The 72,089-nt window shown below is 34.3% G+C and overlaps 5 protein-coding genes across 14 annotated transcripts in view; all 5 read right to left on the reverse strand.

Annotated features, from left to right (window-relative positions):
• Positions 1-8,587: 8,587 nt before the first annotated feature.
• LOC110623247 (WEB family protein At1g12150) lies at positions 8,588-10,924 on the reverse strand. The gene is made up of 2 exons (XM_021768175.1): positions 10,745-10,924; positions 8,588-10,039 (listed from the first exon to the last, which is right to left on the reverse strand). Exons 1-2 carry the CDS (start codon positions 10,922-10,924, stop codon positions 8,588-8,590), a joined length of 1,632 nt encoding a protein of 543 aa, XP_021623867.1.
• Positions 10,925-18,790: 7,866 nt separating this feature from the next.
• LOC110623672 (DNA oxidative demethylase ALKBH2) lies at positions 18,791-36,044 on the reverse strand. 8 transcript variants are annotated; one of them, XM_043960106.1, is made up of 7 exons: positions 35,723-36,044; positions 35,522-35,586; positions 24,625-24,680; positions 21,525-21,760; positions 20,082-20,198; positions 19,771-19,966; positions 18,791-19,483 (listed from the first exon to the last, which is right to left on the reverse strand). In XM_043960106.1, exons 4-7 carry the CDS (start codon positions 21,750-21,752, stop codon positions 19,257-19,259), a joined length of 768 nt encoding a protein of 255 aa, XP_043816041.1. In that variant the 5' UTR covers positions 21,753-21,760; positions 24,625-24,680; positions 35,522-35,586; positions 35,723-36,044; the 3' UTR covers positions 18,791-19,256. The 8 variants fall into 8 exon arrangements, with proteins under 8 accessions (XP_043816041.1, XP_043816040.1, XP_021624376.1 ...); XM_043960105.1 differs by lacking the exon at positions 24,625-24,680 and adding an exon at positions 33,969-34,260 and having other exon boundaries at positions 21,525-21,757; positions 35,723-36,043; XM_021768684.2 differs by lacking the exon at positions 24,625-24,680 and adding an exon at positions 33,969-34,260 and having other exon boundaries at positions 35,723-36,043.
• On the reverse strand, positions 28,192-30,075 carry LOC110623248. Its single transcript, XM_021768176.1, has one exon. It carries the CDS (start codon positions 30,073-30,075, stop codon positions 28,192-28,194), a length of 1,884 nt encoding a protein of 627 aa, XP_021623868.1.
• A 1,930-nt stretch (positions 36,045-37,974) lies between the features above and the next one.
• On the reverse strand, positions 37,975-40,871 carry LOC110621940 (protein C2-DOMAIN ABA-RELATED 11). 2 transcript variants are annotated; one of them, XM_021766245.2, is made up of 4 exons: positions 40,566-40,871; positions 39,819-39,935; positions 39,260-39,355; positions 37,975-38,713 (listed from the first exon to the last, which is right to left on the reverse strand). In XM_021766245.2, the coding sequence occupies exons 2-4, from the start codon at positions 39,927-39,929 to the stop codon at positions 38,417-38,419; spliced, it is 504 nt and encodes a 167-aa protein (XP_021621937.1). In that variant the 5' UTR covers positions 39,930-39,935; positions 40,566-40,871; the 3' UTR covers positions 37,975-38,416. The 2 variants fall into 2 exon arrangements, with proteins under 2 accessions (XP_021621937.1, XP_021621935.1); XM_021766243.2 differs by having other exon boundaries at positions 39,819-39,977; positions 40,566-40,869.
• A 27,252-nt stretch (positions 40,872-68,123) lies between these two features.
• LOC110623730 (sister chromatid cohesion protein PDS5 homolog A) overlaps positions 68,124-72,089 on the reverse strand; it is a 19,270-nt gene continuing 15,304 nt past the window's right edge. The window contains exons 24-33 of one of the 2 annotated variants that reach the window (XM_021768751.2): positions 72,004-72,089; positions 71,788-71,880; positions 71,203-71,282; positions 70,340-70,391; positions 70,175-70,261; positions 70,030-70,067; positions 69,780-69,842; positions 69,520-69,686; positions 68,698-69,110; positions 68,124-68,604 (exon numbers count right to left, since the gene is read on the reverse strand). The exon at positions 72,004-72,089 is cut by the window's right edge and continues 520 nt beyond it. In XM_021768751.2, coding sequence (XP_021624443.1) covers positions 68,554-68,604; positions 68,698-69,110; positions 69,520-69,686; positions 69,780-69,842; positions 70,030-70,067; positions 70,175-70,261; positions 70,340-70,391; positions 71,203-71,282; positions 71,788-71,880; positions 72,004-72,089 — 1,130 coding nt within the window. In that variant the 3' untranslated portion in view covers positions 68,124-68,553. Of the gene's footprint in view, positions 68,605-68,697; positions 69,111-69,519; positions 69,687-69,778; positions 69,843-70,029; positions 70,068-70,174; positions 70,262-70,339; positions 70,392-71,202; positions 71,283-71,787; positions 71,881-72,003 lie in introns of those variants that run through there. The other variant, XR_006351923.1, reaches the window with a different exon arrangement.

Genomic DNA, 72,089 nt, shown 5'->3' on the forward strand with positions numbered 1-72,089 from the left:
AAACCCGATTCTGCCTTAACTCACAGCCCTCTAAATGCTTTCAAACTTACATGCAACAGCACAAAAGCACACCAAAACAACTTAGGAGCCTCTAAGCAACTAGAAGACTCCTTAAAAATAACATGCAAGCACTTATAGCACATCAGCAAATAAGATTCAAAACAAAATAGAAAAAGCATAAACCTTGCATCCATTCTCATTCAGCAACTCAAACTCACACAACTCACATCTAGCTCAAAACAACTAGTCTTTTGAGAAAACGGATGTAACGACCCGAGAACCGATACCCCTCTGTAACGGCCCGAACCGCCACCGGCGCTAGGATCCAGATCGGCTTAAGGCCGCCGGGACCCGTAGCAAGCCAAACATACATACTATCACCTGGTCAAATCCCACACATGATCAAAAACTTAACCATAAAAACATGAAAACTGAACATCTGATGAACCCAAACCTGACCTGTGCATGTATCCTGACATGAAACATACATCATAAAATCATAAAACCTCCACTGGAGTCCTCATCATATACTCCAATGGGGTAACATTACATGCCTCAAGTTTGGTTCTCAACTCAACATATAACATAGACATAACCATGCATTAACAGGGACTAACCAGTCTATAGGGCCAAGCACACTTTAATCCATAAACATAAACTCTACTATCAGTTACATACATTATCTCAATTTACATTACATCAACTTATGTTACATGTCCACTTCTAAAACTACTAAACTGATACATAAACATAAACTATTACATAAAACACACGTCTCTTAATCTTTACCCTGCTGACTTCTGAGCTCTGACTTAAACCTGCAACACTGGGGTTAGGGGAAAGGGATGAGCTAAGAAGCCCAGTGAGTAGAAACATAGAAAAACAGTTCATTCATTACATGCTCTCATGAAATGCGTCATATCACAAAGAAATCACATAACTAGGTCCGTCTCGGGGTTCATGCAAATAAATATTCCCCACGGACTGTTTTTGAGAGTTTCTTTCTTTCTTTCTTTGCTAGCAACCTTTACTCTCAAGGATCAGACATGACTTCAAAAATCCCTCTGTCGGTGCCCGGCTCCCCCAAAGGAGCTCACACAGGACTTTCACATACATGACAGGGTGCCTAGTCCACAGAGAGCTCACAAGGACTTTCCTACATGTACTTGTCCGGCTCTCAAAAGACTCACCCAAGACTCAATGACAGATATGGGCTATTGAAGTCGCCTTGGTCCGAACCTCTTGAATCAACATCAAATAATGCAATACGTCATATTCGTGGAACTAGTGCAATCAACCTACTACATATAATCATGATGCATGAACATGCTTTAGGCATTAGATTTTGTGCATAAAAGATTAAGTTTAGTTCTACTCACCTCCTAGCAGACGCTGACTGACTCTGCAACTGCTAACACTGATGGCCTCCTCGATCCCTCGGGTCCGATCCTACACAGGTGGACTCGAATGAGGTGCCAAACACATTCTAACAACTCATAAACAACTCCCCTAAAACCCCTCTAAACATCACTTAAACATGCATAGAAAACACCCAAGAAAAGGCTGGACAGGGCACTTTCGGCGGCACCTTCGGCGGCCGAAAGTCCCTTCCAGAGACGAAACTCGGGTAGGTTCGGCGGCAGGTTCGGCGGCCGAAACCCTAGGACAGAAACGAAAGTCCCTCCTTCGGGGGCACATTCGGCAGCCTAAAGACTGCCTCCCATGCAGGTTCGGCGGCCGAAACTCCTTTCGGCGGCCGAACCTGGTCCCCTCTAGACAACAGGTCCGATTCTGCCAAGCCAAAAACTAAACTCAAATATACCCATATCCTCACATACTCTCTTCCATTCATGCATACTCACTCCCACAAGCATAAAGGAGCATAAACTAACATAAACTCCTCAACACAAACATCACATAACATACATTGGGTATAAAACCCACATAAACCTAAACATGCCATTCTACCCATTCAAAACTCCAATAAACTTACTTAAAACTCATTAAAACATAAAAGGAAGCATAGATCTACACTTACCTCTTGAAGATCGAGGGTTGCGTGATCTCTAACTCGGAGGTATGGAGAATCCAAGCTCCAAAAGCTCCAAGCTCCCAAAACTCCTTTTAAGCTTTAAATCTTCAAACACAAGGGTAGAAATCATGAAAAACTTGAGAGATGGGTATAGAAAACACGAAAACGACCAAAGGAAGGCATAAACTCACCTGAGCTCGAGAATGGGGAGAAAACTCACCCATTTCCGATCTGAGGGCCCTTTATAGGTGGCCTGGTCGAAGACCTTCGGCAGCCTAACGTGCCCCCTAAACTCATGCATGTTCGGCGGCCGAACTTGACTTTCGGCGGCCGAACCTTGGCTCGTTCAAGCAAGACTTTCGGAGGCCAAAGGCGCTCCCGAAGCCTTCCCATGTTCGGCGGCCGAACTTCACTTTCGGCGGCCGAACCTGGCAATTGCCTCCTTGGTCTTTTTCCTTTCAAAACTAAATTCATTTCCATTTAAAACCATGAAATCATGTGAAAAACATTTTAGAAAACACATTTTACCCCTTCTAGAGAGATCCAACACCTTAGATTCCGCCGGAAGGCAGGAATCCCGATGCCGGATTCTAGCCGGGTATTACATTCTACCCCCCTTACAAAAACATTCGTCCCCGAATGTTAAAACAACAAACACAAGCATGCAAGCAAGCAAGCGAATCCTAAAGCTTCTCTCCAGAGAGAGACATCAAAAGCTGGAGTAAGAACTCCCAGGTTCCTAAACTCCACAAGCTTCTGCTGCGCTACTCTGATCCTTCTCTATCTTCCTCCTTCTCTGCTCTTACTCTTCTCTTCTCATCTTTACTAACTGGCTTCTTCTCACTACTAACCCAAAACTAACTCTAACTCTCACAGGTAGTACCCAGGTTTCAGATCTATCTTGGAAAACAATCAGCTTCTACTAACTGTCCCAATAGATCGTCCATCCTACATGGGAATACCTGCCCTTGGTAGTGACCTTGTTTAACCGTTTACAGTCGTTACAAAGTCTTAAGGATTCATCCTTCGTTTCCCACAATCATACTGGAGCAATCCAGAGTGAGGTACTAGGTCGGACAAAACCCCTTGTCTACCAAGTCTCGCCTCTACTCTACTGCTACCTCTCTCTATGCAGGCGCCATCCTATAAGGAAGGGTAGAAATGGTTCTGCGTCCAGACACCACTCCTATACCAAACTCTAACTCCCTGACAGATGGTAAACCTGACAACTCGCCTGGGAAGACATCTAAGAATTCTCTCTAACAACTGGCACTGAGGCTGGTTCCCCGACCTGACTGCTGAACTCTCAAACAAGAGCTAGAACCCTCTGACAACCCCTCCTACGCACCCTACGAACCTTACAGGCTGACATCAAACCTCTAGGCATCCCTACTGTGTCCCCTCAGAAGAAAATCTTTGACCCATCCTGTCCTCTGAACCTGACTACCTTGTTTCTGCAGACCAAGATAGCACCACGAGTAGAAAAACCAAATCCATCCCTCGATTGACGTCCAGACAATCAAGTCTAGGACCTCAAAGTCGAGTGGAAGGCATCTACTCCCAACTGACACAGAACTGGACCGGCAGACTGACTCTGCCACAGATGAATCACACGAGAGTCTACTGACCAAAGAGAACACTCTAGCCCAGAAGCTATCAACTCAACCTCTCGACGGCTCCTAGAGCAACTAAAGAAAGAGAAAACACTAGGGTTTACAAAACATACACATCAGAACATTCAAAAGTGAGCATACCTGGCACCACCATGTTCGATGTGTCTGCCTCTTGCTGAGCTTGGGTGAAGATCCGAGCTGAAACTGACGGACCTTCTCCACGGGAACCTGAAGAATGAGGGACTGACCCTCTTCCTCTGCCTCGACCACTAACCTGAACTATGGCTGGAGCTACTGGCTGAGCTGATCTACCTGAAACTGCTTGCTGGGACAGAGCCAACCTGGGCGCAGTGGGACACTCACGTGCTATGTGTCCTTCCTGTCCACACCTAAAACAAGCTGTCGTTCCAACCCGACAGGCTCCTTTGTGCGGCCTTCCGCACCTCAAGCACCTTGAACTGCCTGAGCCAGAGCTTGAGCCACCAAAACCCAAACTAGCCTTCAAATTCTGCCAAAACTTCTTCTTCTTACCCCTAAGGGTTCTGCCCCACTTCACTCTTCTAGTGGCGGCTGTACTCAGAGTGGAGGGATCAATCCCTCCTGAACCTGAAATTCTGGAATCCTGAGTCTGAGCATCCTCCTGAGAATCTCCCATACCTTCTTCAGGTACTCTGACTCCCATACTGACATCCCTTCTCTGAACATCCGACTCTACTTCTCTCATACTAGTTGACATCCTTCTTGGAGCCATTCCTTCTCTGCTTGCATCAAAAGACCTTCCAGGGTCCCTTGATGTTCCCCATCTGCTAACTCCCCACGACTGCGCTCTTGGCAGAGCAGGGGGAAAGGTGTCCAAACCTTCCCTCTCAGATGGAACTCCAGTCGATTCCACAGATCGACGAGCACCTCGCATTCTGGCTCCTCTGAAGAACAACACACAAGCATACAATCAATCATTAGCATCATACGGTCCATGTGGAAACACATGAACCTACATACATGTCATACATACATACATAGCATATCATGCATAACATTAATGCACATGCATAAAATCATGGCATTACACATCATCATAGCAAGACAGGACTCAACATCCTATCCTAGTGGACATGATTTTACTCTTGATCTTTCTTATTGTGCTTGCCCTTCTATGACCTCTAAGCCAACCTCTTTCCGATGTGCAACACACCGTACTCTCGAGGCCCAAAGCTCTGATACCACTCTGTAACGACCCGAGAACCGATACCCCTCTGTAACGGCCCGAACCGCCACCGGCGCTAGGATCCAGATCGGCTTAAGGCCGCCGGGACCCGTAGCAAGCCAAACATACATACTATCACCTGGTCAAATCCCACACATGATCAAAAACTTAACCATAAAAACATGAAAACTGAACATCTGATGAACCCAAACCTGACCTGTGCATGTATCCTGACATGAAACATACATCATAAAATCATAAAACCTCCACTGGAGTCCTCATCATATACTCCAATGGGGTAACATTACATGCCTCAAGTTTGGTTCTCAACTCAACATATAACATAGACATAACCATGCATTAACAGGGACTAACCAGTCTATAGGGCCAAGCACACTTTAATCCATAAACATAAACTCTACTATCAGTTACATACATTATCTCAATTTACATTACATCAACTTATGTTACATGTCCACTTCTAAAACTACTAAACTGATACATAAACATAAACTATTACATAAAACACACGTCTCTTAATCTTTACCCTGCTGACTTCTGAGCTCTGACTTAAACCTGCAACACTGGGGTTAGGGGAAAGGGATGAGCTAAGAAGCCCAGTGAGTAGAAACATAGAAAAACAGTTCATTCATTACATGCTCTCATGAAATGCGTCATATCACAAAGAAATCACATAACTAGGTCCGTCTCGGGGTTCATGCAAATAAATATTCCCCACGGACTGTTTTTGAGAGTTTCTTTCTTTCTTTCTTTGCTAGCAACCTTTACTCTCAAGGATCAGACATGACTTCAAAAATCCCTCTGTCGGTGCCCGGCTCCCCCAAAGGAGCTCACACAGGACTTTCACATACATGACAGGGTGCCTAGTCCACAGAGAGCTCACAAGGACTTTCCTACATGTACTTGTCCGGCTCTCAAAAGACTCACCCAAGACTCAATGACAGATATGGGCTATTGAAGTCGCCTTGGTCCGAACCTCTTGAATCAACATCAAATAATGCAATGCGTCATATTCGTGGAACTAGTGCAATCAACCTACTACATATAATCATGATGCATGAACATGCTTTAGGCATTAGATTTTGTGCATAAAAGATTAAGTTTAGTTCTACTCACCTCCTAGCAGACGCTGACTGACTCTGCAACTGCTAACACTGATGGCCTCCTCGATCCCTCGGGTCCGATCCTACACAGGTGGACTCGAATGAGGTGCCAAACACATTCTAACAACTCATAAACAACTCCCCTAAAACCCCTCTAAACATCACTTAAACATGCATAGAAAACACCCAAGAAAAGGCTGGACAGGGCACTTTCGGCGGCACCTTCGGCGGCCGAAAGTCCCTTCCAGAGACGAAACTCGGGTAGGTTCGGCGGCAGGTTCGGCGGCCGAAACCCTAGGACAGAAACGAAAGTCCCTCCTTCGGGGGCACATTCGGCAGCCTAAAGACTGCCTCCCATGCAGGTTCGGCGGCCGAAACTCCTTTCGGCGGCCGAACCTGGTCCCCTCTAGACAACAGGTCCGATTCTGCCAAGCCAAAAACTAAACTCAAATATACCCATATCCTCACATACTCTCTTCCATTCATGCATACTCACTCCCACAAGCATAAAGGAGCATAAACTAACATAAACTCCTCAACACAAACATCACATAACATACATTGGGTATAAAACCCACATAAACCTAAACATGCCATTCTACCCATTCAAAACTCCAATAAACTTACTTAAAACTCATTAAAACATAAAAGGAAGCATAGATCTACACTTACCTCTTGAAGATCGAGGGTTGCGTGATCTCTAACTCGGAGGTATGGAGAATCCAAGCTCCAAAAGCTCCAAGCTCCCAAAACTCCTTTTAAGCTTTAAATCTTCAAACACAAGGGTAGAAATCATGAAAAACTTGAGAGATGGGTATAGAAAACACGAAAACGACCAAAGGAAGGCATAAACTCACCTGAGCTCGAGAATGGGGAGAAAACTCACCCATTTCCGATCTGAGGGCCCTTTATAGGTGGCCTGGTCGAAGACCTTCGGCAGCCTAACGTGCCCCCTAAACTCATGCATGTTCGGCGGCCGAACTTGACTTTCGGCGGCCGAACCTTGGCTCGTTCAAGCAAGACTTTCGGAGGCCAAAGGCGCTCCCGAAGCCTTCCCATGTTCGGCGGCCGAACTTCACTTTCGGCGGCCGAACTTGGCAATTGCCTCCTTGGTCTTTTTCCTTTCAAAACTAAATTCATTTCCATTTAAAACCATGAAATCATGTGAAAAACATTTTAGAAAACACATTTTACCCCTTCTAGAGAGATCCAACACCTTAGATTCCGCCGGAAGGCAGGAATCCCGATGCCGGATTCTAGCCGGGTATTACAACGGACTTACCTCTTGAAGAAGATACAAATGCAGCAACAAAGGAAGGATCTCGGAGAAGAAGGGATGAGCTCTGAAGATCTCAAAGTTAGAACTCGAATAAAATAAGGGTTGATTCTTCAAAACAGAAGGTAAAACTTATGAATTTTCTAGTAGATTTGAAGAAAACTTAAACAAAATCATCAAGGGATCATAAGCTCACCTTTGCCTGGAAGAAGAGAGAAAATTTTCTCTCAAAATCAGACAGAGGCCTTTTTATAGCTGAGTTTGTCAGCTTATATTCGGCAGCCGAACCTTGATGACTTGGAAAACTATTTATTTTCTAATAAAACACATCATAAAAAGCTTCAAATTCATTTTATAAAACCCCTATTTTACGCTTTTAAAGATTTCGATTTCGAAATTCTGAATTTTAAGAGAGATTCCATCAGAAAGTTAGAATTTCAATACCAAAATTTAATTGGGTATTATAATTATTATTGTAAATAGTTTAAATGTGTATTATATATAATATAATTAGTATTAATAACTAACTTTAAAACTTAAATGATAATTCAAGTGTAATTTTCCATAAAAAAAATTATAAAATTTTGTTTTAAAAATTTTGAATTAAAATTGGAACCATACTAAAACCCAAACAATAAAGGACCAAATTGAATTCAGTTTCAATTTCTAGATAACTTATTTGGTGTACTTATGATGAAGTAGTAGAGGCGTGATGGACTCGTAGCTTATTATTACTATTAGGGTTAATGAAATTAAAAAGTCAAATCTTCGTAAATTTTGATGTTTTAATTCTCTTTTTTTTTCTTTGCACAATATCCATAATCTGAAAGGTTTTTAAGATTACAAGTATAGATGTTCAATAGAAGTTTTTATTACTTGCTGATCGAAATTGCAAGACACATAAGGTTAGAAATACTTTTATATTAAACCATTAGTTAAAAAAATAATGAAGGTATATTTCCTTAATTTATTGTCTATGCGTATCAAATATATTTTATTTTTAATAATAAAAAAAAGTCATATTCAGTATTAAGTCATCAAAAACATATTTCCCTTAATTCTAATTTCAAATTAGGATAAAATATATATATATATAATTTTAATTTTAAATTAAATTATCAAAATTAAAAAATTTAGATATATAAATCAAATTAAAATTGAATTTTTGTTATTCCTTTCTTTCCATAATTTATTTAATAACATAAAGTGATCTTTACATTAAGAACAACACATATAAGACAAAAAGTAATATCTAGCTTTACAAATTAGAATGGAGAATTGTTTGGGCAAAACATCCTAATTAATTACTTATCTGAATCTTTTAGAAATATGAAAATTTCACACTGAGAATATGTTATTATCATGTTTTTGTCGCCACCTTCTAAGTTCACCCTCCACCACACTTTGTGCAGCCTCTGCTATCTCTGCTGACTTCAAAGCAATATCAATTGCTATTTCAATTTCTTTCATGGCTTCCAGATTTTCCTCCAACCTCATTTCTGTTGCATTCTTCCTTATATTAATTTCTTCTATTTCAAATTTAGCATCTGCCTCTTTTGCCTCAGCTGTATTTTCAGATTCCTCCACTTTCTTGTTTGAAGTCTCAATATCCTGCAATGAAATTTGTATTATGTTATTATTGGATTCAGGATTTTGATCATTGTATTTTTCGGACAATGATTTCATCTCATCATGGGCTTTCTTTTCTCCTTCTTTGGCTTCTTCAAGCTCTTTTTGAACAAGGTGAAGCTTCTCCGTTGCTCTTGCAGCCGTTAACATGTTTGTTTCAGTTTCTTGATTCAGCTTTTTAGCTTTCTTCTTCATCTCTTCTGCTTCTGTTCTTGCAGTCTCGGCTTCTGATGATAGCTTCTCAAGTTGTGATCTTTGCCCATCGTATTTTTTTTTTTCTCTCTTCTCCAAGTCAGATTTTTCTCTTTGAACTTCATCTAATTCTAGTTTAAGAGCAGTCACTATATTTCTAAGCAAATTCTCTTCCTCGGCAACTTTCTGCAATGTCTTCGTTGCTTCATTGAGCTCAGTAGTTATAAGCTTCACATTATCCATTTCAATGGCGTGTGCTCTTTTCATTTCTTCTCGTATAACTTCAATCTCCTCATTTCTTTCTGAAAGCTTCTGCTCAAGTTTTTTATGAAGCTCAGGATCATATTCTTCCTTTAAAGACATCAACTTCTTGTCCAAATCTTCCTTGGTTGCTGCATAAGCTTTAATGCAAGCCTGTTTCTCTGACATGATACTCTCTTGTTGTTCTTGACATTGTACAGTTGCAAGCTTTATTTGCAAAGTTGATTCTTGCATGGCACTAATTTCATTGGAAAGTTCACTTATCCTTTCTATGTTCCCATTGGTCACCATCTGGACTTCTGCTGCTTGTTGAAATGAAACTGATTTTGCCTGCAGACAGCCATCGAAATCTTGTCGGATTTGGGTGAGTTCTTGCTTTGCAAGATCAAGTTCATGCATGACGATCATATATTGCTCTCTTTCCTGTTCCAGTTCAAGTTCACTAGCAGCATCTCCAAAGTGCTGTTGAGATTTTGCAACTTCAAGTTCCTTGACTTGTTTCTTCACAGTTTCTGCAGCTTGCACGGCTGATAGCTTAGATTCGGTGGCAGTTTTGAGTTCGATGGTGAGGTCGTTTAGGGTTGTCTTGGCCTTTTCAAGTTCAGAATATGATCGAGCTGTTGTTTTCTCGGCAACTTGAAGCTGTTGCTTGTACTTTTCAAGCTCCCTTTGAACCAACACAAATTGAGTCTCCTTGTCCAACACTTTCTGCCATGCAAAATCAGCTGGCGTGGCTAATTCATCTACCTCAACCACCTTTGCATGGATAAAAATTCTTTACGTTACTCTACATGGCTCATCAAAATTCAAATTGTTGATACGACTATTAATGAACTTTTTTTTTCTTTTGCAAATTCCCTAATTTTGAAATGTGAAATGGAAATTTCACATGTCAATTTCTTCCTCATCTACATCTTTAACACCTTGTTTGGAAGGAATTACAATAAAATAAGGTTTTATAAAATATAGTTCTATAAAATAAAATTTTTAATATTTCTTTTAGTTTTAATAATTTTTCAATTGTTTAGAGAAATATAAAATTTTTAAAAGTATTTGAAAGTTTTTAACTTGAGAATATAAAATTTTTAAAAGTGTTTAGCAATTTTTAAGAGAAAAGCTTCTCGACCCACAAGATTTATGGGTTGAAATGGGAAATTTTTAAAAATCTCACTTTAAAAAATCATATTCTCCAAAATACAGATTTAAAATTTAAGACTTTATAAAAAAAAATTACTTTATTATATATCAAATAATTTAATTGTATATTTAATCGACATTGAAATAATTTAACTGTATATTTAATCGATATTGAAATAATACACATATGAAATTCGATACGTAAAGTTTGAAGATACGTTAAATTAATTTGGCTCTATATCGAAAAAATAGTAAAATTATAAAATGAGATGTTACCTCAGAAGAAAGCCTTCTCTTGGATACTGCTTTGCCTTTATCCTTGGAGATAGCTACTTCACCAAATAAACTAACGGCAGCTTTCACAGATTGAAATGGTGCTCTTGTGTCAATCTCCCCTACCTCTCCTTTTGGAGATCCTGAGCTTTTTGGTTTATCTATTACCCGAATCTGTACCATTTCTTTTTACCTCCTTCAATACTTACCTAAATTTTTCAATCATTCAACATCAATTTCTTCCAATCCAAATCATCAAAATATATATGAAAATTTCACAATATTACCATATTCTTGATGGGATTTTTTTAAAAAATATAATAATATTGCATGAATATGCATTTTAAAAAAGTGATAAATAAATTTTCAATTAGCAAAATATTAATAAAAAAGAAATACCTTCTCTATTTTATTATTCGCTTGACCTTCTCAAGATCTTTTCACTTGGGATGCAATCGTCTAGGTGGAAAGACTTTTATTTTAGACTTTAAATCGATACTGTCGTATGTCATGTTAAATGTTTCCTGAACATATGAATAAAATCTCGCTAAATAATATGAGAATAAAAACAAAGTCATGAGAAGAATGAAAGCAGAGAAATTACCTAAACCATGCATGCCCAGAGAGAAAGTAAAGGATTTGAATAGAAAGTGATTAGATATGGGGCAGTTTTGGTGATTTTGTGTGTGTTTGTTGAAAGTTTTGCAACCATACAAATCCTTAATGAAAAAATAAAGGATTTTGAAACTTAATCTCAGCTATTTTGAAGGCAAAGATTGCTAATTTTATGCTTGTATTAATAGCCTATTGCCAGTCCTATAAAAATAGAATCTCTATTGATTCTCTTATGTAAAGGAAATTATGGAAAAGAAATTCTAAAATCTTGAATTGACTTGCTATTTTGAGGCATCTTAAGAAACTAATTCCTCTCTTACATTGATTATCATCATCTCAGTTCTTAGGGACCAAAAATTCAGCTCCAACTTTTTGAATGCTATAAATTTTATATCTAAAAACTTATTTAAGAAATTATCAAAATACTTTTAACCCGAAAAAAATTTAAATAAATTTTAATAAAATCATGCATAATTTTAATTTTTTTATAAATAAAAACTTTTAAATTAAAAAAAATAATTAATTCTTCCTTTCTAAACAAAAAATTTAATAAAAAAAATTGATTGAATTAGAGTTTTGTGAATTATTTGATTCTAAATAAGGGATAGTGATAAATTACACTTTTTTTCTTAAATTATATATTAAAATTATAGTCAAAATAATTCAAAAGTTTGAGAAAAATCATATTTCTGTCCTAAATTTTATATTTTTGGACAATAAAACTAAAATTTTAAGATGAGATGATAAATTATAATGAAGTTTTACTTCATTAATAAAATAGTATTTTACAATAAATAGTTTTATTTTAAACATGTCTTTACTTGTCATTATTAAATTCAACAATGTCTTTTTTTATTATTAATTATCTTATTTTTCTTTAATAATTAAAGAATTGTGAAAAATAATATTAAATTAAATTTCACATGCTTATAATTTTTATATATTAATAAATACTTAAATAATAAAATAGCATTTTTATTTAATTTAAAAAAATTTAATTTTTTAACTCTTAAAATACATCATTTTCAATATTATTGAATATGAATAAGATAATCCATTAAAAGTTTAATTAAATCTGTATATTAATATCTCATACTCTATAATATTTAAAATCATATGCATATAAGTTCATGAGCTAAAAAAAGTTTTAGATATTGTTAAACTTGATTTAAAAATATTATTTTTGTTATTTTAATATATGTTATTAAAAAATTAAGACATTAAATTTAATTTACACTTAATTTCCTCAATTATTTAATTATTGAGAAAAAAGAAATAATATAATTTTTAAAAGATATTATTAAATTTAATAGACATAGTTAAATTAAAATATTTATTTGAAAAGACTATTTTATTAATTAAATAAAATTTTAAGAATTATATTTTAATTTCACTTTAGTCCATTGGTTGATATCGTGAATATTATTCAAGTTATAATTTTATTGTCCAAAACTAAAGTTTATGATATATGCGCATGCTTTTGGATTATTTTGTTCAAATATATATAATTTTTTAAAAAAAAATAGTAATTTAGTTCATGTATTTTGATTTTATGAAATTAAAAAAAAATCACTAATTATTTTTAAATGTAGATAAATGGATTTTCAATTTAACGGAGTCAAGATAAAGAGATTAAATTATTGAGTTTTAAAAATTAAAAAATATATGTATTAATTTTGAGTTTTTTTTAAACTCAATGAAATATATTATAATATTATACGTAGCAAAAACTTAACTGAATCATATCCAACTAATCCGAGCTAGTAGACTCTCCTATTACATCCAACTTAGAAACTAAAGTGTTACAAGGAACCTGACAAACATCAAACTCTAAAATAGAATACAAAGAGTTCGAAGGCTTCTGCTAAAAAGTAGAACTACCATATAAAGTGAAACCTTGTTAAAAATATGAGCTGCAACATTTGCTTGTCTCTGAATCTAAGATAAAGACACAATCAAATCTCTATATTAATAAAAATTTGCGATCATCAATTACTTGACCAAATAAAATAGCATCTACAACAGTTTTGGATCCATCTCAATTTGGACATAAGACATATTTTTGTCTCGAAGCCAAATAAGTGACTCTCTTAATGCTAAAGCTTCAATTAAATTTGCAGGAAGAATAGTCTCAAAAAAACCTGTAAGACCCATTAGAAAGCGACCACTAGGATCCCTTACTATTGCTGTGTAAGTAGAACAGCCACTTTGCTTATGTACTCCGGCATCCACATTATACTTCTATTGATCCTGTATAGGTGGAACTCAACTAGAGTTATGAATATCAATACTACATCGATTCATCTTATCAGGTGTACGAATATTCTTCCATTAATCCAAGACTTTAAGACCTAGGGCCACCACATTATTAGCACTAGAATGTATATTCTATCAGAGCAATCGGTTTCAGTGCAACCAAATACTCCAAGCCACATCAGAAAGTTTTCCTTTTAACTCGTGATTAAATGATTGCAAAAAAGAGTTTAGAAAATTTGCAGGAAGAGTAGTCTCAAAAAACCCTATAAGACCCATTAGGAAATGACCACTAGGATCCCTTACTATTGCTACGTAAGTAGAACAGCCATTTTGCTTATATACTCTGGCATCCACATTATACTTCTATTGATCCTGTATAGGTGGAACTCAACTAGAGTTATGAGTATCAGTGCTATATCGATTCATCTTATCAGGTGTACGAACATTCTTCCATTCATCCAAGACTTTAAGACTTAAGGCCACCACATTATTAGCACTAGAATGTATATTCTATCAGAGCAATCGGTTTCAGTACAACCAAATACTCCAAGCCACAGCAGAAAGTTTTCCTTTTAACTCGTGATTAGAGGATTGCAAAAAAGAGTTTAGAAAATTTGCAGGAAGAGTAGTCTCAAAAAACCCTATAAGACCCATTAGGAAGCGATCACTAGAATCCCTTACTATTGTTGCGTAAGTAGAACGACCACTTTGCTTATATACTCCGGCATCCACATTATACTTCTATTGGTCCTGTATGGGTGGAACTCAACTAGAGTTATGAGTATCAGTGCTACATCGATTCATCTTATCAGGTGTACGAACATTCTTCCATTCATCCAAGACTTTAAGAGCTAGGGCCATCACATTATTAGCACTAGAATGTATATTCTATCAGAGCAATCGGTTTTAGTGCAACCAAATACTCCAAGCCATAACAGAAAGATTTCCTTTTAACTCGTGATTAGAGGATTGCAAAATAGAGTTTAGAAAAGTAGCATAGCTACTCTGTATTTGTGAATTTAATTGCAAGCCCAAAATCTGCCAACATTATCGTGCATGTGGGCAATGGAAAAAAAACATGATCAACACTTTTATTTTCTATACAATAAACATGATCAACACTTTTATTTTCTATACAATAAAGATGACCACCATCAATATCAACTGGCTTTAATCTCAGAAATTTGACTTAGTTGGCAAAATTTTCCTGATGAGCCTCCACATAAAATTCTTTATTTTTGGAGGTATAGGTAACTTCCAAACCTGCTTCCATTCACCCGGAGTAGTATACCTAGCGATCAAATCGTCGGAGTAAAGAGCAATGTGATAACTAGATTTAATGGTATATCTATCTGATTTATTGAAATGTCAAATAAGTCTATTCTTCTTGAGAGACACACAAAGGAATTCTAAGGATTTTATTCATATCACTGGGTATAGGCAATTCAGAAAGGATATCAATATTCCAACTCCTACTATCTAAACCAATTCATCCTGATAGTGTAAAATTATAGCTAAACTGTCAATCAGCAGTCTCTATATCCATAGGTCTTCCCAAACTCGCACCGCTTGACCATTCCTTATTCTCTATCTTAATCCTTTATTAAGTAGTGTTTGACCTTGCAATAAGTTTTTCTAAATAAAGCTAGGATAGACCCTTTATCTGCATGCAGAAAATTCCCTCTAATAAAATATTTAACTTTGAAAATTCTATTAAAAAAAGTATTTGGATCTGAAATGATTTGCCAACTTTGCCGACCAAGTATAGCTAAATTAAAGTGATAGAGACTACAAAAACCCATCCCATCTTATTCCTTTTCCAAGCACATTTTATCCTATGACAACTAGTGTATCTGTCTATGCCCATTTCTTTTTAAACCTCACCAAAACAAATTTATCATCCTTTGCATTTCTAAACATAGAGAAATAAGTATAGCAAAGACACTCATGCAATACGAGAGAATAGCTTGTGCAAGAGATTTTAAAAGAATTTCTTTACTTACTCCAGAAAGGAGTCTTCCTTGCCAATTAGTAATCTGTTTTCAAACTTTTTTTTTAAGAAAGAAAAAAACTTATTTTTTTGTTTCGCTTTATAAGAGATAGGAGGTCGAGATATACCATGATTAAGAGGGGATATGACCCTAACTCTCTAAACGTCATCAATCTCATCACCTCATCTACAGTTGAATTGAAAAAAAAATTCCAATTTCTAAAAAATTATGGTTTGCCCCAATGCATTTTCATAAGTCTACAAAATATGCTTCACAACCTTACACTCATTGCTGGTGGCTCTGAAGAAGAAAAACCTACTATTAGCAAATAATAAATGATAAATAAAAATTATATTTAATATGAAAATTTAAAACATATGTGTATGAACAAATTTAAGTTCTCATTGATAATTATATTTAAGTGAAAAAACATTATAGGAATGTGGTTTGAAAAGTATAATCCAAAAAAGTTTTAAAAAATTAGTAGAATTAGGCATGGAAATATGAGACACCTCACCATATCTCTTTTAATTAGAAAATTGATACACTTCAAAAAAATGAAACAATATGACTTTTATTCAATGATTTTATTATCCACTTGGCACAATAGATTAAATTAAATAGAATTTATTTTATTTCATTAATATATATGTATATATTTATAGATTATAAATAATAATAATAATCAGATCAAGATAAGTCAGTAATTACAATAACGAAACCTCTAATATATCATAGTTTTGAACTAAGATCAAAAAGACAAATTAAGTAAATCCCATGTCATTTTTTTTTTCAAAAGAATTGACTTTAAGGACTAGGAGAATTTCATGAAATAAATGATGTACGGAGAAAGAATTCATCTGAGGTCTTTTTTTTTTTTTTTTTGGAAGAGTTGGATATGGTTGTCTTCTATCCCATTCGAGTAGGAGTGACTTTTCTTCCCTGATTGAATTGGAAGTCACTAAGAAGGATCGAAGCCTCAACTCCATATTGCCATACCAGATTACTTCAAAGAATCTAATTCCTAATCTTCTTTGTTTTTCTAGTGATTGAACTATTTTTCTTTAGAAAGCGGCAAGTTTTAGCTTGCATGGTACTTTCAGGGTCTCTCCCAATTTGGCATTCCTCAACTCTGAAAGCCTTTGAAGGTATGAGCTCTACCATGCACTACATTCTGGAAGCAAGATTAAAGTTCTAGAGCCTGATACTTTTTCTGCTATCTTTTTCAAAATTATTATAAGTTTGCTTTTTTTTTTAGTGTCGAATCCTAAATTTTTGTTAGTGTAAGATAATTATAAGAATAGATAAATACTCTATACATGAGATCACTATCCTTTAAAAAAATTTATGTCCCATTACGTTACTGTTTGAGAAAATGGCAAATTCTTTTGAAGATTGATACAAAACGAACGGAATTATATATAACAACTATAAAATTCTCTTATGAACATAATAAAAAATGTGTTTGTGAGTTTGTGCAAGAGATAATAAGAAGATGAGAGATAAATTTAAAAGGGGATGATTTCAAATTATCTAACAGTATATATATTTATAACCTTAATTTGAACATAACTATTCACAACAATTATTAAGGCAATAAACATGTTTTTTTGGGAGTTTGAGCAGTTGTAATCCTTATCAACAATTATGTCTGAATTTAAAATACAAATTTTAAAAAAAATAAAAAGATAAATTAAAAAATAAGTGTTCAAATATTATATTAATTTATTTTAAAGGTCAATTTTATAATTTTTAATTTTTCCAAAAACTTTTTCACCAGCTAAATTTAATTAGTATGCTTGTTAAAAGCTTATAAATATATGAATTCTCTAATAAATTTTAAATGTGGATTCACTAGGTTTTACTAACTATGTATATCTAACTGTTTTGCTAGGATTTTGTTCGAATTGGAGGAATCTTCCAATCAGTCAAGCAAACAACTTCTGCCTTAGCTTTTGAAGGGGACTTGTCTGATAGATTATCGGATACTGTAGAAGTACCACCTCAACAATGATGAGATGAATAATCTAGATATATCTAATAATTTATGGACTTTCCTACTATAGTACTTCATATTTCTTCTCACTATAAGATATGTTAAGATAAACAGTAAAAAAACTTTTGTTTTCTAAAAGTATAAAAAAATTTATAATAACAATATATAATTGATACATATTTCAGATCGTAATTTAAAAAAATAAATTATTCATATTGCTACTGTCTATTAATTTTTATTGCAACAAAATTAATATTGGAGTATAAATTTTTGCTACTAATTTAATATTTATTGTAGTATCCTAGCATCAATCAGCTCATACCATGCATATTGTTGTTTTTCTATTGTAGTGTGTTTTTCTTTATAGACTTTGAGGCAAACTGTGAGACTAGAGGCATGTTTAGTATTGCTGTCAGAGCTAGTTTTGGAAAATGTAATTTCTTTAAAACACTATTTTGACATAGTTTAATCACAGAAACACCAAAATAACAAAATAACTTTTTCAATCTACTATTTTTTCAATAGCATTTAAAATAGTGCTTGAATTCAAGTATCAATTTTTTGAGCCCTGCCAAATACCCCTAAGTGAATTTTTCTTTTCATATTCCATATCAATGACAAAACAACTAATAATTTGTGGATGAGGATGTCGCCTTTCAAAGTGTGGGATTGCTTTCTTCCCGAAAGATGTAATAGGTAATCATTAGATCGATTCAATTTAAAATTAAATTAAATTAAATAAATTAAAAATTAAAATTTTAATATTTATAAAAATTAAATCAAATTAATTTTAATAAAAATCAAATCAAATCCAACTAATCCAATTCAATTCAATTCAATCAATTTAAAATTTTTAATAAATTTTTTATTTTTTTTACTTAATTTTTAATATTTTAAAATTTAATTAAAATATTTTAATCTTTATATTATTGAAAAATAATATATTATTATCACTAATCAATTTAATTTATTTATTTTTTTTCGATAAAAATCTAATTAAATTATTATTGAAATTTTTAAAATTAAAATTCAATCGAACCGAAATAAATAAAAAATCAAATTAAAATTTTAAATTAATTCAATTCGATCGATTTTTCGATTTGAATCGAATACCTCTCACACCTAAATGTGTCGTACTCAAATTATATATTTTGTTAAAACTTTCTATTTTTTAATATTACAATCAAATAATAAAGAAAAATAAGTTATCTTAAAAAGTAATTTCTTTACAAATGTTTTCTATAAACAAAATATTTTTCAACCTTAAATTTCAATGGTAGCTAGAATTTGACTAATCATCTAACTCCGTGAGTTCTGAGTTCCAAATTTTTTTCTGATGTGGGAAGCTCCAAAGAAAATAGAAAGAGCTCCGGATGCTATGATATAGACCTTCTCATTCTTTTTCCTATACTGAACCTATTCGGCTGCATATTAGAAAACCATTACAGCAAAAGCGAAAAGGCTCCAAATCCAGCCCAGGCCCGGACCCTGACCTTGCTATTTGTGTAGCTGATCATGTGCTGACCACTACTTTATGTAAACCTTCAGACTGGTAGTGCTCGAGATTAATTTCAAAAATCATCAGTTAGATGATCCCTTCTTTAACATACCCAGCAGCAGAAAATTTCACTAAGAATCAAGTAGATATTGCTAAATATCAGGGCAATTTTCTACCAAGCAGCCCTCCATGAACGTATCTAAAGGTAAGATTAATTCTAGTTGCCTCTGCTTTTGCACGTTTAGGCACCGAGTGGAGCCAATCCCTTTGTGTGTAACCTCTCATCACCAATAGAGATCCATGCTTTAGTGTAAAAGAATGCTGATCAACATGGCAGCTCTTCTTTAATCGCTTGCTAGAAGGTTCATCATCAGATTTTCCTTTTGCTGCTTACATAAGGCAATAATTAAATTAAACTCTGTTGGTAGATTTAATAAAACAATCCATGATAACAAACTGTATATATTGCGTTGCCAGATTTGTACATTCTTAATAACTTGATCACTAAAGCATGGTGTATGTAGGTTATTTATAAATGGATTGTAGCCTCTATGATGCAGTGATGTGGCAAAGAACTTTCACAATCAAAACAAAGTTGCACATACAAAATTGCAAAATCAAGCTACAGAAAACGAACAAAGGGAAAGAAGATGATGGGAACACTATATAGTACCTTGGGCTTGGGATGATTTACTAGGTCTTTTTTTCAACAAGAAATCACGTTCACATCCAAAAGAAACAGATGCAATTTCTGGAGTTGGACCATAAAGCTTCTCATCATCAGCATGCCAACCAACATTGTCATTGCCTCCTTTATACCTATTTAATAGTAGGCTGTTGAATTTACTACCAGGAAGAACTTTGTGGACCTTCCGAATGTAAATTGAAAAACTAGGGATCAATAAATGACAGAAAAACAAGTTTCATAACACTGATGATCATTAGGAATAATGACAAAAGAATTTGGGGACACAACATTCTTACAGCCTCCAAGATTTCCTTAAGTGGAGGATAATCATCCCATGAGTAGGCATGTGGTTTATAGCCACTATAAATCAATTCTGGCAATCCTGGGCTTGCAACATAACATGTGTCTCTAGGCTGCAAGACAAGAAATCAATTTCCGATAAGCAAACACATCCAAATACACAAAATAAACATGGGCAAACACATACTTACACTCTATATGTAATTAGTCTATTGAACAGATAAACTAAAAACAGTAATCTATAGAACAAGTAAACATGAAAAATCACAATAATTAAATAAAAATTAGCCATATAATAAATTATTTATCAAAAAAGTAAAAACAAAATAAAAAATAACTCCATTTATGGCTGACTGTCTAAAAAACTTTGTTGCCTTGTCAAAAGAGAATGAGGAAAAGAGGGTAATTTTGTTACTCTTTTGAACATTTAGAGTATATTTAACAAAATTATATAATACAGTCAATAACAAGTGGGACCATTTGTATTTTTTTCCAGGTCATTGATGTCAAGGCTAATTTGTTTTTAATCGTTATGATTTTTATAAGTTTACATGTTCGATAGATTTATAATTTTAGCTCCGTTATTAATAGGTTAGGTTTTTAGTTCCATTGTTCAATATAAATAATACAGGAGTATGAGTATGTATTAAGGAAAACATTTATACTATTTAGGCAAAGAAAAAAAAAGCATTACTCCACATATCATGCATGCTCCATGATTATTCGTTGGATTCATGTTAAATTAATCCAGCCAATTCAGAAATTTCTTCATGCAAAGTTGCAAATTTTCATGATATTTGCAATACAAGTGTGATAAATTAGATCCTCTAATTGGAGTAGTACCTTCAATTTGCTTATAGAATTGATAAATCACCAAAGAGCAACTATCATTTGCACCACATAAATCTTGAAAAGTCTTACTATTAAGGTAATTCTTATCTTTATGCAGAATGCAAAAGAACTCGATATAATCATAGTAGCATTTAGTGCCACCAGTATTTTTCCACCTTGTTCTTAAGTACTGCACACAATTATCTATACATTTCAAATTAAAATATGCAATTCAAATATTTTATTCTCAATCCCCCCATCCAGATTATCTTCTTAATACACAGATACAAAAGCTCATTGAAACTTATCTGAAAACAGAAGAGCTCAAAGGACCCTTATATGTAATGAGACAAAAGAACAAGAAACCCACTCAGTTGAATATCCCCTTAGAATAAAACCAATAAGAGAAGGACCAATTTAATCAAAATTCCCTTGACATCACTATCTTCCAATTTAGGGGAAAATGAACAATCTCATTTCTTACCCACGAACACTAAACAAATAAACTCACAAAATCAAAAAATAAAAAGAACCCAAAAATCTTTCAGGTAAAGAAACGAGGGTATTAACTATTTCAGCATTAGAGAAAAAGAGAATAAAGAAAAAACCTGAACACAGGAGCGACCATAGACACGAATGGTTGGTCGAGTCCAAGGAATGTGAGAGTTGAGGTAATCAAAGAATTTCCACGAATCATCAAAGGATAAAAACCTTGGGATGTAAAGGACCTGGCTTCCATTTCCAAGATCCAAAGTTTTAATTTGTTTTTCCTTTTCGCTGCCCTCGATAGCTTCATGGTTGCTAGGCTGTGAGACGGGCTTAAATTTGAAGCTCATAGCTTCTACTGCACAAAAAGGAATTGCAAATAATAAAACGTATTCAAATGAATCTTTTCAAAACCAGGAAATAATTTTTCACATTTATAAATTTTATTGCTAATAAAGTAAATAAATAAATAGGCTATAAAAAAATTTAAGGGAAAATGAAAAAGAAAGAAAATTTGTCTTGAATAATAATTATCATATATTTAGATTTATAATATTTTTTTAAATAATTTATTCTAATGAAGATTTAAATAAATTTTATAATTTTGAAAAGGCCAATCTGTATATTGCACCTCACATGTTTGAAAAATGTTATTTTACCTAATCACCTTTATTTCACCTCTTTACTCACTAAACTTTTAAATCAAAAAATATTTTAACTTTTGCAACTTGTATACTGATACCAAATATATGCACGGACATTTTACGTGAACATAAAAGCTGACATTTGGCATTAGCTGCTATCCACATAGTAACTGAGTTTAAATAGTTAAAATAACCCTAAGTCCATAATTAAACTTTTGGCTTTTTCTCTTTAAAACTAAAATCCCTAAATTCACTTTGGGCTAGGGGTGTGCAATCAGTTCATCTCTTTCTGAACTCTCACAAAAAAAAAAAAAAAAAAAAAAAAAGAAAAGAAAAACAGTTGAAGAGCTTTTTTTTTTTTCAATCAAACCGAATAAAAAATCAATTTGATTTGGTTTAATTGATCAATTTTCAGAGCATTCTCACTCTGCAAATGCAAGCCAAACAATATCCCCCATATCCTCCGCCGAACCTTCCCCCAAACTCTCACTTCACCAAAAAAAAGGCCGACATTTGAACGAAATTCATGAAAAAAAAAAAGAGATCAACTGATGTAAGCACAACCAACAACACAAAAAATGATGAGCTAGTATTGCCTCAAGGACCGATCAATCATAAGGTTGAGATCCAAGAAGTTGAAGGAAGCACTTCGAGGATTCATGAAGGGATATATTGAAGCTTTGCAAGTCCATTTTAAAGTTGAACAACAATCTGACCATTCCAAGTCAATTAGGACGAATGTGTCCTTATTAACGCTTCAAATTTTGTAATTGCATCAACATATTCCTCGTCACTAATTCAGTAGTGGATAGTTATCCAGTGGTAGGCAGATAATCAATAGTGGGTAGTGGCATAGATCATGAGTCTAATGAGTAGTGGCAAAGATCATGAGTCTAGTGAGTAGTGGCAAATATCATGGTTCTCATGATGTTGTCACCATGTTCTATTTAGTTAGTATAGGTTTTTTTTCCCTAATTGGACTAGACTGCCTAGGGTATATAAAGCAGCTCTCTTTTTTCATATTGTGGACAATTTGTCAATTATTCAATATAATTATTTTATGCGACTTTTCTTGAGAGCTTAAAAGAGATATTGGTTCTTGACATTGCATCATGAATAAGGTTTGATACTAACTTGTATAGTTCTTATTCTCGCTGCTTTTAAAATCAATCAGTAATAAGTGTTTTTAATTGCATGTTAATTAATGGTGCTTTAGGTTGGGAAACTGTTTTCTGAACTAAATTCATTTTTACTAGGTTATGTGTCGTTTCAATCTCTAATAAGCTGGGGTTCCGCATCAATTAGTATCAAAACTAGGCTTAGTAATAATTTCTTAACTACCCTTTGCGTCTTTGTATTCAATTTTGTGTTCATAATTAGCTGAACATATCACTTTGATTATTTAGTGTATGTTTTTCGTGATCTTTCCATTTAGAATTCCTATTAGAGTCAAATTCATTGTTTAGTTGTTGTTAAAATCGATTTCACCCTAAATTCTTGTTTAAACCGAATTACTATCTTTAGTGATTTGATCTATGATTTTTACCCTAATTGGTATGCTCCTGTTCTAATGCTCTTAAAATAGTATTTTTAGTGTTTTACTTCTATCCATATAAAAAAAATAAAAAAATAAAAAAAATCTACAACTTTGGATCAATTGTTAAAATTTTATTCTAATATTAATAGCTACTGGTATAAACCATATTTTATATACCTTGAACATATTTCTAGGCTTGGGATTCGAAATATATGTTTGGGATAAATTTAGAGCCAATTTGGATAGTATTTTCACAAAACAGTTGTACTTAATACTTGTTGTTTTAAGTGTATATTTTGTTTGCTTGCTTTGAATGTTTTTGTTGAGTCAATATTAAAATCAGTTAACCTAGGATTGCATGCTTAAAGAAAACTCCGTATTAAGTATATTCGTCTCATCAATTTTGATTCTTAGTTTGTCAATTTGGTGTCTTTCTGGCTATTGGTTCCTTACACTTAGTTTGAAAAATTGCATATTATTGAATATTTAATTACACTTAGTACACGAAATCTCACTCTTGTGTGCTAAATCAATCCGTTTGTTCATTTTGGTCAGTTTGCATCAAGTGTTGTTTCCTATCTTTTCTTGCTAGGTCTTTTTTTGCTTTCCTTGTTACTTGAAACATACAAACTTGGCTTATTGAGTTTATATTTTGAAGTGCAATTTTGATATACCAAGTGAGTGCTTGAAAGTTAAACACGTGAGTTGAGAGAATTGTAAATTTTTGTACAATTGTAAATTATAGTTTGCATCTAGTGTTGTTTCCTATCTTTTCTTGTTAGGTCTTTCTTTGTTTTCCTTGTTATTTGAAACATACAAGCTTGGCTTATTGAGTTTATATTTTGAAGTGCAATTTTGAGATACCAAGTGAGTGCTTGAAATTTAAACACGTGAGTTGAGAGAATTGTAAATTTTTGTACAATGTCCGGGCATAATACTGGTGATATTTCTGACCTTATGCCTAATCTTAAAGTTATGTATAAAGCTTTCATGGATAGCTTTCAGAAGCTAAATTTCAGAATGGATAATCTTGAGAACAACTTTAGATCTTCAAAGAGCAAGTCCAATCAGGGGGAGAATGATACACACGATCCATCCTACGAAGAGGAAAATGAGGTACAATCAGTCCCTTTCCGAGCCAGAAGATTCAATGATCGTGTACTCTATGCAAATAATATGTAAATAATATAAACTCCGTAAAGATGAAGATTCCAAATTTTAATGGTAAGGCTGATGCTGATGCCAATTTAGAGTGAGAGCGTAAAGTGGAGACGGTTTTTAACTGTCAAAGCTATTCCGACGATAAAAAGGTAAAACTTACTGTCTTTGAGTTTTTAGATTATGCACTAATATGGTGGGATGAGCTTGTGAAATCTAGGAGAAGAAATGGAGAGTTACTAATTGCTACTTGGGAAGAGATAAAGCGAATCATAAGAAAAAAATATGTGCCTGCTTATTACCGTAGGGATCTCCATCATCAGTTGCAAAGACTGACCCAGAAATTAAAATCGGTTGATGAGTATCATAAGGAGATAGAGTTGCTCTTGATCAAAGCAAACATAGTGGAGGAGGAAGACTAGACTATGACTTGTTTCTTTAGTAGTCTAAACAAGGAGATTGTTGATGTAGTTGATTTGTAACTATATGTTGATTGGAAGACTTAGTGAACGCAACCATTAAGGTGGAAAGATAAAAGAGGCCGAAATAGATGGGGGAGTAACAGGATTGCTCAAAACTCCAACCACAAATGAGATTACAAATGGAGCACCTAGGCTGATCCTAAAAGGTTTAATAAATCTTCAACTCAAAAAGGCCCGTTACCTTCCAAAGAAATATCTAACTCTCATAGTAAAAACGAACCAGCCCCTAAATCTAATAGGACTAGAGATATTCAATGCTTTAAATGTAAAGGGCGTGGGCATTATGCCAACGAGTTTGTTAATAAACGTGCCATGATAGTGAGGGGAGATGAGATAGTCTCTAAAACTGATTCTGATTATGATAAAATGCCACCTTTAGAAGATTGTTTTGATGTACAGATAGAAGAGTATCCTGTTCAGCAAGAGTCCTTAGTGATATTGCGTACTTTAAATATTTCTATTAAAGAAGAGGGACTTGAACAGCGTGAAAATATCTTTCACTCGTTGTTTGATAGGTGGTAAAGTCTGTTGCATGATAATAAATTCGGATAGTCAAGTTAATTGTGTTAATACTATTTTAGTTGATAAATTAGAACTAGAAACTATTAAACATTCTTACAGATTTCAATGGTTAAATGATAGTGGTGAGGCAAAGGTAACCGAACAATATAAAATGTTATTTTCTATTGGCAAGTATGTAGATGAGGTTACTTGTGATATTGTATCTATGCAAGCTGGACATATTTTGTTAGGTAGAACATGGCAATTTGAATTGGGTGTAATTCATGATGGGTATAGTAATAGGTTTTCTTTTACTTTCTTTGGTGTAAAACATATACTTGTACCATTATCTCCTAAAGATGTATATGCAGATCAAGTAAAATTATAACAATCTGCTAAATTGGGTAAGGGAGATGAGACAAGTACAAAGAATGAGAGAAAAAAGGCTAGTAGTAAAAAGAAGGTTTCGAATGGCCCAAAGGAGAGTGACTGCACGGGTAAGGGGAAAAATAAAAGATGTGCAGGAGAGAAACAGTGAGTGTAGAGGAAAAAGGAGAGCTGAGTGAAAAGAGTGAAAAGTTCAGCAAGTCTTCCTTTTATTGTAAAGAGAAAGAGTTGAAGAAAGCATACTTAGGGAAAAAAGCTTTGATTATGTTGTCTTTTAGTTCCAACTTTATGATTGAGACTGACCCTACTGATAAATTGCCTAATTCTTTTCCTAAGTTGTTGCAGGATTTTGCAGATGTATTTTTATGAGGTGCCATCTGGATTGCCGCCCGCCTATTAGGAGAATAGAATATCAGATCGATTTTGTTCCTATCGATTTTGTTCCTAGAGCTCAGATTCCAAATCGTCCAGCTTACTGGAGTATTCCTGAGGAGATGAAGAAATTGCAAAGGCAAGTTAATGAGTTGTTGGCTGAGGGACATATCAGGGGGAGTCTCTGTTAGGGTCCCGAACCTGAGATCGAGTTAGGGGTCTTTCGTGGAGGAAAGTGGAAGGTGTTCGTGAGGGTGAGGACGTGGTGTTCTTTTTGCGACCTATCTTGAGAAATTAGAAGACTCAATTAGAGGGAATCTCAAACCTCTGAGTTAAAGTACTCAAAACTGTAATGATTTCCAAGTTGATCTCTTCATTGATAATTATTGAATATTTATACAGGATGTAAACCACCCTTTGCTACATCAATGGAATCATGACTTGATCATGGAGTCACAACCTCCTAAGATAATGGGAGTAACTACCTCCTAAGATAATGGTAATAACTACCTCCTAAGATAATGGAAATAACTACCTCCTAAGATAATGGTAATAACTACCTCTTAAGATAATGGAAATAACTACCTCCTAAGATAATGGAAATGATTGAAAGTGGAGATACCCTCCTTACATTGTGGAAACACTAACAAATGCTTAAAGAAAAATGCAACAACTAAAAATAGAAACTAAACTGGTCAACCTTCAATCCTTACTGCTTTCCCATCTTCAGTAGGCTGTACACGTGGCTGTTTCTTCTGACTGTGAGTGTAACGTGTATACACTTGTAATGGCTTTGTATCAATACTTCCCGTCCCCTTAGGAAGCTTGTCCTCAAGCTTAAAATGCGGATAACGATCCTGTATATCTTGAACATTTTCCCAAGAGGCATCAGTTTACTCACCCAGTGTTGTTGAGGGAAGGAAAGTGAGCGTTGCTCTAGTAAAAATTTCAAGGTGTAGTGGTCAATTCGCACCAGAAACTTTTTGCCCCAAAGATATGATTGCCAGTGTTTAATTGCTTTGACCAAGCCAATCAGCTCCCTTTCATATGCCGGAAGACTAACATGTCGGCCCGCCATTGCTCGGCTAAAGAAGGCCACTAGTTTATTTTCTTGTAGTAGCACAGCTCCAATACCTGTGTCAGCACACTCAAGAACAAACAGTAGCTCGAAATTCGGAAGAACTAATATGGGTGTGGTAGTCAGGGCCGTCTTCAAAGTTTCAAATGCCTGAATTGCTTCGTCAGTCCATTGAAAAGAGTTTTTTCGTAACAAGGCAGTGAGAGGAGCAGCTATAGTACCATAGTTGAATACAAACTTCCGGTAATAGCCAGTAAGTCCAAGGAAACCCCGCAACCCCCGGAGAGTAACACGTCTAGGCCATTCTGTGATAGCTGCGATTTTGGAATTATCCACCTGCACCCCCTTCTGTGAGATTACATGAAACAAGTATGAAACCTGAGTTTGGGCAAAGGTGCACTTGGAGCGTTTCAAGAATAATTTATTTTTTTCCAAGATGTGGAATACTTGACGAAGGTGCTGCATATGTTCTTCCCAAGATTTACTGAAAACAAGGATGTCATAAAAAAAAACCAATACGAATTTACGGAGGTGTTCCTGGAATACCTCATTCATTAAAGCTTGAAAAGTGGATGGTGCGTTGGACAATCCAAACGGCATGACCAGAAATTCGAAATGACCGTGGTGAGTTCAAAAGGCTGTTTTTTCAATGTCTGGTGGATACATGCCGATCTGAAAATATCCAGAAAGCAAGTCTAATTTGGTGAAGAACTTTGCCCCTCCCAATTCGTCCAGAAGCTCATCAATAACAGGAATTGGGAATTTGTCTTTGATGGTTTTGGCATTGAGTTCCCTGTAATCCACACACAAGCGCCATGATTTATCAGCTTTGGGAACTAGAATTACCGGAGATGAAAAAGGAGATCTGCTCGGGCGGATGATTCCTTGTTTGAGCATAGCAGTACACTGGCGTTCAATTTCATCTTTTTGCCCATGGGGATATCTGTAGGGGTGTACCACCACTGGTTTAGTGTTTGGTTCCAAAGGAATACGGTGGTCACAGGAACGGGCGGGAGGTAGCCCTGTTGGTGGATTAAAAAGAGAGGCATATTCAAATAGTAATTTTTGAAGTTGGGTATCTGGGTCGGTAGCCGGTAATAGAGAATGAAGATTAGGCTGCGTCCCTGATCTAGAATTTATGCCGTAGAGTTCCACCTGTTTCCCTTGGACGAAGAAAGACATCCACATAATGTTAAAGTCCCATAGGATGGGGCCCAGCGTTGTCAACCAATTAACGCCAAGGACAATGTCAAAGCCAGTCAATTGCAAGACAAATAATTCCACCATAAAAGTGGTAAATCCCAATTCGATCGGTGCCCCCTTGCAAATTCCAGGACTGCGGAGCTGTTTGCCATTGGCGACATTAACACGTAACCCATCTTTCTCATCCACTTCTGCCTGTAATTCATCAACTTTGGAAACAGAGACAAAGTTGTGAGTGCTTCCTGAATCAACAAGGATTAATACCTGGGTTCCTTTCCAACGCCCCAGCAAACGCATGGACTGTGGATTGCGTGTTCCAGTAATTGCGTGGAGAGAAATTTCAGGTGGTAGATCTGAGTCGGCGTCTTCCTCTGAATTTGTTCCGTCTTCTAGATCAATCCAAAACAACCGTTTACAGTGATGGCCACGCACAAACGGTTCATCACAATTAAAACACAACCCCTTTTTTCTCCTTTCATCCATTTCGTCTCTAGTGAGCCTTTTAATTGTGCGGTTGTTGCGTGAATCCGGAAGTGGAGAATTGCGTTTGATATCTCGAGTGGTGGAGCTCCTGGTGTAAAGCTTCCGTTCATACAAGCGAGACATGCTCATTGCTGTGACAAGATCCTGTGGTTGGTGCAGCTCGACTTCAACAGATATGGATTCCTGCAAGCCACTGAGATACAAATACAACTGAACCTTTTGGTTCTGAGTTAAGGTGCTAGCTCTGGAAACCAAAACTTCAAATTTGTTTTGATACTCCTCCACTGTGCCCGTTTGTTTTAATTTGGCAAGTTCTCCCAGTTTGTTGCTTCGGATAGGGGGTCCAAACCGCAAATTGCATTGGTTGACAAATTCAGACCATGTAGGATTGGGAATATCTTGAATCATCTGTAAGTACCATAGCTGTGCAATTCCCTCTAGGTGGTAAGAAGCTAAACTCACCTTTTCCTCTTCAGGAGTGGATTGGTGCCGGAAAAAGTGTTGACAACGGCTAATCCATCCCAAAGGATCTTCCTGGCCATTAAAGCGAGGGAAGTCAAGTTTCGTGAATTTGGGCACAATGACGTTGCCTCTCGAAGCTTCAGAGACTGTTGCTCCAATAGGTCCTTTTTCGCGCCGAGTTTGAGCTTGACTTTCTGCACCTGGAGAAGAAGATAGTCCCTTTCCGGCAGATTCCAATTCGAGAGACATAGCCTCCATTTTGGCGTGAAGCTGCTCAACCTTTTCATGGCGGGCCTGATTAGCTTGCTGTTCAGAAAGGACAAGGTTGAAAAGTTTTGTAAGTTGATCTTGAACGGATTCCCCCATAACTGTTGGCTCTGATACCAAAATGTTAGGGTCCCGAACCTGAGATCGAGTTAAGGGTCTTTCATGGAGGGAAGTGGAAGGTGTTCGTGAGGGTGAGGACGTGGTGTTCTTTTTGCGACCTATCTTGAGAAATTAGAAGACTCAATTAGAGGGAATCTCAAACCTCTGAGTTAAAGTACTCAAAACTGTAATGATTTCCAAGTTGATCTCTTCATTGATAATTATTGAATATTTATACAGGATGTAAACCACCCTTTGCTACATCAATGGAATCATGACTTGATCATGGAGTCACAACCTCCTAAGATAATGGGAGTAACTACCTCCTAAGATAATGGTAATAACTACCTCCTAAGATAATGGAAATAACTACCTCCTAAGATAATGGTAATAACTACCTCCTAAGATAATGGAAATAACTACCTCCTAAGATAATGGAAATGATTGAAAGTGGAGATACCCTCCTTACATTGTGGAAACACTAACAAATGCTTAAAGAAAAATGCAACAACTAAAAATAGAAACTAAACTGGTCAACCTTCAATCCTTACTGCTTCCCCATCTTCAGTAGGCTGTACACGAGGCTGTTTCTTCTGACTGTGAGTGTAACGTGTATACACTTGTAATGGCTTTGTATCAGTCTCAGTCCATGCGCAGTGCCTATTTTGCTCGTTCCAAAGAAAGATAGACAACACGCATATGTGTTGGTTATTGTGTGATTAACAAAATCACTGTAAAATATCGCCATCCTATTCCTAGATTAGATGATATGCTTGAAGAATCATGTAGTGTTGTTTTCTTTACGAAAATTGATTTAAAAAATGTTATCATCAAATTAGGATGAAGTTAGGTAATGAGTGGAAAACTACCTTTAAATATGATTTATATGAATGGTTTGTGATGCATTTTAGCCTAATTAATGCACCTAGCACCTTTATGAGATTAATGAACCATATTTTGCGTGATTACCTAGGTAAGTTTGTGATTGTGTATTTTGATGATACATTGATTTATAGCCGCAACTTGGATGATTATATTAGGCATGTTGAACTTGTTCTACAAAAGTTGCGTGAGCATGAATTGTATGCTAATCTTAAGAAATACACATTTTGTACTGATAGTGTCATATTCCTACAATTCGTTGTTAATTTATGTGGAGTTAAGGTAAATACTGAAAAGGTTAAAGCTATCCAAGAATGGCCTACACCTAAAAATGCTAGTGAAGTGAGATCCTTTCATGCATTAGCAAGATTTTATAGGAGGTTTGTTATAGAATTCAGCACTACTATTGAACCTCTAAATGAGATCATTAAAAAAGTTCTTAGGTTTAAATTGGGTAAAGAACAGAAACTTGCATTTAACACATTAAAATAAAAGCATACTATTACTCCTGTTTTAAGGTTACCTAATTTTTCTAAAACCTTTGAAATCAAATGTGATGCTTCTAGGATTGGTACTAGTACTGTTCTTATGCAGGTAGGCCAACCCATAGCATATTTCAGTGAGAAGCTAAGTGGCGCACATTTGAACTATTTCACCCATGACAAAAAGTTCTATGCACTGATTAGGACTCTTGAAGTTTGGGAACACTACTTGCTGCCTAATGAGTTCGTGATTCATACCGATCATCAGTCTCTCAAACACTTAAAGGGACAAGATAAGTTGAATAAGCGGCATGGTAACGGATTGAGTATCTCGAAATCTTTCCTTATGTGATTAAATACAAGGTAAGGAGAATGTGGTTGCTGATGCATTATCTAGACGTTATGCATTGATTTCCATGCTTAGTTCTAAGTTATTAGGGTTTGAGCATTTGAAAGATACGTATGAGAATGATACTGATACTGATTTTTCTGATGTATTTAAGACATGTGAATATAGGCATTTAACGAGTTTTATTTGCATGGTGGTTTCTTTGTAGGGGGAAACAAATATGTATACCTAATTGTTTGGTGCGTGAGTTGCTTGTTAGAGAATCGCATTTAGGAGGGTTAATGGCTTTAGACAATGAACATTTTTATTGACCTAATATGCGAAAATATGTAAAAGAAAATTTGTGCTCAATGCTTCGCATGTAAACAGGCTAAATCTAAATCCTTGCCACAGATTATATACTTCTTTGCATGTACCTATTGAACCTTGAATTGATATATCCATAGATTTTGTGATAGGTTTCCCTATGACAAAAAGTAGAGATTCTGTGTTTATTGTTATAGATTGCTTTAGCAAGATGGCACATTTTATTCCATGTTATAAAACTGATGATGCAATGAACATAGCTGATTTGTTTTTTAGATTGTTTTTCAGGGAAGTAGTCTATTTGCATGGTATACCTAGGACTATTATTTCTGATAGAGATTTTAAGTTCCTTAGTCATTTCTGGCATGTTTTGTGGGAAAAATTGGGTACTAAATTTTTACTTTCTACTACTTGTCATCCACAAACAGATAGCCAAACTGAAGTTGTTAATAGGACTTTAAGAACTATGCTTCGTGCTATTGTGGGTAAAAACTTGAAAACTTGGGAAGAATGTTTGCCATATGTTGAATTTGCTTATAATCCATTCTTCTACTGGTTATTTACCTTTTGAGATTGTGTATAGTTTTAATCTATTAACTATATTAGATTTAATGCTTTTATCTTTGAATGAGTTGTCTAATTTAGATGGAAAAGCAAAGACCGAAATAGTTAAATCAATACACATGAAAGTGCGTGAGTATATTGAAAAGCATAACAAGATGTATGAGAAACAAGCCAATAAGAGTCGCAAGAAAGTTGTATTCAAACCAGGTAATTGTGTTTAGATCCATATGCAAAAGGAGAAATCAAAACTCGATGCACGAGGGGATGGACCATAACAAGTGCTGGAATAGATTAATAACAACGCATACATAATTGATCTGCCAGATGAGTTTGGTGTAATGTTACCATTAATGTTTCTTATTTGTCTCATTTTGATTTTGGTACAGATTTGAGGACAAATCCTTTTTAAGAGCGAAGGGATGATAACCAACAATACCAAAAATGACGAGTTAGCATTGCCTCAAGGACCAATTACATGGTTGAGATCCAATAAGTTGAAGGAAGCACTTTAAGGATTTATGAAGGGATATATTGAAGTTTTACAAGTTCATTTTAAAGTTGAAAAACAATCTTGTCATTCTAAGTCAATTAGGCCGAATGTGTCCTTATTGACGGTTCAAATTTTGTATTTGCATCAACACATTCCTCATTACTAATTCAGTAGTAGGTAGTTATCCAGTAGTGAGTAGTTATTCAATAGTGGGTAGTTAACCAGTAGTGTGTAGTAGCATAAATCATGGGTCTATGTATAGTAACGGGTAGTGACAAATATCATGGGTCTTATGATGCTGTCACCATATTCTATTTAGTTATTTAATTAGTATAGATTTTTTTTTTCTCTAATTGGGCTAAGCTGCCCTACGATATATAATGCATCTCTTTTTCCATATTGTGGACAATTTATCAATTATTCAATACAATTGCTTTATACGATTCTTCTTTGAGAGCTTAATAGAGTTCTTGGTTCTTGAGATTGCATCACGAATAAGGTTTGATACTAACTTGTATAGTTCTTATTCTTGCTGCTCTTAAAATCAATTAGTTATAAGTGTTCTTGATTGCATATTAATTAATGGTGCTTTAGATTGGAGATTTATTTTCTGAACTAAGTTCTTTTTTACTAGGATATGTGTCATTTCAGTCTCTAACAGGCTAGGGTTTCGCATCATCAACACAACACAATCAACCAAATTAAAACTCAAACTATCGACACAATACAAATATCCAATATTGAAAGGATTTCAATTCCCAAATATACAATAATCACAAATCTCTAAAACTTGAAAATGTAAGCAATTTGAGAGACCAACCGATGCAATCAATCTATCAGTGATGGCAAAGGACTTGGCAGCATAGCATGATGGCATAGCAGGCAGAGGACTTGGAAACCGCACGATGCCATGTCGGCATGCAATCGGTCCGTCGGAGGGTAGCTTGAAGGGATTCAATCAATCACTAGATCCACATCCAATGATGGCATTATGGTAGTTGACTTGGAAGCTAGAGAGATCGATTGCTAGTTCATATCCACTATGATGGCAGTCGATTGGGAGAGATGGAGAGGAAGATCTAAATCTAAGTTGTAGCAATTTCGTGGTGACTCTACATATAATTATAAAGCTAGTAACTTCATAAGATCCAAGGACAAATTTATCATAAATTATAAACCATTCAGTATTTTTCATCTTTAACACTTCGAAATTTATCACAAAAATTATATGCAAAATTATTATTGGTATTTACTCTAGAAATATGTAGAGCACTAAAGAAACAGTATTAACGACAACATGGTCAAAGACAGAGTGGTCACAGTGCTGACTAGTTTCAAGACACAAGATGGTCCCAAATGCAAAGCATTTGAATACGTATCATAGCAAAGTAAATGATCACCTAGAACCCACTAACGCTGGTAATAATCACATGAAAAGAACAAACCTTAACATGTGGCATGTGACATCAAATGAACAAAACTTGACATGATTTTCCAAGTTACTGCTAGTAATAATCACATCACAGGAGAGACAAGAAATGAAGCAGAATTAATATTACGTTCTAGTAATTTTGTTGTATGATTGAACCTAAATCAACTATATCAATGCCAATTATACCAGAAAATGATAAGCTGTTTATCTAGTTTACAAGGATAAATTCTGTGCTTTAATTGCTGAGGACTAGTTAATTAAAGAAAACTTATCATATTAGCTTTGATTTATGGGAGCATCCTGCTCTACAGGTGTCAGAAATTGCTGGTATTTCCTTTTCTTAAGGATCATATTTTAAACTAAATTGTACATGAAAACCTCTGGTGAAAGCTTCTATATCTACTTGCATGTCCTTGTTGCGAACTAATTAGCATTCATGTTCAAGAGAATGTGACAAAATTTCATTCCATTATCTGCAGGTTCCTTGGTATTGGTATCTACTACTGGGTTTTGTAGATGTTTAGGGAAATTACTTCTGTAAGTACTGTTTCTTTCTTTTATATTGATTTAAATATATTGGGGTTAGCAGAAGGGTAACTGTTGCCCAGAAAACCCTCAAATAATTGACTTGCTGGAGCTTAAATTGATGCAGTTAATAAGACATTCCAATTCTCATCAATGACTAGTGTGACATTATTGGACTGCTGGACTACAGCATAGGGCATAATTTTCACTTGGCTCTTCCTCAACACATAGTACTACTCCCTATCCCAATTATCAACAGCGTAACCCCCACAATTTCAAAATATATAACGAAAGAATGAAAATCAGTAGAAAGATAGGGCAAAATAAAGATAGGGCTACTCAGGGATTCCATCAATTAACCAATGAGCAAAACAAATTCCATCAATTAATCGATTCAAAAAGGAACAGTGGCTTACCGTAACCTTGAAGATGACAAGAACTGCAATGTCCACGAATTGACAGATTTGTTAGAAGCCAAGCACTGAAATGTCCATGAATGAAGGTAACTGAGAGGGAATTCAACTCCAAATAAGGTAGGAAACTGAATGAATGATCGAGCAAGCAACTCGAAATAAGTAGTGCGATAAACGGCGAGTGTGAGAGGCAATTCAGCTTACCTTTCTCGATCGGGAGTGAGAGGGAATGAGAAGGCTGATGACAGGAAGGGAGCGGGTGGGAGCCGATGATGTCGATCGACCGAGCGATGGACGGTCGTCGGTGAAGGCAGCAAGGGAGCGGGTGGTCTAGAGAGCAATGAGCGAGAGATTTGCGAATGTGACAATGAGCAGGGCAAGCTGTTTCAGAGATTTAAATATCAACAACGGAAACTATTCCATTAGTGATATTAATGATATGTTTGGATTGACGGTAATGAAGAGAAAATTAGAGGAGAAAGAGAAGAAAAGAACTTTGACAACATTCTCTTATTTGGATATCAATTAAAGATGAAAAAGAAAATAAAGGTAAAAGGAGGAGAAATCATATTTTTCTAATTTTTTTATATTTTATCCAAAATATTCCTCTTTAAATTGATAAAATAAGATTAATTATATTAAAATATTTAAATACCCTCATTGTTTTAAATCTTCTCTCACATTTTTTACATTAGAGAAATTGTACTTTCTCTCGGACAGGGGAAAGCATATCCTTCTCCTAGCCTGCCTGTGGGTCTCCCTTCGCATAGTCGAGTTTGGTTTTGTAAATAATTGCTTATTTTGTTCTCCTTGCAATTGTGCTTTCTCTGAGAGGGATCTGTTGATGCTGCTGTTTATGTTTATGCTTATGGCTTTGTATGTTTGCTTTACGATGTTTCTAGCATGGTTCGGGATGTATAGATCCTTCTCCTCCCGTTGTTTAGTTCAGTCAAGAGTGTAGAAAACTATGTCAGTAGTGGTATCTCGTTGGGTCCTGCAATCCCGAGAGCCCTATCACCTCCGCTCTTGGTTGTTGACGATTCCGATCAGTTGTTGTTTCCTTTTCCTCCTCCATCTTGTTATCAGTTTTTTCTGGCTTAATGATCTGAGCTCGCGTCTTGGAAGCTGTCTTTTTGAGGGTCATCTCATAGTTTAAATGTATTTCAGTGTGACAAGAGAAGCTTCATTAGTTTCTTTCCTGTTCCTATAGACTATAGCTGCAGAAGGAGATATGAGTGATGAGATTGGAGAGATGCGATGGTGCTGTCGTTTAATTTTAATTTTAATAGTGGATTAAACTTGATATTCTACTTTCATAATATCAAATTATTATAATTACATTTTTTTAAGTAAATTTTGTTTTTTTAAATGGAATTATTCTCACATATATTATAAGAAAAACATTATAATATAAATTAAGAAAATTAATCATTTAATTCTTGATTCCACTATTTTAAAAAATATATTAAAATACTATTAATGTTTTACAAAATTTACTAATTAATCTTTCTATTAATTTTATCACTTAAATATAATAAAAAAATATAAATTAACTACTAAATTTTTTAAAATTATAAAGATTAAATACTATTAAAAGATTAAAATTAATGAAATAATTAATTAATAAATTTTTTAATACGTTATAAATATTTAATATATTTTTTAAAATAAAAAGATGAATTAGTGAGTTTTGCAGATTAGGTAATAAATTTTTTTATAAATTATAATTTAAAAGTAAAGTAATTTATTGCTTAATTTTATCTTAATACAATAAAAGTTTCAAAGTCAATAATTTTATATTTTATTTTATTATTTAATAAATAATTTTAATTATTATAAGCGACATTAATTAATTTGGTGGGTAAAACTATTGAGAATAAATTGTATATGTTGCTAAATTTCTGCCACAGTATCGTAAATTACAGTAATTTTAAACCATATATTTTATAAAAAATTTCCCAGTACACTATTAATTACTTGTATTTATTTTATTTAATTTCAGTTATTTATGATTAAAGTGTTAAATTTTTGTTAGTTTATTCCTATTAAGATTTAAAAAAATTGTATCCCCAAAAGATTTAATGCACTCACTGACTGAAGCTCTAATGGATAATAACTAAAGATTACGTAAAATGAAAATAAAATTAATTATATTATCTTCTTTTTATATGAATTGTACTTTATTTTTTATTATTAGTAAAATCTAAAAAAAAATCAACAACATAATAATTTATTTAATTAAAATACCCAATTGCTCTGTAATTCTGTAACAAATTATATTCAATATAAATCTTTTACATAGAAGACAATAATATATTTAAATACGATTTCTCTAAATTATTTATATTTTTTAATTGAAACAAAATTGGCAAAGCTTATAAATAGCAGAAAGTTATATTATTATTATTATTATTATTATTAGTAATAGCATAAAGTTGTATGCAATAAAAATTCACTTTAAGAAATAAAATTAAAATTTTATTCAAAATATATGACATCTAATAGTAATAATAATAAACAATATAAACAATATTCTCACTGGATGACATAAACATGAACAGTATGCATAAGCATATAAAGCAAACACTCACATTCCTACAACATTTGATGTCTTGAAAAGATTTTTTTTTTGCCCCATGTAAAGCAAACTGATTTCTGCAAAATCACCTGCAATCTTTAAACTAGAATCACATCATCAAACTTGATAACATCTTCAAAAGCATACACAATTGCGCTTGAGCACACACAGAGAAGAGGAGCTTGGTCTTGGACGACCCAGCTGAATCTGCACTAATTTTGACACCCTTCTTTTGAAAATCTACTTGAATTCGATACATCTAAACGGGTACGAGGTACCCATATCGAAATTCTACTCAACTGACAATTCTAAGCTCTTAACTACCTTGAAGAGGCGACAGGTGGATCGATCAACTTGATCTTTAGTTCTATCTCCCCAGACTCGACCTCGCAGAGCCTTAACCAAACACTCTGCACCACCTCACCATCAATGCAACTAATCGAGCTTTCCCTGGCAAGACAGTTGTCCGTGTCAGGAACAACCTTTCTTAAAACAGTCTCACCAGAACAAACATGCAGAATCTGCTTCAATCTAGCAGCAGAGGCAATCGGTTGAAGGCTGAGTTGAGCATGACCCATCTTGTCATCTGCCTTGAAACGATCTTTATCAAATACTTCCTGTCAAAACAGCAGTCTGATTATATGCCATAGGATTGGACAATTTTTTGGCATCTTAAAACAACTTCACTAATTACGCAATGACCAACTGAATTCATGGAGAAAGTGTAGCTCTTGGAAGGACAATACTGAATTTACTGCCTGTGCCTAGCACATATGCTTTGCAACTCTGCAAGCTCAGACGTCCGTAGCGATGGGCATCCCACTGTGAAGGCATACCTCGCAGGACAGATGAGATTGCACAATCACAGCAGGCACAACTATGTTCACCAAAATTATTTTTGCTTGACCATAAATATAGCCTTCCATCCAAAATGAGCCGCATTAAAGTATCCATTCTTATTGTTATGGTATTTTACAGATCCATAATTCTTTGTTAATCTTTACAACTTTGAAAAGGTCCAAAAGGGGGAAAAAATGCTTGAAATGACAATTCAGATTTTCTCTCTCTCTCCCTCTATCTCTCTTTCACTTTTCCCTTTAACTGCACATAATAAATCAATTAGCAGTATAAATACATGAAGATTCAAGAAATTATAAACTCACCAAACTTAGAGCTCCAAAAGGTTCAGTGAGGGTGAAGCTTAGCTCTTCATTCCAGACTGGATTAAGGCAACTATTAATAACTCTGGTCTTTGATGTCTGTTACAAGAGATACTAGTCACTTATATAATTCATTGGAGTACAAGAACTGAACACCATCCTACTGAATGCTAAGAAATCGGATTCACACCAAAGCATGCCCATCCATTGATCTACCAGAAGAAACAAAAATGAGAAGGGAAAGAAAAAAGAGAAAAGAAAAGATACACAACAAGTGCATTTCTCTACTACCGTGCTTGGCAATTATTTAAAGGATATGAAAATGAAGAGGAAAACATATGAATGATATCAATCATCCTATCTAAGAGAAAACAATGTGGTCTTATATAAGAAGCTTATGCCACCAGCTTCATGGATCATGGTATCCCCTAAATCAACTGAATTCAATGCATTTAAGGTCTTAAAGCAATTGGGTTTTGAATCAAAGAAGAGATATAAGATGGATCATCCACAAACTCATGAAGCTTTGAATCAAAAGAATCATAGTAGAGCTTAGAATCACCTGATTCCCAAGCTTGACCACCACATAAGGATCACTGCTCTTGAAATCCCGGATAACCAATTTCTTCCCTTGTACAACAGTCACCTTTAGCAATCCCAACTGCTCTCCCATAGTTCACTAGTAAAACAGATGCAGCAATTTCAAGAGAGAAGAAAAACACTGCAAAGAACAAAGCAAAAGAAACTCAATATCTAAAATTTCAACCGCCGTTTCGAATCAAGAATTTCAAAAGAATTTAAGTCAATTGATTTCTTTTCTATTCAATTTTTTAACTATCTTTAAGAATTTATATTTTAAAAGAAGTTGATATGCTTGCTTTTCTTGCAAAATGAATCGTGCTGAGGGGTTTAATCTCGAATGAAGAATCAAATTCAAGGATACTATAAGTTTCTCTCAGGGGACACTCTTCACAACAACTTAAACAATACGCAAGATCAATATTTAAGCAGAAGCCACAAAACCCATATAAAAGAATAAACTGCGAAAAAGATTAAAAGAACAAACTCAATTTCCCAAAAGATGGATAAATCTGTACCCACAAGAAGGGAGAAAAAGTTCAGAAAAGCGTATAAGTTCAAAATGGAAACAACAAATAAACAAAATTAGCAGAATAAGACAGATCAAAGTTCAATAAATCCAAATTCTTAACAGATTCAACAGCAATACAACTAAAAGTGTGCAAGTGTGTGTGTGTGTGTGTGTGTGTGTAGAGAGAGAGAGAGAGAGAGAGAGAGAGAGAGAGAGGACCTTGTTGAGAACAGCAAGAGATGGAGAGGTAGCTCAGATCAAAGAGAAAAAGGCAAGACTCAGAAGAAGCTGAAAATGAAAGCAAATAGCATAGTGTATATGCTGCCTTTTTTCCTCAACCAAAGAAGTATAACACCACCAAAAAGCAAAACCCTAAATCAGAAACTGAAACTGAAGCATGTATGTTCTATATTTGGAAGCAATAAATAGACAAAATACAGAACCTAAATGGGTTTTCTATAAAAAAAATTCTGCTGAAAAAAAAAACAGAAAGCTAAAGAAGATAGATTCCTTTGACAGTAAACAGAGAAAATGAGTCTACAAGGGCAATAATGGCAAGAGCATTTTGACCATGACCAAGGTATTTGAATTCTATGTTTATTTATTTTTTGAGAGATTTAGTAATTAGGAATATTATCATTATTAATAAATTAATTTTTATAATTTTAAAAATATATTAAAATATTTTTATTTTTTCTACGTCAATAAAATAATTTGTTCATTCTCTTTTGTATTAAAAATAAATAGGGATGAAAGAGAAAATTTTTAAAATCTAATTTTACTCTCAAATAAATTTTCTTATTTAGTTTCTAAATATTGTCATTATTAATAAATCAATCCATATATTTTTAAAAATTTACTAAAATATTCTTATATTTTTTTAAATATATTAAAACGTTTTTATCTTTTCTCAGATATATTAAAATATTATTACCATTTCTCCCTGTCAACGAAATAGTTTTTCATCCTCCTCGTTCTCCTAAAAAAAGAAGAAGATAAAAAAGAAAAAGAAGATGAAGATGAAGATGACGGTGATGAAGAAGAAAAAAAAAAAGAAAAAGAAGAGAAAGAAGAAGGAGAAGAAGAAGATGATGATAATGAAGAAGAAGAAAAAGAAGAAGAAGAATCGTCCACTTCTCCTTCTCTTTACAGAAGAAAAAGAAAAATCGAAGAAGAATCAAAGAAAAAGAAGAAGAAGAAGAGGAAGAATTGAAGAAGAAGGAGAAGGAGGAGGAGAGGAGGGAAAGTAATTTGATCTTTTTCTATATTTTTAATGGCAAAAATAGATGAAAAGACTATTTTGTTGACAAAGAAAAAAAATAAAAAACGTTTTAATAAGTTTCTGAAAATATAAGGACTGACTTGTTAATATTGACAATATTCAGGGATTAAATTATAAATTTTTCCTTTTTTTAACACAACATCATGTCATTGGACATTTCTTTAAAGGCTAGCAATTCACATTTTAATCTTCTAAAAGCACATGTTTTTCTATTCAACCAAAATTATTATGGACTCTTTGATTATGTTTTCATGCTCTTCTTCTCAATTTTTGAATACCACCATTTTTTTTTCTATATGTACAACAAATCAATCATATTATGTGCAATTTTCTTTATAAAGTTATTTCTAAAGTTTTAATTAATAGACTTAACCATGAATGCATCAATTTATTTTTTCTAAGTAGGATGCTTTTATTTCTCGTCGGATTATACAAGATAATATGATCATTGCACATGAGTCTTTCATTATTTGAGAACATCCGATTCCAAAAATCATTCTCTAGCAACTAAACATGATATGCAAAAATCTTATGATCAAGTTGAATTATCCTTTTTTCATAAAGCTCTCCTTAATTATGGTTTTGATCGAAACTGGATTGATCTAATAATATAACGTATATTTATTGTAAGTTACTCTCTTCTTATAAATGAGAGACAAACTGAGATCTTCTATCCTTTAATGGGCTTGCGGTTGGGGACCTCTATCCCCCTTTCTCTTCTTGTTTATATGATAGGCTTTAACATATTTGATTCAGAACGCTAAAAAGGTTGGTGCTTTGTTTGGTTTGCATTTAAATCCATGTATTCGTGTCCTTATATTTTCTCTTTTTGTAGATGATACTCCTCTAATTGGAGGGGCTTCTCGGGCGAAGGCCTTATGTTTTATGAATATCTTGAGCAAGTATACAGCTTCTATAGGGCCAAGAATCAATTTCCTCAAATCTAATATTTTCTTCTGTAAGAGAACTCCAACTAACTTAAGGCATGATTTGCTTTCCATTTTTCAGATGCAAGAATAAAACTTGCTGAAAATTGTCTAGGACTTCCAGCGCTACAGGGAAGATAAAAGATTCAAGTTTTGGCCTTTGTAAAACGGAAAAGTTAAGCAAAAACTGGAATACTGAAAACAAAAATTGCTTTCTCAAGCTGGACAAGAAACTTATTAAATCTATGCTTAAAGCGCTATCCCTATCTACTTCATATCTGAATAGCTTACTTTCTAATTTCTGGTGAAGCAAATGTAAGAAAGAAAAGAAACTTCATTGGATTAGTTGGAAATTAGCTATACTTTCTAAAACTTATTGGGTGATGGGTTCAAAGGTGTTGAATCCAACATTTGTTGTGGAAAGGGGTAATGTGCTCCTTATATGAGCTATAGGCACTCCTCTCTTGAGCTAGCTTTTGAAGTGAGTTAGGCCTAACTCAAATTTAACTTGGTGTCAAATCTATTGACATTGCTGAAGGATTCTATTATTTGGTTCTATAATAGATCTGGCCTATATTCTATAGGCTTCCTTAGCTATAGAATCTAGGTAGTTCTTTAACTCTCCCGCTTGGAAATCTTTGTTGAGAATTTGATTCATGATATTAGGAAAAGAAATAACAAGATAAGTAGTAGAGAACATAATAATGAATTGAATTCTTAAAAATGAAATTCAGATACCTTTGAATAGGTTGCAACTAAGATTCAAAACTTAAAAAATCTTAATAAAATATCCTAACAAATTCTATAATTTATTTGAATAATTAAAAATCTAGAATAATAAAAAAATATTAATTGAATATCAAAATAAATGTTTGAAATTTTGAATTAAATCCCAACACTTTTTTTTAATTTAAAATTTTTACAAAATTTAAACTTTATGGAGCACCTCTCTCAAACCATCAATTTGTGAAGCATTTCTCCCTACTGCATGATGCACTTCTCATCATCATCTCAATTATTGAGCACTCTCAAAAATAATATTTCTTAGTACACTTCTCACCAATTAATTCAAAATAAAGTTTCTTCTTCAGTCATTTCAACCAAATTAACTTTTTCTTCATTTTTAAATTTATAATTTTTATGTAAATGACCAAATCTTTTGCAATTAAAATATTGTGGCTTTCCTTTATGTCAACAGTCTTTTTTTTCGTGACCAAGCTTCTTGCAATGATTACACTGAGGAGTTTTTTGTTTTCCCTTTGCATCTTTGACAAGATAAACTCATTCGTCTGTTTAATCTCCCCCTTTCTCATATTCCTGTGCCTGCAAAGCATTAATCAGGTCCGAATAAAGATATTTCAGAAATATCTCTTGAATCTTCAAGAGATGAAATTTTTGCCTCAAATTTTTCAAGCAAACTTATAAATATTTTCTCTACAATTCTACTGTCTAGTAGATTTTCTCCTAACAACCGAATTTTATTCATCACCATCATTAGGTAAAAATATTTTTGTATAGTCTCATTTTCTTTTGTGCTCAAAGTCTCAAAATCTCTTTTGAGATTTAGTACTTGCATCTTTCTTGTTCTTATAATTCTTTTAGCAGGTTCACAAGTCATAATTCTTGTCAAAATTACTTTTGAGACAACAGAATGAATTATAGATATAGCTATTGGAGTTTTTGCTGCTTCATCTTCATGCACCCTTATCTGATTGAGTGTTGAATTATTTACTAAGGGAGGTAATTATATTTCATCTTCAACCCATTGCCATAATCCAATACCTCTTAGATGAGCCTTCATCTTGACGGCCCATACTTGGTAATTCTTATCTTTAAACAATGGAGATGAGAGGATTGCTGAATTAATGGCAGCATTAAACTTTACTCAATTTCAAAGTTACACAAGGATCAAAAACTTTGATACCATATTAAGAATTTAATTCATGATATCAGGAAAAAAAAAAAAAAAGAAGAGAAGTAGTACAGAACTGGATATTGAACTGAATATCAACTTGAATTCTTAAAAATAAAATTCAGATGCTTTTAAATAGGCTACAACTAAGATTCAAAACTTAAAAAATCTCAACAAAATATCCTTACAAATCCTATAATTTATTTAAATAATTAAAAATTTAGAATAATAAAAAATAATAACTGAATATCAAAACAAATGTTTAAAATTTTGAATTAAATCCCAACAATCTCTTTGACAACTCAAAGTCAACCAAAGATTAAGGTTTTTCTCTAGAAAGCCATTCTTAATGCATTGCCTTTCAAAGTAAACTTGGCAAAGCGGGGTTTACCTGTTGATCGTTTGTGTCGTATTTGTGAATCCAGTTCAGAAACAATTGAGCATATATTATTTTGGTATGCCCATTTCAAAGCATCCTGATTTTCTAGTGTATGTTCTACAAGCCAAACCCCCAAGTTTTCACTCCTTTGGCCATTGATGAATTCGAATCTCTTAAGCTTTCAAAGATAATCAACAGCTCTTATCAAGGAAAGTTAGAAACAAAGCTATTTTGCAATCTATCAAACCTAATTCAATGATTATGAACCAATAAGTCAATTACTTCCTTCTGGATTATCAACGCATGGAATCCTTACATCCATCTCTTGAGATAAGGAATCAACATCCAACCATCAGAATCTGGCAACCTCCTCTAAATGTCATAAAATTCAGCAATGATGCTGCGAAGAAGGAGAACTCACACTTAGCATCTGTAGCAGTGGTTGCTCGAAATCATATGGGCAAGTTGCTAAATGAAATTGTGCAGGCTATACTTTTAATATCCCCACTGGTTGTGGAAGTTATTGCACTTTTAGAAGGTGTCAAGTTGGCCATTGCAATACAAGCATCTTCTGCTATTTTTGAAGTGGATTCAACCATTTTTTTCCCAACCTTCCTAGCAAGTTCAGACTTGGTTGATTAGGAAATTAAAGCAACCATAAAGTAGTGAAATGCCTACTACCTAGGTTGCAGTCCTTTTCTTTATCTTTAGTTAATAGAACTGCTAATTAGGGGTGAGCAGTTCGAACCGAACCGATTTAAAATTTTGATTTGGTTTTTTATACATTTCGGTTCGGTTCGGTTCGGTTTTTAATTTCAGAAATTTCGATTATTTCGGTTCGGTTCGGTTTTGATCAGAAAAAAAACTGAAAAAACCGAACCGAACCGATTAGTGATAATAATATATTTTTTCAATAATATAGAGAAATTAAATCATATTAAGATTAAAATATTTTAATTAAATTTTAAAATATTAAAAATAATGTGTAAAAAATAAAAAAATTATTAAAAATCGAAACCGATCAAACCGAATCGAATCGAACCGAATCAGACCGGTTCGGTTCGATTCAGTTTCTGACCAAAATCAGTTCGGTTCGGTTTTCATAAACACTAAAATTTCAGTTTTCGATTTATTCGGTTCGATTCGATTTTGAACCGAACCGACCGAATGCTCACCCCCTACTGCTAATACATTAAAAAGTGAAAAAAATAAAAATGTACAAATTCATAATACATTAATAAAATACGCACGTGTGAATATGCACGTATTTATATATACAATAGAGCATATAAAGCATATAGTAAAAAGAAATACAACCTATTAACCTATAAAAAAAATTTTATCAATTCAAAAAAGTTATAACAAAATATCAATAATATAAGCAAAAGCATTACAAAATTATAGGTTTTAGCATTATATAGTTTCATAATATAAATTATTCCATTTAAAAATTTATATGTATTGAACCCCACACGAGGAAAGGTAGCCATAGGCTCTTTTTGAGCTAACTTTTGGGGTGAGGTAGGTCTAATCCAAATTTATATAGTATTAGAGCCGCCCAGTATAATTCTGGACGTGAGAGGTTGTTAGGCCTGACTCAAATTTAACGATATGCAAATAGCTTATAAATTCTTTCATAAAATTCATAGATCCAAAACTTAAAAATAAACATAAATTATAAATAGCTAAACCATATAATATAATAGCATAAGATACAAAAAATCCCAATTAATTAGCATGAAAAGTTAAAAAATAATAAAATTATATATATAATATACATATTTCTGCTGCCATATATGATATACATATTTAAATAATATATTATTTTAAATTTTGTATTAGAGCATGTGACTAAGTAGTTTTATCTACTTGTACATAAGAAAATTTAAAAAAAAATAATTTCAATGTAATAAAGGAGAAAAAGATAAACTAGAATGAAAATGGAGAAAAGAAATTTTATAATGAGAAAGTACAAAAAAATATATATATTATGGCTTCATTCATTTTTAGTTTAGAGCCTGTGTTTCACTTTGCGATAAAATAGTATTTTGTGATATCACATAGATAAAAAATGGTGGCAACTGACAGATGACATCATAAATTATTGACGTGGCAAAAAATATTTATTTTTATTTAATTTTTTAATTAAGAAAAATAAAAAAATAAATTTAAAATTTTTGAAAAATAAATTTCTACCTAATGTATCTTTTTACCATGTGAAGAAGGAAAATTTGGGTTCTTATTGAAGAGCTTTTTAACCTAGAGTAAACCTAAGTTTCCTGATTTCTAAATTGAGTTTCATTTTTGCCGGATTCTTCAATCAAATTGAGACAAAACATCTTAGTTCACATTCTCATTCTCTCAGTTAACTGCAGATTCAAAAGTTCTTCATTTAATTAGCGTTGCAATACTCCAATATCACTGTTTTTGGGTAGCTTTGTGGAAAGGTAAATTCACTCTTGCATTTCGTGCATTCCAAGTTATGTGAAATTCCTCTTCTAACCCTATGTTATAATCTGTTTTCGTGCATTATGGGCATAAAAAATTTATGAGATATTGGTTATAAATAGTGTTTTATACTTCGGGAGTAAAATATTTTGAGTTGCGATTCTTTAAATTACCGAAAATTAGTTATGCATTTGCATGTTATTGCTCTATTTTGCGTTGTCCAGTGTGTGCTCAGAAGTTTGATGTGATATTTATGTTTTTTACAACAGATTAGTGAATTTGTTTTTCTCTTTTTTATAAAAAAATAGATTATTATGTCTAAGTATGTGAATTTGTTACTGCATTATGAAAAAACATAGGTATATGAACCTCATATGATTTATACTGGGGTCTAGTATGTTAGTGAGAAACAAATATATTGACTTTCTTTCTCAGTTTGAGTTGATTGATTATGAGAAAAATAATTTTGGGTACAAAGAGAGATGTAGAATTTGATTAAGAATTCATGGTCTTAATGGTGATGAGGCTTATGAAGAATTTATTAATAATCTAAGTGTGAGTAATATAATTGACTATAACAAGAGACAATCTCATGTAGATGTTTACTTTGTGGACAATCTGATACCATTAGCTGTTGACGTAGGTGATGGAATTGTGCATCAGCAAGAAATAAAATAAAGTATTGGAGATTATAGTGATTATGATGAATCGATTGCATCACAGGTTGAAGTGACTATTAATAAAAGCCCACCTAATGAATGTCATGAAATTAGCAGTGATAGTGGTGATATTGAATACTCTGATAGTGAGGAAGATAGTGATGATTCTCTTGAGGATGATTCAGCTGCCAGTGATGTGAGTGAAATGTATGCAAACTTTGAGGGAAGTAATGATGACATATTTGGAGGTAATATTGAGAAGGAAGCTGAAAAGAGAGAGCTGAAAAGAATGCAGATGAAAGTGATATGGGTAAATTTAATGAGATGTCAGTTAGAAATGATGATTTAAATAGTCTAGTAGATTCAAATAGTGAGAAAGAGAGGGTTGGACTTAACTTCAATGAAGAGGTTGGAATAAATGATCATCCTCTCTGTAAAGGGATGAAATTCTCAAATAGGCATGTTTTCAAAAAGGCTTTACGGGAATGGGCTATTAGAAGAGGTTATAACTATATTTTGACAAAGAATAATAGGTTAATTATTATAGTAGTGTGCAAGAATAAATGTGGTTTCAGGATACATGTGAGTAAATTAAGGGATTGTGATACATTCCAAATCAAAACCTTTAAGGCAAAATATCAATGTCCTAAGGTGTTTCACAATCACATTGTGTGTAATACCCGGCTAGACTCCGGTATCGGAATTCCTACCGTCCGGTGGAATCTCGGATGTCGGAGACCTCTAGAAGGGGTAAAACCATGTTTTCAGGAAATGTTTTAATGTTTTTAATGATTTTAAGTAAAGAGGAAAATGAGTTTTTGGAATAAAAACACCCTTGGAGGAAACTCAGGTTCGGCCTCCGAAACTCAAAGTTCGGCCGCCGAACATGCATGCTTTTCGGGTGAGCCTTAGGCCCCCGAAGGCATAAGTGAGGAAAGTCCAGGTTCGGCCGCCGAACATGGCATGCATGCGGAGGCACTTTCGGCCCCCGAACGTGGCCTGGCCAGCCACTATAAAAGGGTCCCTTAGCCGAAAACGGGCGAGCTTTTTCCCCATTTTCGGCCAAGGTGAGTCCTTCCGCCATTCCTCACCATCCTTGAGTTCTTTCCTTCAAATCTTTCAAGTTTCTCACAAGCTTTTACTTTGTTTTGAAGATTTCCAAGTTTAAAGCAAGTTTTGGAGCTTTGAGGTTCAAGAACTCAAAATCTCCCACCTTCGAGTTAGGACGTCTCTCTCTCGATCTTCAAGAGGTAAGAGCCGATCTTAAGCTCATTTCATGTTTAAAGTAAGTTTTATGCAAGATCTATGGGGTAGAATGCATGTTTAGCTCATAGTTAGGTTTTTGAGTTAATGTTATGTTTTGAGCATGTATGTTGGATTTGAGTTGTTGTTGTGTGTTGTAGTTGGGGTTTAAGTTAGTTTGAAGCCCCTAGGAGCCAATGTATGTATTTTTGCATGATTTGGATGAGTTATATGCATGTTGAAGGATTTGGGAGGCAAATGTGCATAAAGGAGCCAAGTTTCTGCCCTTTGGCAGAAACCAGGTTCGGCAGCCGAAGGAACTTTCGGCCGCCGAACATGGCTGGGGAGGCAGGCCTTTCGGCTGCTGAAGTTGCCCCCGAAAAGAGACTTTCGTCTCTGTCTGGGACTTTCGGCCGCCGAAGGTGCCGCCGAACCTGCACTGTTCTGCCTTCCTTTGCATGTTTTTGCATGATTGTTTTGAGGTGTTTTAGGGGGTTTTTGGGGAATGTTTTTAGAGTTATGTTCTAGTTGTTTGGTCCCTCATTTGAGTCCACCTGTGTAGGTTCGGACCCGAGGAACCGAGGACCCCAGGACCCCAGCAGTGAGTTCAGCTGCTTCTGAGTCAGTAGAGCTTCAGCTAGAGGTGAGTGGAATAACTCTTATGCTTTTAAATAAATAAACCCGTTTTAGCATGATTTACGCATCATGAATGCCATGAGATATAATAGGGTGCTTGCATTAAAACTCACGAATATGTTGCATTGCATAATATGTTGATGATGTGGATGAATGTTGAATGATCCTTTAGTCCTCGTATGTTATGATATGATGATGATACGGTACAGAAGACCAGTGAGGCCCATTCTACGCCCCTGGCACTATGTAAGAGAAAGACCAGTGAGGCACATTCTACGCCCCTAGCATTATGGAATGTTATATTATGTTATGTTATGAAAGAGAAAGACCAGTGAGGCCCATTCCATGCCCCTGGCACAGTTGGACCATGTAGAGGACTATTGGTGACAAATTCATCCTTGATGTGATTTGCTGTGATGTGATGCATTTCATGTTATCATATGTTTTAAATGCTTTACTATTCTGCTCACTGGGCTCTAGTAGCTCACCCCTCTCCCTTAACCCCCAGGCTTGCAGGTACAGGGTAGACCAGGAGGTCAGCGAGAGTCATGAAGTCTTATGCATGTAATAGCTAGAATGTGGACATGACAAATTGTAGAAAGATGATGTATAACTGAATAGTTGTGTTATGTATAATGATATTGAGGATTAGAAGTTGTGCTTGACCCTATAGATGTTGTAATCCCTTTTTGTTACATGATCTTATGTTTATTGATGACTATGTTAGCCAACTCAACACATGTTATGCCACCCATTGGGGGCATTGATGAGATCCCATAGAGGGGTCAAGTTATGATGATTATGATTATGATTATGTTTAGTGCATGCACAGGTTGAGTTTGGCGTATGATAGAATGTATGAAAGAAAAGTTTTAATTTTTATGTATGTTGTTGATCATGTATGGGATTAAGCAGGTTTTCAGGATGCATGTCAGGCTTGCTACGGGTCCCGGCGACCTTAAGTCGACCCGGATCCTAGCGCCGGTAGCGGTCCGATTTTCGGGTCGTTACAGAATGGTATCAGAGCCCTAGGTTCATATGGTCGGACCTAGAGTGTCGGGCTCATAGATGTTATAGAAGGTCAAGCACAATAGGAAGATCATGTCCACTAGGATAGGATGTGGAGCCCTGTCTTGCATGATGATGTGAAATGCCATGATTATATGCATGTCCATTAATGATATGTGATGTATGTGATGAGGGTTCATGTGTGCCCACATGAACCATATGATGCTAATGTTTATGTGGTGTGTACTGTTTTTCAGAAAACAGGATGAGAGGAACTCGTCGATCAGCAAGATTGACTGGAGTACCACCAGAGGATGAGGGCATGAGCGCCCGTCCTCCTACATTGCCTAGGGCAATGTCAAGCAGGTCCAACAGGGACAGAACAGTAAGAGACCCTAGAAGGTCTCTGGATCTGGGTAGAAGCAGATCAGTCAGAGGAACAGTTCAGGGAGGAGCGTCAGAGGACATGGGGGATGATATGGATGTAGAGCAGAGAAGGGATGGCAGTTTGGTAGTTAGTATGTCAGAAGAGGGAATGGGAGAGTCCCAAGGAGGCACTCAGGCCTCGGGATTTGTTCAGCCACCCCACTACCCACACTTCTCACAAAATCCCGGGTATTCGATGGGAGGTACATCGGATTACCCTAGCTTCACCCCTTATCCCACACAGATGCCATACCCACCCTACTACCCACCATATTCACAATACCCAATGTATCCACCCCCACCTTACTATCCAAACCCTACTTCAGAAAATGTTGCCCCACCTCCACCACCTACAGAACCAGCAGCCCCAGCTACTCAACCTCCTAGACCTAGCTCAGCCAGTGGGAGCAAGGTCAAGATGACAGACTACATGAAGTTGGGTGCTCCCCAGTATGAAAAAGGGGATGACCCATTTGTGTATCTTGAGAGGGTCAAGGTGATCACAGATGAGATTGGGGCTGATGATAGTAGAGCCATTCAGATGGCTGGGTTCACACTTAAATGCAAGAAGGCACGAGAGTGGTTCAAGAATTATGTGAACCCGAGAGTGGACAGCATGTCTTGGGAAGAGTTTGCAAACGAGTTTGCAGGATGAGCTTTTCCAGATAGTTCAAGTGAGCTAAAGATGATAGAGTTCGAGCAGTTGAGACAGACTGATGAGATGAGTATAGAGGAATTCACAGACAGATTCTTGGAGCTGTTGCCATTTGCAGGGCAAAATCTTGACTCGGATCAGAAAAGGTCAAGGAGGTATATCATGAAACTCCACTCCAGATATTCCTCCTTGATCCAGTCAGCAGATAGGGAGAGCTTCCATGCCATAGTGGATATGGCCCGGAAAATGGAGGCCAGTGCCATCGTTCAAGGGACAGTCAAGCAGTCAGTGGCACAGCCTTCTGGTTCTAAGACCCCAGGCTCTTCTTCTTTTAGTGCAGCAGCTTCAGGCAGCAAGAGGTGGAGCAGTACCACCAAGAAGTCGAAGAAGAACAAGTTTTGGAACAAGGTCAAGTCCAGTCTGGAACTAGGGAGTGGCGCGAGTTGTAGTGCAGATAATGCAGTATGCAAGAAGTGAGGGAGACCGCACAAGGGAGTATGTCTGGTTCGGACGACAGCCTGCTTCAGATGTGGGCAGGAGGGACACATGGCTCGGGAGTGTCCTAGGGCAGTTTTTGGAGCACAGTCTCAGCAGACAGCTTCTGGTAGTGTGGCTCAGCCAGTAGCTCCAGCCATGACTCAGGCCAGTGGCAGAGGTAGAGGGAGAGGAGCAGCCTCTTCTTCAGCGGGTTTCAGAGGTGAAGGTCCATCAGCTCCAGCACGGATCTTCACAATGACTCAACAGGAGGCAGATGCATCTAACACCGTGGTGGCAGGTAACTTAGTCATTGGTTGTTCAGATGTGTATGCCTTGATGGACCCTGGTGCATCTCATTCTTTTATTGCTCCGAGAGCCGTTCAGAGGTTGGGGTTGATGATCTCTGAGTTAGAGTGTCCTCTCTGGGTCAGTGGACCCAAGTGTGACCCATCAGTGGCAGAGTCAGTCTGCCAGTGCAGTCCAGTCTTTGTTGAGGGAAGATGCCTTTCCGCCGACCTTGTGGTTCTAGATTTGACAGATTTTGACGTCATTCTAGGGATGGACTGGTTATCTACCCATGGTGCTACCTTGGACTGTAGGGACAAGGTAGTTAAGTTCAGAGGTCAGGATGGGTCAGAGGTTGTCTTCAGGGGAGACAGGAGGGGTACACCTAGAGGTCTGATATCAGCTCTTCAGGCTCGTAGGTTGCTTAGGAAGGGATGTCAGGGGTATTTGGCTCATGTGAGAGAGCTTAGCAGTCAGGTTAGAGAGCCCGCCTCGGTGCCAGTGGTTAGAGAGTTTCTAGACGTCTTCCCAGACGAGCTGCCAGGTTTACCACCTGCTAGGGAGATAGAGTTCGAGATAGAATTGATGCCTGGAACCCGACTGATCTCTATCCCTCCCTACAGGATGGCTCCAGCCGAGTTGAAAGAATTGAAGGAACAGTTGCAAGAGTTGGTAGAAAAGGGCTTCATCCGACCGAGCACCTCACCTTGGGGTGCACCAGTTTTGTTCGTGAGAAAGAAGGATGGATCCCTTAGACTTTGTATCGACTACAGGCAGTTGAACAAAGTCACTACCAAGAATAAGTACCCATTGCCAAGGATCGACGATCTATTCGACCAGCTAGCGGGAGCAGGTTGTTTCTCCAAAATAGATCTGAGATCGGGGTACCATCAGCTAAGGATAAGGGATGAGGATGTGCCAAAGACAGCTTTCAGGACCAAATATAGGCATTTTGAGTTCCTTGTAATGCCGTTCGGGTTAACCAACGCCCCTGCAGCATTCATGGATCTCATGAACAGAGTGTTTAGCCAGTACCTGGATCACTTCGTTATTGTCTTTATAGATGACATCTTAGTGTATTCCAGGAATGCAGAGGAGCATGCCCATCATCTGCGATTGGTCTTGCAGACCTTGAGGGAACATGGCTTGTATGCCAAGTTCTCTAAATGTGAGTTCTGGCTGAGGAGCATTTCGTTCTTGGGGCATGTAGTGTCAGAGAATGGGATAGAGGTGGACCCCAAGAAGACATAAACTGTGGCTAACTGGCCTAGACCCACTTCAGTGACGGAAATCAGGAGTTTCTTGGGTTTGGCAGGTTACTACAGGAGGTTCGTTCAGGGCTTCTCGAAAATAGCAGCTCCTCTGACCAGACTAACCAGGAAGAATCAGAAGTTTCTGTGGACTGACCAGTGCGAAGAGAGTTTCGAAGAGCTTAAGAAGAGGTTGACTTCAGCACCAGTTTTAGCTCTGCCATCTAGTGATGAGGACTTTACAGTCTTTTGTGATGCGTCCCGCGTGGGACTGGGTTGTGTGCTAATGCAGAATGAGAGGGTGATTGCTTATGCTTCTAGGCAGCTGAAGAAGCACGAGTTGAATTACCCCACACATGACCTTGAGATGGCAGCAGTAATCTTTGCACTCAAGATGTGGAGGCACTACCTCTATGGGGTAAAATGTGAGATCTTCACAGATCATAAAAGCCTGCAGTACATCCTGAGTCAAAGAGATCTGAACTTGAGACAGAGGAGATGGGTAGAGCTGCTGAGTGACTATGATTGCAAGATTCAGTACCATCCGGGTAAGGCGAATGTTGTGGCAGACGCCCTAAGCCGGAAATCACTCGGCAGTTTATCCCACATATCGGCAGAGAGGAGGCCAGTGGTGAAGGAGTTTTACAAGCTTATTGAGGAAGGTCTACAGATGGAGTTGTCTGGTACAGGTGCCTTGGTGGCCCAGATGAGAGTGACACCTGTGTTTCTGGAGCAAGTGGCTCAGAAACAGCATGAGGACCCAGAGTTAGTGAAGATTGCCAAGACTGTTCAGTCAGGCAAGGACAGTGAGTTCAGGTTTGACAGTAAGGGGATCCTCCGCTATGGGAGTCGATTGTGTGTACCAGATGACATAGGGCTAAAAGGAGACATTATGAGGGAGGCTCATAATGCAAGATACAGCGTTCACCCCAGAGCCACCAAGATGTATCAAGATCTAAAAAAGGTTTATTGGTGGCCGGCTATGAAGAAAGAAGTGGCACAGTTTGTGTCAGCCTGCGAAGTGTGTCAGAGGGTGAAGCTGGAACATCAGAAGCCGGCTGGAATGCTTAACCCGCTACCTATTCCAGAATGGAAATGGGAGAATATAGCTATGGACTTCGTAGTGGGGTTACCGGCAGCGTCCAACAGATTGGACTCCATATGGGTGATTGTGGACAGACTCACCAAATCTGCTCACTTCATCCCTGTCAGGAGTAGCTATTCTGTGGACAAGTTGGCGCAGGTATATGTTGATGAGATCGTCAGGCTGCATGGGGTTCCTGTTTCGATAGTGTCAGATAGAGGGCCCCAGTTCACCTCGAGGTTTTGGCGGAGTCTGCAGAATGCCATGGGTACTAGGTTGGATTTCAGCACTGCCTTCCACCCCCAGACTGACGAACAGTCAGAAAGGACCATCCAGACTATCGAGGATATGCTCAGAATGTGTGTGCTGGATTTTGGCGGTTCTTGGAGGCAGCATCTACCTTTGGTGGAGTTTGCCTACAATAACAGCCATCATGCTAGCATCGGGATGGCTCCATATGAAGCTTTGTACGGAAGGAAGTGCAGGTCACCTGTTTGCTGGGAGGAAGTTGGAGAGAAGGCCTTGGCAGGGCCTGAGCTAGTAGAGATTACCAGCAGGGTGGTACCCATAATCAGAGAGAGAATCAAGACTGCTGCAAGCAGACAGAAGAGTTATGCAGACATCCGCAGACGGCAGGTAGAGTTTCAGGAGGGGGATCTGGTATTGCTCAAGGTGTCTCCAATGAAAGGAGTGGTTCATTTTGGGAAGAAAGGTAAGCTAGCCCCACGATACATCAAACCCTTTGAGATCTTACAAAAGATTGGGAATGTGTCGTACAAGCTAGATTTGCCTGCTTCAATGGCAAGAATCCATCCGGTTTTCCATGTTTCAATGTTGAGGAAATTTGTGTCAGATCCGGGCAAGGTTCTTAGTGAGCCTGATGTGGAGATCCAAGAGGATCTCACCTATGTTGAACAGCCAGTGCGGATCATAGACACCCAGATAAGAAAGCTAAGAAACAAGGAAATCCCGATGGTGAAAGTCCTATGGAACCACCACAATATGGAAGAGTGCACTTGGGAGACACGGGAGTCCATGCTCCAGCAATACCCTTATCTTTTCTAAGGTTAGTTTCTTGTATGTTTCATGAGTGTTATGTGTATGTTGTGATGACTCTATGCATGTGCTAGTTGAGGAACATTCGGGGACAAATGTTCGTAAGGGGGGGGAGAATGTAATACCCGGCTAGACTCCGGTATCGGAATTCCTACCGTCCGGTGGAATCTCGGATGTCGGAGACCTCTAGAAGGGGTAAAACCATGTTTTCAGGAAATGTTTTAATGTTTTTAATGATTTTAAGTAAAGAGAAAAATGAGTTTTTGGAATAAAAACACCCTTGGAGGAAACTCAGGTTCGGCCGCCGAAACTCAAAGTTCGACCGCCGAACATGCATGCTTTTCGGGTGAGCCTTAGGCCCCCGAAGGCATAAGTGAGGAAAGTCCAGGTTTGGCCGCCGAACATGGCATGCATGCGGAGGCACTTTCGGCCCCCGAACGTGGCCTGGCCAGCCACTATAAAAGGGTCCCTTAGCCGAAAACGGGCGAGCTTTTTTCCCCATTTTCGGCCAAGGTGAGTCCTTCCGCCATTCCTCACCATCCTTGAGTTCTTTCCTTCAAATCTTTCAAGTTTTTCACAAGCTTTTACTTTGTTTTGAAGATTTCCGAGTTTAAAGCAAGTTTTGGAGCTTTGAGGTTCAAGAACCAAAATCTCCCACCTTCGAGTTAGGATGTCTCTCTCTCGATCTTCAAGAGGTAAGAGCCGATCTTAAGCTCATTTCATGTTTAAAGTAAGTTTTATGCAAGATCTATGGGGTAGAATGCATGTTTAGCTCATAGTTAGGTTTTTGAGTTAATGTTATGTTTTGAGCATGTATGTTGGATTTGAGTTGTTGTTGTGTGTTGTAGTTGGGGTTTAAGTTAGTTTGAAGCCCCTAGGAGCCAATGTATGTATTTTTGCATGATTTGGATGAGTTATATGCATGTTGAAGGATTTGGGAGGCAAATGTGCATAAAGGAGCCAAGTTTCTGCCCTTTGGCAGAAACCAGGTTCGGCAGCCGAAGGAACTTTCGGCCGCCGAACATGGCTGGGGAGGCAGGCCTTTCGGCTGCCGAAGTTGCCCCCGAAAAGAGACTTTCGTCTCTGTCTGGGACTTTCGGCCGCCGAAGGTGCCGCCGAACCTGCCTGGGTTTCGGCTCTGGATGGACTTTCGGCCGCCGAAGGTGCCGCCGAACCTGCACTGTTCTGCCTTCCTTTGCATGTTTTTGCATGATTGTTTTGAGGTGTTTTAGGAGGTTTTTGGGGAATGTTTTTAGAGTTATGTTCTAGTTGTTTGGTCCCTCATTTGAGTCCACCTGTGTAGGTTCGGACCCGAGGAACCGAGGACCCCAGCAGTGAGTTCAGCTGCTTCTGAGTCAGTAGAGCTTCAGCTAGAGGTGAGTGGAATAACTCTTATGCTTTTAAATAAATAAACCCGTTTTAGCATGATTCACGCATCATGAATGCCATGAGATATAATAGGGTGCTTGCATTAGAACTCACGAATATGTTGCATTGCATAATATGTTGATGATGTGGATGAATGTTGAATGATCCTTTAGTCCTCGTATGTTATGATATGATGATGATACGGTACGGAAGACCAGTGAGGCCCATTCTACGCCCCTGGCACTATGTAAGTGAAAGACCAGTGAGGCCCATTCTACGCCCCTGGCACAGTTGGACCATGTAGAGGACTATTGGTGACAAATTCATCCTTGATGTGATTTGCTGTGATGTGATGCATTTCATGTTATCATATGTTTTAAATGCTTTACTATTCTGCTCATTGGGCTCTAGTAGCTCACCCCTCTCCCTTAACCCCCAGGCTTGCAGGTACAGGGTAGACCAGGTGGTCAGCGAGAGTCATGAAGTCTTATGCATGTAATAGCTAGAATGTGGACATGACAAATTGTAGAAAGATGATGTATAACTGAATAGTTGTGTTATGTATAATGATATTGAGGATTAGAAGTTGTGCTTGACCCTATAGATGTTGTAATCCCTTTTTGTTACATGATCTTATGTTTATTGATGACTATGTTAGCCAACTCAACACATGTTATGCCACCCATTGGGGGCATTGATGAGATCCCATAGAGGGGTCAAGTTATGATGATTATGATTATGATTATGTTTAGTGCATGCACAGGTTGAGTTTGGCGTATGATAGAATGTATGAAAGAAAAGTTTTAATTTTTATGTATGTTGTTGATCATGTATGGGATTAAGCAGGTTTTCAGGATGCATGTCAGGCTTGCTACGGGTCCCGGCGGCCTTAAGTCGACCCGGATCCTAGCGCCGGTAGCGGTCCGATTTTCGGGTCGTTACATTGTGAATTCTAAATACTTAGCATTCAAGTATCTTGAAGAGTTTAGTCATTGACTGATTGAATGAAATTCTAAATCTCATTTGCTAATTTCATTCCACCTTACATAAGAATTTCATTATCAATACTAGCAGAGGACAAATGAAATATTCCCTAATTTAACCAAGAATGATAAATTTTATCTCAATTACATAAATACATTCATACAGTTCCTAATATATCTAATTCATCTCTATTTGTTACTCATGAACCAAGAAATATGTAAGATGAATCAAAACATAAAAGTCCTTATATAAGATTATTTATTGATTTCAAATCAAAGATCACTTACACAATCATCACTTGAGTAATCTATAGACACAGGTTATTATTTTCCATGTGGATTTCTCAGGCAGATCAGTTCAGTGCACTTATTTATAAAATAAACACCTACATATTATATCTCACATATCTCAACTTATGAAATAATTGTTTTCCCTAAAAGAATAGAACATAATATGTATCAGTCTCAACATCTCTAATCATGAGAAGAACATCAACTAGGAACATTTGGAGACATTACTTATATGCAATTGGAATCTCACAATTATAATCACATTATAATTTTCTTTATATAATAATATAATCTCATGGACTTTATCTTTACTTAGGTTTAATTAAATTAACACTAAAGAAAAATAACAGCCTTTATATAATATATTTAAATACTTAAAATACATAAAAATAATATTCAACTATAACCAACAGATTGGCTGTAAGGCATATTACTAATAATTTTTCACTTGCACTAAAGTCAATCACTCATGTACTTATTCCATAAACATTAATGCAGTAATTATATTTTCACTAGAACAATGCCTTAATAAGAGAATCTTTAAAATTTTCATTAGTGAAACTCGCTTTATTTCCATATCTTTCATTTCAATTATCTCTCTAATTATTTGGAATCTCCTAAGTACATACTTGAATATTTAATGAGACCTGGATTTCTTTGCTTATGCAATAGCTCCGTTGTTATCACAGTTTAATGTAATTGGATCAACAATGTTAGGAACCACATCAAGTTTAGTAATGAACTTCTTAATCCAAAACTGTCTCATTTGCTACCTAGGACACAGAAGTGTATTTAGCTTTTGTTATAGAACCTGCAATAATATCTAGTTTGGAACCTTCCAACTCATTGTCCCACCATTTAGAGTAAAATTGTAACCAAATTGAGATTTGTTATCATCAAAATGTAATTGAAAATTCACATCCGAATATCCATGAACTTTGAGTTCATCAGTCCCTTCAAGTGACATAGCCAGGAATCATTTCTTGAATTCCTCCATACTAAACCGTTTTAGCACTTTATAAGTGGATTTGAATTAGCCAACAATCTCTTGGACCTATCTCTATATATCTTAATTCCCATAATATAAATGTCTTCTCCCAAATCCTTTATTAAGAAATTCCTGGATAACTAAATCTTTATAGATTGTAGTAATGAAATATTATTTTCTATTATTAATATGTTATCTATATATAAAATAAGAAATACAACTCCACTCCCACTAATCTTTTTGATACATAAGATTCATCCATACTTTTGATAAAATCAAATGTTTGACTGTTTTGTCAAAATGGATGTTCCAACTCCACAAAGTTTTACTTAAGTCCATAAATGAATCTTTGTAATTTGTATATCTTATTAGGAAATTTTTTGGATTCAAAAACTTCAAGTTGTGTCATGTATACATCCTCAAGAAAATTTCCATTCAGAAATGTTATTTTGACATTTATTTGCCAAATTTCATAATCATGATATGCTGCTATTGCAAGTAAAATCCTTATCGATTTAAGCATACTACAGTTTCATTAAAGTCAACACCTTGTCTTTGTCTGTAATCTTTTAGCAACTTGCCTGGCTTTTTACATTTGTACATTGTCTTCCATGTCAGTTTTTCTCTTAAAAATCCACTTGCACCCAATGGATTTTATTCTTTTAAGTGCATCGACCAAAGTCCATACTTGGTTAGTGCACATAAAATCCATTTCAAATTTCATTACTTCAAGCCAATTTGAAAAATCAAATATCAGACATTACTTCTTCATAGCTATTAGGCTCATCAGATATCAGCGAAATATTGCTATGAGTCTCCACAAGAAAATCTAATCTTATTAAAGCACAGTTTTTCCTAACAGATCTTCACGGTGCTTTAACTTGTGTTCCCACAGCAGACTTTATAGTCTCTGGTACCGGTTCCATTTGGATGTTAGTTTGTATTTATTGAACTTCTTCAAGTTCTATATAACTCCAATTGCTTCTTTCAAAAAGAAATATTTTTCTAGAAAGATAGCATGTTTCGAGACAAATACTTTTTTCTTAATTGCCTGATAGAAATAATATTTAATAGTTTCTTTTTGATATCCCATAAACTTACATTTGTTTGACTCAGCTCTCAGTTTTATCAGATACCAGATGTTTCACATAGCATCACATTCTTAAATCTTAATATGTGATAAGACTGACATTTTATTAGTTCACGTCTCATATGGAGTCTTATCAACACAGTTGGATGAAACTCTATTAAGAAGATACATCGTAATTTGCAAGGCATATCTCTAAAAGGACTAAGGTAAGTCTGTAAGACTTATCATAGATCGTACCATATCTAATAAAGTACGGTTTCTCTTTCTGAAACTCCATTGTATTGTGGTGTTCCAAGTGGAGCCCATGGTGAGAGAATCCCATCATGCATGTAGCTTGCATATTATCATCAATATGACAAATATACTTATCCTTAACAACATTATTAACATTCTCATCAGGAACACTAGATGCATTTTGATTGAGAACATACAATCTCTTTTGAAAACAATTCTCAAACTGCAGTACAAGCCCAAGAAGTTGGTTTACTTAATTTATTAGCATTAAGTATGCTACACAAGGATAGATAATTACTCATGGTGGAAATAAATTCTACTAATGTAGAGATATTTAATTATTAGTCTCATGTATTTTTTCCTAATTATTAGATAAGGTCTTTAATCTTTAATTAGTCTTCCACTATTTTCTTTAAATTAATAGTCATATCTATTAATTCGGAAAATCCAATGGTAGATATTTTAGTAGGCAAGGATCTCATTTAATTTAAATAACATTGAGTTTGCCAAACAAATTATTATAAATTAAATTAGGTAGATAACATAATTTATCAATCACATCTCTATGCGACTCCTAGATCAGTTAGGTGACAACTCTTTGTCTTTATCATATCCTATATGTTATGTTTAACTCTTACCCTAAACTTACATGATCAATGGTTTACCCATTCAAATCAAGTAATTTAGTTAAGTATAACCATTGTTAAGAATATCAAATTAGCATTAAACATATTCAGGTGAAATTAACCTTGGATTTGTCCAACAAGTTAATAAAAATCGAACTCTAATTTTATGCTATAACAATGGATGTTAAGCTGTCATGTTCTTAACATGCACTTAAAATTTTTTAATCCTAAGATTTCTGTAAAGATATCATGCATAGGCATTATTATTGTATATCATACATATCACATATATACACTCCTAATATGTTGCTCTAATTGGATGATTATGGACATTTTTAAAAAAAAATATTTCCTTGAGATATAAAAGGAACTTGATGGTTTAAAAATATAGATGACAGCTTTTTTTATTTTCAGAAATAAAAAAGGCTCCTCCAGTATACCACATCCAATGCATCACGTCCAATGCTCCACGTAATTTTTCAAATCTATATATATTAATAAAAAAAATCTTGAGTTATATTCAAATGAGGTAAATGAGAAGAGAATTTTACAATTCAGAATAAAAAAAAAAAAGGCAAAACATGCAGACCATTTAAAAAAATTAAAATATCCAATCATTCATCTATACATGTTACCTTTTCAAAATGTGTCCGTAATCATTCATTATACAAATATTATACAAATATAATCATATTAAATGAATATAAATTAACCATTAATTTATTTTATATTTCCATTTAGCTTTTTATACTAAAATTAAAAATTAAACATTAAACAATATAATATTTTAATTTTAGTATCAATAAAAAATAATTTATAAATAAAATAATTTTATTCAGTTTTGTAATCATATTAAAAAATTAATTTTAATAGTAAATTATAAAATTAAATTTAATGCCATTAATTTTTAAAATTAATTTAATAAATAAAATAGTTTTATTCATGTATCTAATCAAATTAAAAAATACACTAAAATTAATTTTAATTGTTGTCAAAATATTTAAATGATTCAAATTAATAAAAAATATTTTAAATTAAATAGCTATTTAATTTGTAAACTAAAAATATATTTTTAAATTTATTTTCTACACAAAAGGATTACTTTAAACTTTTCAAAAACTTTCAGGGACCCAATTATAATTTAGCTACAACTTCATCCTATTCCTTGGGAAGAAGCCCTAGCCGCCATACGCCTTTCTCTTCACAGCCAACGATCAGTCATGCCACCGGAGGGACGCGCGACACTTGCGCTTCCGCTGGTGGCCCGTCCGGCGCCAACGTGCGCGAGATCAATGGCATCGCAAAGGAAGCCACGATCTCCCGCAATGTACAGCAGCTTCATTCGTGACCTCGAGACAGCCGGTGTCCTACAGTTCTCGCTGCCGCTCGTCGACCCTCAGATCGTGCAACGGTTGCGCGTCCACGGCCGACCGAAGCAGAGCTAGAGACCCCTTCGTCTTCTTCGTTGACGAGAATGAAGAAGGAGCACGATTTCTCCTCTCGGTTTCACAGGCGACAAGAACGACCAGTGCCACGGTTCCAGCTTGCCGCGATATCGAGGAGGCCCAGTCCCTCATGCGGCCATTCTGTGCAGCGTCCGCGCATCGCCGGCGACCATCGGCTGTCGTCGGTCGTCCTTGGGGCTTCAGCTGGTATGCCGAAATACTGGGTTCACGATGACGGTTCATTGTGAATCCAATTTGCAGAATTTTTTTTAAAAATTGATTTAATAAAAAGTTAAACTATTTTAATTTCTAGATCAAAAATAATTTCACAACTATAAATTTCATAAATAATATTAGTCTACAAAATTTAATTTAATTAACCTAAAAATAAATATAATTATTTATTTCACTTTAATAGTTTAAAGTGGACTATAATAATATTATTAGATCTCAATTGTATTGTGCACATAAAAAAAATAAAAAAATAAAAATTTTCATCCATATAATTTAACGTATAAATGAAAAAATAATAATTTTAAAGAGAAAATAAATATTTTTTTATTTTTTTATCAAAAATATTAATTAAATTTTTACTAATTATATACTATTTAAGTATTTAGTGTTTAATGATATCTACATAAAACAGCAAAATTTTAAAATCACTCTGAGAAGTTGAGAAGTGGAGATGTTTGATTTGAAAAGTGCTAATTTTAGCCTGGTGGTTGTTTTCATAGGTTTCATACCATTTTTTACTTTTCTAATTTCTAATTTTCATTTAAAAAGAAAAAATTCTGCTAAGAAATAGAAGTTCCATAATATATCCTTTTATGTTAAAATATTAGATTTCAATATAATAATATTTATTTATTTAACTAAATAAATAAATTATATCAATAGATCAAAATTTTAATAAATAGAACATATAAATTTTATATAATTTTAATTAAACCTCCATTTATTTAATTAGATTAAAATTATAATTCTTTTATATTATAATTTTATTTTAATATCAATTTATATTCAATCCAAATCCTACTTAATTTTAACTTTTTATTTTATTTTTTATTAATATTATAAAAAAAAATAGACATTTTCTAATTTAATAATAAGATGATGAATTTTATTTCAATTGTATAAACACCTTCATAAAGTTTTTATATAAAAATATTTATTAATCAAAAAATTATTTACACAACCATTAATTCAAAAATATAAATAATTTTCTATATAAATTTCTCATGCGGATCAATTTAGTGTACTTATTTATAAAATAATTATCTACATATTAATTTTAGATATCTCACATATCTCAACCTATGAGTTTAGTTGATTACTCTAAGAGAAAAAAATATATTACTTATTTATCCAATCACGATAAAAACATCAAAAAAAAATATTTGGAGATATTATTTAAATGAAATTAAAATCTCATAATTATAACTATATTATAATTTCCTTTCTACTATAATAAAGTCTTATGAAATTTATATTTATTTAAAATTTAATTAAATTAATATTAAAAATAAATAATAATTTTCATATAATATATTTAAATATTTAAAATACATATAAAAAAATAATATTTAATTATAACTAACAGATACAAACAGTAATATGATAAGTTTTGGCCTATGGACATATTTCTTTTTAATCATAAACAATTTATTTTAATACAATTATACTAAAATTATTTTTTATAAAAGAATTAAAAAATAAATATCTAAGAAATAGAAGTTAAATTATATTTTTGATATTATTTAAAATTTTAATATAAATTTTCAGGCCCTTATTATAATCAAATTAGAAAAGTCTACAAAGTATAAACAAAACCTTCTGTAAGAGAGAAATTTTATAGATAAAGGCTCTTATTATATTCTCCCACCAATGATGGCTGGTATTTCAATCACAATTATTTTACTTCAGTTAGTTTGAAATTAAAACTTGCAGTGTTTGAAATTAATTCGTCTAAATTAGAAGTTTTTCTATTTATTTTTATGATTAAAATTGTAAAAATATTTTTATTATTTTTTTTAAATAAATAAATTATACTTGAATATTTGAGTTTTAGTATAATTAATGTATCCTGTGATTTTAAAATCATACATTTAAATCTCTATAATCGGTTCATCTTTATTTATTATAATTAAAACATTTTAATACTTATTTTTTAATTTAAAAAAATATTTAAATCACATTAATTTTTATCTATAATATCTCGTTTAACTAATTTTTAATATTTTTTATTTTTTAATTTCTATTCATTCAAAATTTTCAATTCTTATAACTTTAAAATTTTCATAAAATATTTATAATTTTAATTTTTTTTAAATAGTATCAAATAACATTTAAATAGATTGTAAATTTTTATAAAATTTATTTTAAAAAGAAATTATACTTTTTTGATACATTCATTAATTCTGAACTAATATTTATAATAGATGAAAAAATTATAATTTTAGACGGGTTAAATATAAAAAGATTTAAAAATTTAATTTTAAAAATATAATGATTAATCCGTCAATTATATAAAAATATTGAGATCAATCTATTAATTATGGTAAAGTTTAGAGAATAAAATATAATTTACCTAAATTATATTTAAAGGGAGAAATAAAAATTGATGAGTTTGAGAGGGTATTTAGTTTAGCCGTTGGAGGCAGTCGGTAATTAATAGGTATGAAAATAGCTAAATCAAAGTATTTGGTAAATATTTAATTAATCAGCTGACAGTGAACTGATATAAGACTTATCACTTACATTTTGAATCAGCTCTATGAGTAGAGCTGTTCCATAGCTGTTTTGACTTTATCTTTTATTTAGATTATTATACCTTTTAAATTTTATTAGTTATAGTATTTTAAATTAATTTTTTTACATCATTTAAAATTACAAAATATAATAATAAATTAAAAAGTATTTTTTATTTTATTACTATTACGCGCTATATTTTTTTATCAATTAAATTTTAACTTTTTAAATTGACTCTAATTATATTATGCCGTTATTGATAACGAAATTATTAGTTCCCGTGTCATGTGAATATATTATACTTTTAAATTTTAAAATAAAATTAATAATAATTTAAAAGTTTAGAGTAAAATGGTAATAAAATTAAAAGTATAATTTTTTTTTTAAATTATCTATTTTATTAATAAATTTTTTTTTGAGAGACGGAAAATAGACACTCAAATTTATGATTTTAAATGAATTATATATTTTTTTAATCTCTTAACTAAGTGAGACGAGATAATTAAATTTTAACTTAATTTATATATTATTAATTTTTTTAAAATTTACTCTAAATATTAGTATAATTGTAAAAAATGGCAGATAAACATTATGCTTGAGAATTAAAAAAATTAAAAAATATATATTTTAAAAAAATTATTTTGTTATTTTTAATATTGTTAAATTGAATCATATTAAATATTATTTTAAATTATTTTTTAATATTTTATAACTAATATATTTAATAAGATTATTTTCTTATGATAAAATAATGCTAAATAATATATATATTCAACAGATTCAAGAAAAATTGATTGATAATAATTTTAATCAAAATAAAATTAAGATAAATTGTCATTATCAAATAAAAATAAAAAAAATAAAAAATAGTATAAATAGTAATTTTTAAAAATAAAAAAATAAAAAATAGTATAAATAGTAATTTTTAAACGCATTGTAATTTGATAATTTTGTAAGTTTTTAACTATATTTTTAATTATAAATATATTTAACCAGATACTAAAAAGATAGAATTTAATTGATAAAAAATAAAAAAATATAATAAAATTATAACAAAATAAAGTATAAAATTTTTTAATAATTAATTTTAAATTTTATTAACGTAACATACTAATGTGGCAATTAATTTCATTAATTTGTAATGGCACAAGGCATAAATAACTGTAAAATGTATTTAGAATAATTTTAAAATATCAAGATTTAATTGAAAAAAAACTATAACAGTTGAATGTATTTAAAGCAATTTTAAAAGATTAAAATTTAATTGAAAAAAAATATAGAATATAATTATAATAAAATAAAAAATAAAATTTTTTTTAGAACTAACATTAAATTAAATATATTATAAATAATAATTAAAATAGTTATATTATTTATTAAAATATGGTAAAAAAATTATATATATCCATAATAAATAATTATATTTTAAAAATTATATCTTTAAATATTTTATGTATAACAAATTAATATTTTTATATTTACTATATTAAAATAATAAATTAATATATGCCTTTATTAATCAATTTATATACTTATACATAATTTATATAAACTACAATCAATTATCAAATATTTCGATTAACACATACCAATTATATTTAAAAGCTAAACCTAAATAAGACTTTTTAACTTTCGCTTGATAATGACTTGTCAAAAGTAAATTAAGATTAGCTTTCTTTAGATTAACCTATTTAGAGATCAACCCACTTCTCATCCATCTACAATATGTGACCAGAAAATCAAAGAAAAAACACGTATATTTTGAAATTTTCGAAAACTTAGTAAAAAATATTATTTCCTTTCTTTTTGAAGCTTTGTTGGCCAATGTAGACAAATGAGCTTTTTTTTTTTCTTTTTTTTTTTTTTGGCTTACAGGTTTTTTTGTTTTTGTTAACAATCAACTTTTATTGAAAGTCAATTTCGAGACATTAATTTTTTTTAAAAAAAAAAAAAATTGTATACAGAAACTTCTATTAGTCATAAAATCATCCTACATACAACAGTACATAGTAAAAATTTCTTTTAAAATTTCATTAGTTTTAAGGTCTCATTTAAAAAAATACAAATTAAAAATAAAAAAAATAAAAAAAACTAGATTTGAGTCGTTCAAACTACCTAACATATGAAACTTCCATGCAGGTGGAGGGAAATAATTGATGCTCACTCCCCAAGGCGAGCAAAGAAATTGACATGATCTTGAACCCAGTTCTACTCAACCTCATGCATTCTTCAGGGAGTGCTAGAATTAAAGGAAGAAGACTAATTCAAAAGAACAAAAGGAAGAAGAACAAACTAGGAAGTCAACTATATAATTTAAATGGATGTCAAAAGTCAAACAAGAATATGCAACAAACAACAGTTACCCCAACTATAAACTGTACAGAATGACCTATCTATCTAATCTTGTATCAATCCAGATGGTTAGAAAAGATGGACTACGCTACACCCCCATTAACCATTCTTCCAAGTTCTACCACTAATCCAATGCAATTACAAAGACATTCAGATTAATATTCCTACTTAACCATATGGAAATGCCTACTCTTACTTTACACTGATATGTGATCAGGCTAACCACTTTCCCAAATTTATTACTTACTGTTTACAACATTAAATGGCTTTCATCTTCTTCGTCTTCTGCCAGCTGCAACCACCTAAACATAATGCGTAAAAATCTACTCAAGAACCAAAGCTTTCAGTCTTGACTGCTTATCTTGCTTTTCTTGATGCTGATTTTTGTACCTTATGCTTCCATTTGCTCTGCATTTGATAAGAAAAAAATCAAAATATGAGAGATTATTTGCATGGATTGATCACAATGCATAAACTAAATATAAGGAAAATGGTAAATACAAGAGGCTCATTGTCAGATATCTCAGCATCTTCTGCATTGGAAGGAGTTGATTTGATACGTGCTTTCTTTGAATTTCTCTGTATAGTCCCATCAATGTCTTCATCTTGAGTCCTTTCAGAGTCTGATTTGTCTTTATTTTCTTCTTCTTGCATGCCTTCACCCGATTCATCTTCCCCATCTCCTGAATGGGAGTTCTCTTCTGCATCATCTTTTGGTATGCTCTCAGCATCTGCAAAATCTTTACCTTCAAAATTTGATTTTGCTTCTCCATCAGATTCCTCTAATTGATTTTTGTTGTCCAGTGAGTCCTCCAAGTGCTTTTCTCTGGAAACTGATTTAACTTCTTTATCAGATTCATCTGCATCTGTCAAGTGCTTTGTTCCCCTTTCATCATGTTCCCCAAGTGAATCACCTGGAAGAAAGTAATGTCATTACAACCACCAAAACACAAACATAATCTCCATACAGTGCATCTGCATTTTTAAGTTCTACACAGATCTATTCTCCATACAATGCATATGCAAATTTTAATACGAATGGTGTATAAAGAGATTTTGTAACCCATACAAAACAATATGTTCTCTACCTCACTCAATTTTGAAGCAAAAAATGCAAAATGACCAGAAGCTGAAATTAAATGATATAATGCCCAAAATAACCAAGGCAAAATAATCTCCATATCAACTCAGAGTGTTTCTATGTAGATCTTCTGTAAGAAACAAAACCTGCATGATTGATTTACAATTTAAAAAAATCATTTACACTGAGAACCAACATTCTCATCATTTATCATTAATTGTTAAGGTAAAAGGGCAGGTTACCTTGTTTTGCCTCTTCTCCTGCAGATTCCTCAGTGGGTTCGCCTTGTTTTGCCTCTTCTCCTTTAGACTCCTCAATGGGTTCAAGATTTGATACATCAGAATCATCTTTCTCCTCAGGCTCTTTTACGCACTTTGAGTTTTTCTTAGGAGTTCTTTTTCCTTTAATGCTAGGAGAAAAAAAAACGATTCAATAAATACATAGTGCCATTGGAGAAATAAAAGTAGAAGATTTCAACAATGATGAGAACATTTCTACTTACATCTTTTCTGATTTCGTGTTCCAATGTACATTACCTAAACTTCTACTTTTCTGTGCAGGTGATCTGTAGAACAATAAAAAGGGGGGAAAATGGTTAGGCAAGTCCACAAGGAGGAATTCTTTTAGAAATATCATCTATCATACAAAAAGAAATGCCATAACCAAGTCATGATTGCCAATGGAGAAACATAGCTAGCAACAAAATATAATTAGAAAGATGTTTAAATTCCTCATTAGAAGGCAATCCTTACACTTTAGTTGACTGGGGAAGCTTCAACGAGTTTGACTTCTGAAATGGTGCAAAGGAACAAAAAAAAAGTCACTTCCGATTGCCTTCAAAACATTCAATTGCTTTATTTAAAGGAAAGGAGGGCAGAATCAAGATGTTGGTAAAACCTTGAAAGGTTTGCAACTGTTGTCAGCAAGCTCCCACCGCTCTTTTTCTAAACGAAGTACTTCTACATCCCCATCATCATATAATATCTAACAAAAGCGGCAGAAATGAGAAAAATACATCAAGATTACAAGGAGAGAGCAAGGACGAAAGAAATAGGAACATACCACATGTTTCCCTTTTATAGGGTCATAAGATTTTATGATGCCTTCATAAAACCTATCAAAGCAAAATCAACAGAATGAGGACATCATTCCTAAATCCAAATGCTAAATATGCATATTTTATATTTTTCTGGAACAAAAGGAAAGCCTCTGCTAACTTAACATCCATTCAACCTAACATCAACCTCAACCACTATCTAGAGCTGTGAATCTTATATTTAGATAACAACCAGAAGTAGTGTTAGTGTTAAATTTGGACCAGGCCTAACTCACCCCAAAAGCTAGCTCAAGGAGGAGGATTGTCTATTGCCCATATAAGGGACACATTACCCCTTTCCACAACCGATGTGGGATTCAACACACCCTCATGCCCAAAATTTTACTGGTGCGTGGACATATTTATGGGAGGCCCAACATCGGATGGGAGGCTCTGATAGTTAAATTTGGGTTAGGCCTAACTCACCCCAAAAGCTAGCTCAAGGAGGAGGATTGTCTATTGCCTATATAAGGGGCACATTACCCCTTTCCACAACCAATGTGGGATTCAACAGTTAGCAGGGTTCAGCATCTTGTAATAGAGCATCAAATACAGAAAATAAGCAGCAGAGATCACGAGTCATTCACAAAGAGTTGGTTTAGATGGTCTGAAAAGCATACTAGCAGAGAGCAAAAATTAAAACAGGCACATGAACTTGGTGTATAACCAAATCAAACAAAAGCAAGGAAGGAAATCCAGGGACATTGTTCTCAACAAAATTTTGATATTGAATAAATAAAGAGCCTTGCCACCTCCACCCTCCCACCAATAAATAAATAAATAAAATAAAGTTGGAGGGAAGATAGAGAGATATCAAGAGAGTACTCACTGCTTATCCATGGGCCACCAAACTTTTATTTTACAATTAATTAATTCTTCATTATCAACTCCACTTTTCTTTGTTGTGCACTGGAAGGGAAAATAAAACAGGGAAACAACCACACATTAGAAGGACAACCATTTAGAGTACTATAAGCAACAAAGATAACCCTTCCAAATAAAAAAATTTAAAATGAAAACAATTAACACAATTTGAAATATTACTGGTAAAAATAACTTTAGTAACCATGCTTTTGAATAAATTACAATAGGATATTTATTTACACCGTAAAATTAGAACAGAAGTACACCAACTCGACACCTTCCAGATTGTTTAAAACAGTTATGAAACACAACTAAGGTGGCAATCAGGTCAATTCAAGTCAGATTGATCTAAAACAAGCTGTCCGACATATCAACTATTTGGAATTCATCTTGGGTAGTTGAGTGTACCTTAGAAAAACAGATGCCAAGAAATTAATAAAAGGCATTTACTGCTCACTCAAAGATGGCATCACATTACTAAGTTGTTCAGTAGAGATGAAACATTAAAAATTAGAAACCAAAATGATGAGCATTTTGTGGAGGTGTTAACCTTTGCCAACCCCGCAACACTTCTTCTTTTTCTCTTCCTCATGCTTCCAGTTGAAGCCTTGAAACTATTATTTGTATTGACTATATCAGTTTCCTGCAACACAACAGATTCCCACAACAGAATTAGTAAAGGGGTGAAATATCCACAAAATTTACAACGCCAAGGTTATTAAGGTGTTACTTCTTTCAAGTCATAAAAAAAATTGAAAAAGCATACCTTCAGATTATCATCTTCTTCAACTTCATTTTCGCTATTGTGACCCAGATCAGAGCGTTTGCCTTTATGTTTCAGTGTGAAGCTTA

The sequence above is a fragment of the Manihot esculenta genome, chromosome 9 (genome assembly GCF_001659605.2).
Source record: "Manihot esculenta cultivar AM560-2 chromosome 9, M.esculenta_v8, whole genome shotgun sequence".
NCBI lineage: Eukaryota > Viridiplantae > Streptophyta > Magnoliopsida > Malpighiales > Euphorbiaceae > Manihot > Manihot esculenta.

Excerpts from the sequence above, each read along its gene's own strand:
- LOC110623247 (XM_021768175.1), bottom strand. The coding sequence starts at position 10,924 with ATGGTACAGATTCGGGTAATAGATAAACCAAAAAGCTCAGGATCTCCA. Across the intron at positions 10,040-10,744 it reads AGAGAAGGCTTTCTTCTGAG|AAAGTGTTGGACAAGGAGAC; the intron begins GTAACATCTCAT and ends TTTGCATGGCAG.
- LOC110623672 (XM_043960106.1), bottom strand. The coding sequence starts at position 21,752 with ATGAGCTTCAAATTTAAGCCCGTCTCACAGCCTAGCAACCATGAAGCT. Across the intron at positions 20,199-21,524 it reads ATGGTCGCTCCTGTGTTCAG|CCTAGAGACACATGTTATGT; the intron begins GTTTTTTCTTTA and ends CTTGTCTTGCAG. Across the intron at positions 19,967-20,081 it reads TTAAGGAAATCTTGGAGGCT|GTCCACAAAGTTCTTCCTGG; the intron begins GTAAGAATGTTG and ends TACATTCGGAAG.
- LOC110623248 (XM_021768176.1), bottom strand. The coding sequence starts at position 30,075 with ATGGGGGAATCCGTTCAAGATCAACTTACAAAACTTTTCAACCTTGTC.
- LOC110621940 (XM_021766245.2), bottom strand. The coding sequence starts at position 39,929 with ATGGGAGAGCAGTTGGGATTGCTAAAGGTGACTGTTGTACAAGGGAAG. Across the intron at positions 39,356-39,818 it reads TGGTCAAGCTTGGGAATCAG|ACATCAAAGACCAGAGTTAT; the intron begins GTGATTCTAAGC and ends CTCTTGTAACAG. Across the intron at positions 38,714-39,259 it reads CTTTTGGAGCTCTAAGTTTG|GAAGTATTTGATAAAGATCG; the intron begins GTGAGTTTATAA and ends CTGTTTTGACAG.